This window comes from Podarcis pityusensis (assembly GCF_964106645.2).
Source record: "Podarcis pityusensis genome assembly, chromosome: 5".
Taxonomy (NCBI): Eukaryota; Metazoa; Chordata; class Lepidosauria; order Squamata; family Lacertidae; genus Podarcis; species Podarcis pityusensis.
The window spans coordinates 1,620,096-1,691,630 of NC_138032.1; the positions used below are offsets into that span (position 1 = coordinate 1,620,096).

Consider the following 71,535-nt stretch of genomic DNA (forward strand, 5'->3'; position numbering starts at 1 on the left):
AATTGTGTTTTAGTCTGTTTAATCCATCTTGGGGCATGTGATGAATGGTGGGTACCAAATAATCATCCCCAAACAAGCAAATAAATGCAATCTATCTTGGGAGCTGAATTTCTGCTTTCCACTCATGACATCATTCGGAATACCCTGGTCCTTGTTTTGAATATTGTAGGTTTATCCTCACCACCTTGAGCATTTTTAAAAACAGGATATAAGTTAAAAATAGAGAAGTTAAAGCAGCATCTTCAATGTATCTTCAACTGATTATGAATAAAATTTTGGGGTGAAGAATGAGTAATAAATTGTAATCATCATAATCATCACCATAATTAAAAAATCAATAGAATACAGTGGTATCTTGGTTCTCAAACACCTTGGTACTCAAACAACTTGGAACCCAAACAGCGCAAACCCGGAAGTAAGTGTTCTGGTTTGCGAACTTTTTTCGGAAGCTGAACGTGCTCTGTTTTGAGTGTTATACTTCCAGTTTGAGTGTTACGCTGAGGTCTGTCTGTTTTTGCTATTTATTTTGTGTTTATGTTTTTGTGGCTCTTTTTGTTTTGTTTTTGCGACTTTGTGGAACCCAGTTCAGCTGCTGATTGATTGATTGTGTGACTGCAGTACATTCTATATTGCTTTCATTTTATGGATCAATGGTCTCGTTAGATAGTAAAACTCATGTTAAATTGCTGTTTTAGGGGTTGTTTTTAAAAGCCTGGAACGGATTAATCCATTTTGCATTACTTTCTGTGGGAAAACGTGCCTTGGTTTCAGAACACTTTGGTTTTGGAATGGACTGAGAACCAAGGTACCACTGTACCATCCAGTTTGGGGGTATTGTTGGTGCTGATTGAGGACCACACAATTCTCCTCCAAATTTATGCAGCCTCCAGAATCTTTGCCTGAATCTGACATCTCCCAGGCATAAAATCTGCTGAGAAGTCACTGGGAAAAATAAAAACTACAAACAGCAGGCAAATTTCATCTTCCTCACTAGTCTGGGAGATGGTCAGGCCTTCAGTGTGCCATCATCCAAAAGACAGGGCCAGATACTCATGGAAAAGCCGCCCACATGAATCCAGCAAGATAAATAGAGTCACGCATGTCTGTCCTTTGAGCGACTGACAGTTCACACTTGTGGTCCTTGCTATTATGCTCTGGAGCGAGTTTTCGGCAATAATTTCCTGGCACATTCCTGACTGCATTTAGAGGAGGGGGGTTTCTTTATCCCCTTCCCTGCTGTTCCCTGATCTGCCCCTGGGTTAGCAGCAGCCCCACCAGACTGCCTGGTTCCTGCTGCCTGCTGCTAAGGGGAAGATTAGCTTCCCTGGCCGCCATCTGGGCCACCGGCTCAGGCAAATTCCTCTCCCTTTGGAAGGAGCAGGAAGAAGCAAAGGGGAGAGTTTGCCGGCCCAAATAATGAGACCCCAAACTTGGTAGAGCCCAGCCTGCACCATAATCATCTGCACCAAGTGCAATTTGCTCCAAACAGCTGCCCGGGGGTTGAAAAGCAGCCAAGCCCTCGTCTTCTGCAGCACACGGTTTATTCGTTGCTAAAATTTACCTTGGCTAACAGTAGCAACACCTTGAACTTGACATGGGCAGCCAGTGCAGGTCTCTGAACACAAGCATTCAATGCTACAAGGCCTCACTCCTGTCAGCAATCGTGCTAGTGGTATAGCGTCAGGGGCACGGGGCGGTTGCCCTGGGTGCAAAATTGTTAGGGGTGCAAAATTTCAACACTTGGTGCTGCCTCAGTATAGCTGCCTGCTTCTGTCGCTGGGCTCTGTTGAAAAAGTTTTCTCATGCAAACCAAGAGGAGACCTCTCCAGGCAATGGAACGACTCTTTTTTTCTTACCATCATCAACCTTTATTATGGTCCAGAGACCCAACAAATTGTTACAAAGCAATACACAATTCATACAGCCTACCTCCAGGTTAAACAAGCATTTCGTTCAGAATATAGGGACCATTGGTTCTTGCAACCACTGACAAAAACTTGGCCACTGCTAATGTTCTAGCATTTGTCCGGTCTTCCAATAGGAACCTGACATAGTGAGCCTCTGATTTTCCCAGGAAAGGTACCAGCAAGGGTAATATCAGTTCAGCCCTGGATTGCTCATATTTTGCACAGTGCAACAAAATACATTTTATGGAATCTATGTCTTGAGCACACGAGCAAAGTCTGTCCTGGTAGGGAACTCCTCTCAACCTGCCATCCAACACTGCAGAAGGAAAGACCTTTAGTCTGGCTTTGGTAAAAAGCCTTCGATAATTTGGTACTGTCAGGTTTTTAATGTAAGATGTTAACTTAAAGACATGCCCATATTGTACTCCTACTGCCAGCGGACTACAGACTGTGTGTGATCGAGATCGCAAGTCACTGTGTGCATTATCCCATAATCTTTGCTTTAACGTCTTTAGGGCACCTTCATAACCCAGGTAATACAGTTGGGGGGGTGACAGACCAATAGAGGTGGCTTTTTTAGCCATGGTTTTCTGCCATTTGCTGACAAATTCCTCATTGGTCATTCCTCATTTTTCTTATTTCTATGGCTGCAATCTCCTGGGTGACGTGGATGCCTGAGGCAGTTGAATGAGCATGCGTAGTTCATCCGTTTCCCTCCCTCTGCAAGGCTCCGGGCGCAGGCAACCCATGCTACACCACTGAATCGAGATGCAGCCTTCTGCACCAACTGCAGCTTCCAGATGAAGCAAAAGAGAAGCCCCACTGATACATACATTCCCTTTACCCTGGTAGAGGCATCGTTGTACACATTGCTTGGCTGCAGAACTGCATTGCAAAAATCTGAAGAAGATTTCAAAGGATAGTTCTGGGTGTACACTTGGTGTCTTGTTTGGGAAAGTGTGAATTAAGTGCGTTCGCCACCCCATCACCCCATGTAGATATATGCTTGCCAATGTGTGCACATTGCTCTAGTCTTACAGCTGTGCTTACTGTTCCTTGTGGACCAGGCAGGATAAAACCACACGCACACATTCTGCTAGGCGGCAGTGGCAGCCCCCAGCCCCACACAGAAGAACATCTTGACGTCCGCCTAATCCACCTCCAGCTTGATTCCTCAGCCCAGAAAGCCAACTAATGAAGTTTTCCCAGCAGGCCGGTGGCCTCGCCTCTTGGCCTTGTGCTCGAGGAACAAGGATGGAGACTCCTGCATCAGCAAATACCTTGCAAAAGGGGGACGCAGGGTTTGTGGGGCAGAGCAAGACTGCCGCGAGAGCAACAGGAAACTTTGCTCTTAATGAAGCCCTTTGACAGGAAGGTCTGGACGACGCAGCCTGGCCAGCGAGGGCTCACCTCCACTGCAGATGCCACCCCAGGGAGGTCCTGTCGCTGGCCTAATCCTCTTAGGCGATCCTCTTAATCCTTAGGGGACCATTCCCATGACTCTGTCTTCTTGCTGCCAACTCTGCTTGCTCCCTTGTTTGGGGAACTTGCTTCATTCTTCAAGTTCATTTCGCCCTCTGTCCTGACTCTTCCAACTTTCAGCTTCTTTAGATGTCCACGAGTTCTCATGTTGTGAGAGTAAAAGCTAAAGGACCCCTGGACGGTTAAATCCAGCAGGAGCTGCCTGTGGTCTAAACCACTGAGCCTCTTGGGCTTGCCAATCAGAAGGTTGGCAGTTTGAATCCCCACAAAGGAGTGAGCTCCTGTTGCTCTGTCCCAGCTCCTGCCAACCTAGTAGTTGGGCGCCAGGGCGAGTAGATAAATAGGTACCGCTGTGGTGGGAAGATAAACGGCATTTCCGTGCACTCTGGTTTCCATCACGGTGTTCGGTTGCAGAAGAAGTGGTTTAGCCTGCTGGCCACATGACCCAGAAAGCTGTCTGTTAACAAACGCCGGCTCCCTCGGCCTGAAAGCGAGATGGGCAGCGCAACCACATATTCGCCTTTGACTGGACTTAACCATCTAGGGGTCCTTTATCTTTCTACTTTACCATGTTGTGAGAGAAGGAGAAAAATGTTTATCAATGCTGTGAATAATTTTATAAACTTCTATTGTGTTGCCTCATACTTCCCTTTTCTCCAAACCACCGTTGATCCAGTGGTACCTCGGGTTACAGACGCTTCAGGTTACAGACTCCGCTAACCTGAAAAAGTAGTTTGGGTTAAGAATTTTGCTTCAGGATGAGAACAGAAATTGTGTGGCTGCCCTATTGCAGCAGGAGGCCCCATTAGCTGAAGTGGTACCTCAGGTTAAGAACAGTTTCAGGTTAAGAACAGACCTCCAGAATGAATTAAGTTTTTAACACGAGGTTTGTTGTTGTTTGTTGTTTAGTCGTTTAGTCGTGTCCGACTCTTCGTGACCCCATGGACCAGAGCACGCCAGGCACTCCTGTCTTCCACTGCCTCCCGCAGTTTGGTCAGACTCATGTTTGTAGCTTCGAGAACACTGTCTAACCATCTCATCCTCTGTCGTCCCCTTCTTCTTGTGCCCTCAATCTTTCCCAACATCAGGGTCTTTTCCAGGGAGTCTTCTCTTCTCATGAGGTGGCCAAAGTATTGGAGCCTCAGCTTCACGATCTGTCCTTCCAGTGAGCACTCAGGGCTGATTTCCTTCAGAATAGAGAGGTTGGATCTTCTTGCTGTCCATGGGACTCTCAAGAGTCTCCTCCAGCACCATAATTCAAAAGCATCAATTCTTCGGCGATCAGCCTTCTTCATGGTCTTCATCGATCACTACCTTGCCGTGGCGAAGGGGCTTGAATAACTCAGAGAAGCTATGAGCTATGCCGTGCAGGGCCACCCAAGATGGACAGGTCATAGTGGAGAGTTTTGACCAAACGTGATCCACCTGGAGCGGGAACCGGCAAGCCACTCCAGTATACCTGCCAAGAAAACTCCATGGACAAAGACAACAGGCATAACACGAGGTACCACTGTACTAATAAATACCAGAAGATAATGAAAATGGGGTTTGTGCTTGGGGTGGCAATGGATAATTAATTGTTGGCACTCAGTGCTTCCTGAGGTGGACAGGTATGTTTCTGAAATGCTTCTGATGAAAGTCTTCCTCTTTCTAGAATCTACCCTTTGTGGGTCCTGGTAAAATGCCCCTTGCGAGACAGTGAGATTTGTTCTTTCTTCAAAAACATTCACTCTTCAGTTGCACTGATAAATCTCAACATTCCCCCCACTCGCTGGTTTCCGAAACTCTTAAGGAGAGGAAATGCTTTTCCCTGCAGTTCTCATCCCTGGGCTTGCAACACACCCTCCATCCCCTAGAGGGCATGCGCAGGCTGGAAGGCGCATTGTGACCAGTGTGGCAATGAGTCTCCTGGGACATTAGTACTCTTCCCTTAACAGGAGAAGGCAAAATGATTTACCGTATTTTTCGCTCTATAACACGCTCCCAACCATAACACGCACATAGTTTTGAGAGGAGGAAAACAAGAAAAAAAAATTTCTAAACGAAACAGTGGATGTATGATTTTTGTGGTTCATGCTGTGGCCACAGACATGTGATCTGACAGTGAGTTTGGAGTAGCCCAATGCAAAAATCCTGAGGATCCATGTGGATCCGTGCTTTGTACCCACGTTTTTGCACCACTGCGGCCCCAGACAACAGTGGGTGCGTGATTTTTTTGGTGCAAGCTGTAGCCATGGACATGCTATATGATCTGATGGTGAATTTGGGGTGACCCAGTGCAAAAATCCTGAGGCTCCATGTGGATCCGTGCTTTGTAACCACGTGAATGAAGGAACTGTCAGTAATGTATGGTATCTCCAATACAGTGATGAAGGAAGAGGCCTCATAAGGACTGCTGCGCTCTGCTGCCCAGGAGGACTCTCCTGTGTGGGTGTCTGAGGGCCCTGCTCCTTCCTGCCACTCACCATCTGGCCCAGGGCGGGGCCTGAAGGACTCACAGGGACGGTTGCTGTCACTGCTGCTGCGGCCCAGGGGGATCCGGAGGGGCGCAGAGTTCTTTTTAAAATGTTTTAAAATGTTCGTTTTCCTTTTCTTTTTCTTTTTTGTATATGCGGGGACGGGGATGGGGGTGGGATGGATGTTTAGTTGGGAATTTGTTTGATTTTAATGGATTTGTAATTTTTATAGTTTTTCATTTGTATTGTTTTTTGTTTTCTGGGGTTTTTTATTGTTTTAAGGTCTTATTTTGTTCTTAAGGGGAAGGGTCAGGGCTGCCGGGGAGTGGGTCCCAGCCAACAAAATGGCTGGGGTATGTTCCACAGAGGGGGATGTGCTGGGACAACCGATCTCAGTGATCACGGGTAGGAGGAGGAGTTACGCTAAGACCAGACCATGTCATTACAGAGGAGGCAGGTTTAGTCGTTGTCTGAGGACTATCCCTGCCTCCGGGTCTGGTCCTGTCCGGACGGATACTAGAATCAGCAAGGGATACCCACATAGCCTAAAGGTGCTGCTGTGCAATGCCAGGTCAATGATTCATAAGACCACTGCCATCCATGACTTGATCATGGATGGAGGATTTGACCTGGCTTGTGTAACAGAGACTTGGTTGGGTGAAGCAGATGGGCCTGTTCTTGCCTCTGCTTGTCCACCAGGTTTCTCTCACGCACAGCAACCCAGGCCTTGTGGGCGGGGAGGGGGGGTTGCAGTGATTTTTAGGAAGTCATTAGTTTGCACCAGGCGTCCTATTGGGAAGACCCAGTTCTCTGAGTGCATGTTCTGGAAGTTGGGCAATAGGGGCAGTACAGGATTCCTTTTGGTGTACCGACCTCCCCGCTGCACCAAGGATTCCCTGCCCGAGCTGCTTCAGGTCGTGGCGGATGTTCTCCTGGAGACACCTAGTTTGGTTGTCCTAGGGGATTTTAATATCCATGCCGACACGACCTTACAAGGGGCCGCTCGGGACTTCGTGGAAAGCATGGCCTCCATGGGGCTGTCCCTGAATAAGTTTGGCCCAACCCATAGCCGCGGACATGCCTTGGACCTGGTGTTTACCTCCATGGATGTTGGTGTTCTGACACTAAGTAAAAGCGAAACAAAAGAAGTGCCATGGTCAGACCACTTCCTGGTGCAACTTGACTTCTCCGCGACCCTTCCCCTCTGCAGGGAGGTGGGACCGATTCGGATGGTCCGCCCCCGCCACTTAATGGATCCAAATGGTTTCCAGAGAGTGGTAGGGGATGCTTTATCCCATGTTGATGGCCTTTCAGCTGATTCCCTGGTGGCCCGCTGGAATGCGGAGTTAACCAGGGCTATTGACTGTTTGGCTCCGAAGCGCCCTCTCCGATTGCATGGAGCCCGGACAGCCCCGTGGTTTTCCACGGATCTGAGGGCAATGAAACAATCGTTGAGACGGCTAGAGCGCCGGTGGCGGATGACCCATTCTGAAGCTGACCGGACACAGGTTAGAGCTCAGTGTCGAGCCTACCAAGTGGCGGTAGCGACGGCGAAGAAGGCTTTCTTCGCCGCCTCTATTGCATCTGCAGAAAACAGCAGCAGGAGACTTTTTCAGGTGGTCCGCAATTTAGCGGAACCACCTGCTACATCGGGGCCCAGTACGGGCCACATGATCTCCTGCAATGATTTTGCAAAGTTTTTTGCAGATAAAGTCGCTCAGATTCGGGAAGAGGTAGACGCCACCGTGGGAGCAGGGCCGGGGCGGGAGAGTGCTAGAGTCCTGTCTAGTCAAATTGCGTGGGATCAATTCCAATCTGTTACCTCCGAGGATGTGGACAGGCTGCTTGGACGAGTGAAACCAACCACCTGTCTCCTTGATCCTTGCCCATCCTGGCTTATAAAAGCTAGCCGGGAAGGGCTGGGCGATGGGCTTCGTGGGGTGGTGAATGCTTCCCTCCGTGAGGGAGCCTTCCCAGACCCGCTGAAAGAGGCGGTTATTAAACCGCTTCTTAAAAAACCATCTTTAGATGCGGCCACGATGGCCAACTATCGCCCAGTCTCAAATCTTCCATTCTTGGGCAAGGTGATTGAGCGAGTGGTTGCTGAACAACTCCAGGCACGCCTGGAAGAAGCGGACCATTTGGATCCCTTCCAATCGGGATTCAGGCCTCATCACGGGACTGAAACTGCCTTGGTCGCGCTGGTTGATGATCTCCGGCGGGCTAGGGACAAAGGTGAGAGCTGTTTCCTAGTTCTGCTGGATCTCTCAGCGGCGTTTGATACCATCGACCATAACATCCTTCTGGACTGTCTTGAGGGGCTGGGAGCTGGGGGCACTGTCATACAGTGGTTCCGCTCCTTCCTCCTGGGCCGTGTTCAGAAAGTGGTGGTGGGGGATGAGTGTTCAGACCCCTGGGCTCTCACTTGTGGGGTGCCTCAGGGTTCTGTCCTCTCCCCCATGCTTTTCAACATCTACATGCAGCCGCTGGGAGAGATCATCAGGGGGTTTGGGCTGGGTGTTCATCAGTATGCGGATGATACCCAGCTCTACCTCTCTTTCAAATCAGAACCAGTGAAGGCGGTGACGGTCCTGTGTGAGTGTCTGGAGGCGGTTGGAGGATGGATGGCGGCAAACAGATTGAGATTGAATCCTGACAAGACAGAAGTACTGTTTCTGGGGGACAGGAGGCGGGCAGGTGTGGGGGATTCCCTGGTCCTGAATGGGGTAACCGTGCCCCTGAAGGACCAGGTGCGCAGCCTGGGAGTCATTTTGGACTCACAGCTGTCCATGGAGGCACAGGTTAAATCCGTGTCCAGGGCAGCTGTGTACCAGCTCCATCTGGTACGTAGGCTGAGACCCTATCTGCCTGCGGACTGCCTCGCAAGAATGGTGCATGCTCTGGTTATCTCCCGCTTGGACTACTGCAATGCGCTCTACGTGGGGCTACCTTTGAAGGTGACCCGGAAACTACAACTAATCCAGAATGCAGCAGCCAGACTGGTGACTGGGAACGGCCGCCGAGACCATATAACACCGGTCTTGAAAGACCTACATTGGCTCCCAGTACGTTTCCGAGCACAATTCAAAGTGTTGGTGCTGACCTTTAAAGCCCTAAACGGCCTCGGTCCAGTATACCTGAAGGAGCGTCTCCACCTCCATCGTTCTACCTGGACACTGAGGTCCAGCGCCGAGGGCCTTCTGGCGGTTCCCTCACTACGAGAAGCCAAGTTACAGGGAACCAGGCAGAGGGCCTTCTCGGTAGTGGCGCCCTCCCTGTGGAACGCCCTCCCACCAGATGTCAAAGAGAACAACAACTACCAGACTTTTAGAAGACATCTGAAGGCAGCCCTGTTTAGGGAAGCTTTTAATGTTTGATGTATCATTGTATTTTAATATTATTTTGGAAGCCGCCCAGAGTGGCTGGGGAAACCCAGCCAGATGGGCGGGGTATAAATAATAAATTATTATTATTATTAGTGATGAAGGAAGAGGAGGGGGGGAGCTCACACTTGTCCTAGGCAAAGCAGCCAACTCCTATAGGCCTAGGTGCCTTCACCCCCCCCATTAAATATTTGAGGGAGTCATCCTCCCCCCATGCTGATGGGCATTGTCGTTCATATAAGGTACCAGTGTGCATGCACTTTGTCTTGAGATCATTGCAGTCTGTGAGATGGGGCTTACCTGTACCTGCCCCCCCCCAATATTTTATTGAAGTTGGAAGAGGGAGGGAGGGAGGGAGGGAGGGAAGAGAGAGGGGCAAGTCACATTTGTGCAGCTGCCTTGCCTCGAACCGGAGCAAAAAGAGGAGGAGGAGACTCAGGGACACGAGCCTTGTAAGCCGCTTTGTTTGAATTTACCGGTGAGGTGCTGGGGGAGGGACGGAAGGGGATGCCCTCTTTGTCCTTCCTTCCGGCTCATTGTAAAGAAAGCAGAGTAAGAGCCGCTTACATTTGTGTAAGGGAGAGCCATAGAGCAGGCAGACACTGAGAAAGAGAGGCTGTCTCCCGACACTCAGCTGTTGCTCAGCTGTTGGGGCTTCTCAGCTAGCCAAGCGGAGGAAGAGAGGCTGCCGAACAGCCAGCAAGAGCAGCTCCTCCTGCCTGCATTCGCTCCATAACACGCACACACATTTCCCTTTACCTTTCAGGGGGGGAAAACTGAGTGTTATGGTGCGAAAAGTACGGTAAAGACTTTTTGGTTTAGGAAAAAAGGTGACCTGGGGAGCAATCCCATGTGCTAGAATATGGCACGAAGTAAGCAGGGACACGGGTGGCACTGTGGGTTAAACCACAGAGCCTAGGACTTAGAATCATAGAATCATAGAGTTGGAAGAGACCACAAGGGCCATCGAGTCCAACCCCCTGCCAAGCAGGAAACACCATCAGAGCACTCCGGACATATGGTTGTCAAGCCTCTGCTTAAAGACCTCCAAAGAAGGAGACTCCACCACACTCCTTGGCAGCAAATTCCACTGTCGAACAGCTCTTACTGTCAGGAAGTTCTTCCTAATGTTTAGGTGGAATCTTCTTTCTTGTAGTTTGGATCCATTGCTCCGTGTCCGCTTCTCTGGAGCAGCAGAAAACAACCTTTCTCCCTCCTCTAGGTGACATCCTTTTATATATTTGAACATGGCTATCATATCACCCCTTAACCTCCTCTTCTCCAGGCTAAACATGCCCAGCTCCCTTAGCCGTTCCTCATAAGGCATCGTTTCCAGGCCTTTGACCATTTTGGTTGCCCTCCTCTGGACACGTTCCAGTTTGTCAGTGTCCTTCTTGAACTGTGGTGCCCAGAACTGGACACAGTACTCCAGGTGAGGTCTGACCAGAGCAGAATACAGTGGCACTATTACTTCCCTTGATCTAGATGCTATACTCCTATTGATGCAGCCCAGAATTGCATTGGCTTTTTTAGCTGCCGCGTCACACTGTTGGCTCATGTCAAGTTTGTGGTCAACCAAGACTCCTAGATCCTTTTCCCATGTACTGCTCTCAAGCCAGGTGTCCCCCATCTTGTATTTGTGCCTCTCATTTTTTTTGCCCAAGTGCAATACTTTACATTTCTCCCTGTTAAAATTCATCTTGTTTGTTTTGGCCCAGTTCTCTAATCTGTCAAGGTCGTTTTGAAGTGTGATCCTGTCCTCTGGGGTGTTAGCCACCCCTCCCAGTTTGGTGTCATCTGCAAATTTGATCAGGATGCCCTTGAGTCTGATCGGAAGGTCGGTGGTTCAAATCCCCACAACGGGGTGAGCTCCCGTTGCTCTGTCCCAGCTCCTGCCAACCTAGCAGTTCGAAAGCACATCAAAGTGCAAGTAGATAAATAGGTACCGCTCCAGTGGGAAGGTAAACGGCGTTTCCGTGCGCTGCTCTGGTTCGGCAGAAGCGGCTTAGTCATGCTGGCCACATGACCCGGAAGCTGTACGCCAGCTCCCTCAGCCAATAAAGCGAGATGAGCACCGCAACCCCAGAGTCGGCCACGACTGGACCTAATGGTCAGGGGTCCTTTTACCTTTAAGCTGGCATCAATTCAGCTGGCAAAAAGTTACACCAGTTCCAAACCCCATTAAGGAGCAAGGCATCTGTGACATCACCATACCCCATATGTGCCCACTCAGCCGGTTTGACTGGCAGAACTGGCACTGTTACAGGCACCTCATAATACCCACACCCACATTTGCAAGTACTTGGTTGTTTCCTGTGGCACTTGGGAACTCCCTGCGCATTGACATCAGCCATGGGTCTTCACTGTAGTCTTCTCAGTGCCTGCTAAAAATATTCTTGTTCAGGCATGCCTACCGAGATGTTTAGAAAGTGGATGTGAGTTTTAATCTGAGCATATATATGTGCGGAACTGGTGCTGGAGCACATACATAATGGAGCTAGCCACAGGTGGCAAAGACAAAATCAAGGGCATGTCATGCTCTGAGCATTGGACCCATGACCATCTGAGACAGTTCCATGGTTGGCATCTTTTTTCTCTTAAGTATTTTACTGCTTTTCCACTTATAATAAAACATTATTTGAAATACTATGAACAACAAGAAGAGCAGCTAGTCTGTCATTTTTCAGGGGGAAAGCAGAGAAGCAGCTTAATGTCAGAACCACTACTAAGAAGAATCCATATTAAAGACTCTTATCCAATAGGTCTCGCCGATGTTTCTGTGAGTCTGAGGATGTTCATAGAATTAGTGAATCATAGAATTGGAATGGGACCCCAGGGATCATCTAGTCCAACCCCCTGGCCACCCAACCTCTGCTTAAAAACTTCCAAGGAAGGAGAGTCCATCACCTCTTGAGGTGGCCCATTCCACTGTCAAACAGCTTTTACTGTCAAAAAGCTCTTCCTGGTTTTTAGTCAGAATAGGCTATCTCAACTGATCATGAAATCATGGAACTTCTGAGTTGGAAGAGACCCAAAGTGTCATCTAGTCCAATCCCCTACAAGGCAGTCCAACCCCCTACCCTCAACTAAATCCTCCACTGAGCATCTAGGTGGCCAGCCAACCTCTGCTTAAAAACCTCCAGTGAAGAGGTCCACAACCTCTCGATGGAGACCATTCCCATGTCAAACAACTTCAACCATGAGAAAGTTCTTTCTGAGGTTTAGTCAGAATCTCAGTTCTTGTAACTTTAATTCCTTGGTTCAGGACCTGCTCTCCAGAGGAGGAGAAAGAAAGCTAGATGCATCTTCTATGTGATGACCTTTCAAATATTTGAAGATGGCTCTCATACGGAAGATTCTGTCTCTGGCCACCCTAACCTGACAGGTCAATTTCTCGGCCAGAACAACGGACCACATCTGAGCATCCCTTGAGTCTATGGACAGGGCTGTTGTCCAGATTTAGTAATTTCAAAATGAGCCTCTGCCAGCAAAAATGTCAGTATATCCTGGTGAGATAAACACTGATTTGATTAATCTATTATTCCTAGCAAGGCTAACAAAGGAATTGGGCTTATAATTTGTATTACGAATTGATCCCATCTTTGAGATGCTGAGAGCCAATGGTGGGTCCTTGAAGTCCTCCCTCTCCTCAGTGGCATAGCAAGGTCAGCTGGTACCCGGCACAGAAAATTTTCCGTCACCCTGCCACACACATTGAAATTATTAAAAGAGGGAAAAATAAGAGACTGTAGCGGGATGTAATGGTTGCTGATCATATGTGCCAGCCCTGCGTTTAGCCTGAACTTGACATTTCAGCTGGGTGATCTTGGGAAGGGAGGCTCCGAAAGTATGGGCACTGATTTATACCTTCATTGTCTATGCTGGGCACAATTTTGGAACAAGAACCTTGCAAGGAAGAGGAGTTTGAATCAGATATGTAGTGAGGAATGTTAAAGTAATTGACCCAACGACCCTTCCATCTATATCTGACATGCTTTTAAAAGCGCATTGTTTTACGCTCACATACAGATGAGGAAAAAACTGACGTTTGCATTCAGAAAGTCCTGAATTCAATCTCTGGCTTTTCTGAGTAGGGCTGCGAGACACTCCCTGCCTGAAACCCTGGGGATTTGCTGCTGTATTGAGCTAGGTGAGCTTAGTATAGAGCAGATGAGTCTGACTTGGTCCAGAGCAGGTTCCTATGCTCAGCTTCCTTTGAACCAAGAGTGGCGCATGCCTTGGTAGCTCAATTGGTAGAGCACGAGACTCTTAGCCTTGGGGTTGTGGGTTCTGGTCCCATGTTGGGCAAAAGTTGCAGGGGTTGGACTAGAGGACTTTTGTGGTCCCTTCCAACTCTATGATTCTATTATGTTGTAATTTCTGGACTCCAGCAAAATTTTACCAGAAGGAAATAACAAATGCAGACAACTGCTGGAGATGTGGGAGTAAAAATGCGAACTTAGTACATATGATGATTAACTGCCCAATGATAAGATCATTTTGGTGCGAGGTGAGGATATATATAGCAAGAGAAATAGGGACTTCCGGGGTGGTGCCATCGGCAATGGCGGACTCCCTCTGATCTGGAGGGACTACCTCCACGCGAAACAGGTCTTTTCCACTACGGCAAAGCGGGGACCCTTTCAAAAATCACAGGCGGATGAAGCCTGTGACCATGGGACTCGGCGGGCACCCTTAGCGCCCCCCCAACCCGCAAAGGAACCCACTAACGGGCTCCGAAGCGAAGAGGGGGAAGTGGCGCGGTGCTGAGAGTCAACTGCTTCTTCCGTGGAGCGAAGCCGCATAGCCGTTGTCGGAGAGCGCTGCCTTTTTCCTGGGACAATTTGGCTTCTAAAATAATCACCCGTGAGTACTTAAATTTCGGACAATTGGATTTTAAATAAGGACTTGCGAGCAGAAAGGAATTGGACTGAAAAATTTACTTCAATTTGGCACTGAAACGGGAAGGTCTAAACAGGAAGTCAGCCTTCCTTTTCTTTGTAGACAGATTAAAGGTAAACTAGAGCTCAGAAAATCGCTTCCAAAAGATTAACTTTCATCATTTAAAATTGTTGAACCCCCTTCGGAAGCAGGAGAAGAAGGGGGATCTTTTTTGGACTGTTTAAACCTGCAGAAGTGAGTTTAAAGTAAAGTAACTTTCCACCGTCTTGATCCTGGAGCGGGGTGTCAGGACTGACGTCTTTTTGAAGCTCATTGACCAGAGACAAACGTTTTTGACAGTTAGCTAAAAGAAGAGAAACATAGTGATTCCACTGTTCCCCTTCGCATTTTAAAGGAACAAATATTGACAAGATATCTGAAAAAGGAAACTTTGTTGCTAGATTTGTCCTTAAAAGAAAGAACTAATAGAAGTTTTTCCCCTAGAGGGAGACTGTGAAACTGTAACCAATTCCAGGGAGCTTGCAGCTGTTACAGATTACAATCGTGGGAATAGACTTTTGACCTTGAAGGACTATGTATTCAGAAGCTCTGTTGTGTGCTCTCTGTAAAACAAATGCCCTACTGGAACAATTAAATGAGAAGACGGATTTGATGACTGATGCGATCAGAATTTTTGAACAGGCAGTGGGAAACTATATGGAGCCCACCCAGGAATTAAACCAGGAGTGTGCCCTGACAGAACAGATGAGAGAAGAGGATGTTGCTGAACCTTGGGCGCCAGAGATGGAGGGAGCTGTGGCCCTGCAGGAACATGAGCTTTTGGATTTGACAAATGAACTTGGAAAAAGCCAGATTTGGAAAGATAAAGTTTGGTTTGGTTTGGAAATGGGGGGTTGGATAGACCCCCCTATGCAGGGATGTTTGGACTTTTCAAGTCTGGCAATGGGCCGTGAGGTGTTTGGGGCTGTGGGGGCTCTTAATTTTGGAGGGATTCTGAAACATGTTTTTAAATACCACATGGAGTTTAGTCTGGACTATGGAAAAGGGGCTGATTTGTTGAAAAGGGTCAAAAACATTGCCAAGCTGGAGTTCCCACGAGTGAAAGGAGAATACGAAGAAGAGCTGTGGAAGGGACATGGAAGGGACTTAAGGGCCTCGGATATAAGGTTACCAGGTTAATGCGCTAGATCAATGGGATAAAAAGGACTGATAAAACCCATGACCAGGAGGAAGGGACGCTGGATGAAGATTGGATTGTTTTTATTTCTTTTTTTTTATTACTAGGATTGTTTTATAAAATTGATGAATGTTAGAAAAATGTTGGAACGAAATTACTTGGCTTTAGCAAAAATGTTTAAAGAATTAGGTAACAATATTATGATTATGAGAAGTTGGTAAAAATAAGATTTAAGTTTTAAGCTTTAAGGTTCTCTATAAGATAAGATTAAAATAGATTAAGGTAATGTAATGACAGAATATTATGAAATATGGAAAGGATTTGCTGCGACAATTAACAACTAGGATACAAAAAAAGGGGGGAGGAGGAGGTCAAAGAAAGAAGGTAATGAAAGTTGAGGATTCGAGAATGATGGTTTTGTTTTTGTGTGTTTGCTGTGTATTTTTGTTTTTTGAATATGTATTGTTTGATGTGGTTTGTTTTTTCTTTGTTTTTTTTCTTCTTTTTCTTTTTCTGCTTTGTTCTTTTTTGTAATTCTAAATTTTTTTCAATAAATATCATTTAAAATATATATATATATAGCAAGAGAAATAAAAAAATATTGTTATTTGGGGGAATTGAATTTAATTCTAAATTATATACCAGAAACATGGGAGATTACAAGGGGTAAAAAAAAAAATGGATGTACCGTGCCATATTAGAAGCAAAAAAACCCTTGTTTTGATGAACTGGAAGAGCCGCAAAGATTCCATTGAGCACATGGATTGACAATATGGACAGTCTAGCTGCATTAGAACGAATTGCATGTCGACACAAATTAAGAATGGATAAATATGAAGAAATCTGGAAGGAATATTTAAGCGATAAGGCGGACAGTGGTGGGAAGTAGGGGGAGGAGAGATGGGGAAATATTGTTAAAAAGGTGTAGTTATAGGTATATCAATACTCAAATCTGAATTGTTAAATTGTGTTATTAGTGTTATTGTGATTTTTGTTGTATGTGCTTTTTGTGGTTGTTGTTTGTATTGAAAAAATGATTAATTTTTTTTAAAAAAAATCTGGGGTTTTTTATACTCTGCCCCCCCCTCAATCTGCTCGCCACCCCCCACTTCTCCAAATCAACCCCCTAAAATTTCCCCTTTGAATCCCATGAAACGGCCAAGACTTCTTTCCCCCTTCCTAACCCTGTTTCTGAAGCCGCTTCTCTTTTCTGTTCTGCAGCCGCACTTTGCACCCCTTTGGGTTCCCTTCCAACTGTACTGTTCTATGATTCCATGGCCTCAGATGGGGCAGAATCTCCTTCCCTGAAGATCTTTAGACAGAAGGTTGGCTGACCATCCCATCAAGGGTGCTTTAGCTGTTATGCCTGCATTGCAAGGGGGTTGGACTAGATGACTCTCGGAGTTCCTATGGTTTTATGATATTTTAGTAGCTTTTGCCTGTTGTCTTTGTCCATGAAGTTTTCTTGGCAGGGATACTGGAGTGGCTTGCTGGTTCCTGCTCCAGGTGGATCACATTTGGTCAAAACTCTCCACTATGACCTGTCCATCTTGGGTGGCCCTGCACAGCATAGTTCATAGCTTCTCTGAGTTATTCAAGCCCCTTCGCCACGGCAAGGCAGTGATCCATGAAGGGGCACTGATGTATGGAAGTGAGAGCTGGACCATAAATAAGGCTGATCGCCGAAGAATTGATACTTTTGAATTATGGTGCTGGAGGAGACTCTTGAGAGTCCCATGGACTGCAAGAAGATCAAACCTCTCCATTCATAAGGAAATCAGCCCTGAGTGCTCACTGGAAGGACAGATCGTGAAGCTGAGGCTCCAAGACTTTGGCCACCTCAGGAGAAGAGAAGACTCCCTGGAAAAGACCCTGATGTTGGGAAAGATGGAGGGCACAAGGAGAAGGGGATGACAGAGGACGAGATGGTGGGACAGTGTTCTCGAAGCTACCAGCATGAGTTTGACCAAACTGCGGGAGGCAGTGGAAGACAGGAGTGCCTGGCGTGCTCTGGTCCAGGGGGTCACGAAGAGGCGGACACGACTAAACGACTAAACAACAACAGTAGCTGTTGCCATGTTTTTGTCAATTGGTGAGGCACTCTTGCACTACAATGGAACAAAAAAGAGAGATGTCATGGATGTCGTGGGGTGAACCCAAAACATTTCTGGTGTGAAAATTTAGTAGATTTCACTAGGAAGCTGGTGTGTGTGTGTGTGGTGCATTCTGGGCACAAAGGCAGCTATACAGTGGTACCTCAGGTTACAGACTCTTCAGGTTACAGATGCTTCAGGTTACAGACTCCGCTAACCCAGAAATATTACCTCGGGTTAAGAACTTTGCTTCGGGATGAGAACAGAAATCTTGCTCCGGTGGTGCGGCGACAGTGGGAGGCCCCATTAGCTAAAGTGGTACCTCAGGTTAAGAACATTTTCAGGTTAAGAACGGACCTCCAGAATGAATTAAGTTCTTAACCCGAGGTACCACTGTATATCCAGTCCACCCTGAAACTTTTGCAGGTGTAGAATATTGCAAGAAGGATTGGTTAGGACCACCCTGATACCCCCAGACCACAAATTGCCATGTGCAGTATCAAACATTTTCATTACACTCGAGTTCATAGTGTAATATGATTCCCTCTCATATTCAAAAACTGATGTCCTGTGAACTGAAAGAGAGAACAAGACATCTACGTTATATGGTGCTATTTGAAGAAAAAGCTAACTATTATGCATTTTGGTGGGTAATTTAAGGATTGAGCATGAAATAACGATGCAAGATGCCAGTAGATGGATCTTCCTGTAGGAAGTCGAGCAAACTGACTATTCTGCAAAGGTTTGAAGAAGGGAGATGCACTTAATTCGGTTGCTGAATCCGTATTGCAGTGCAGAGGGGTCGTGAAGTCCTTTCCTTTTAAACGAGAGTTATCCTCGAATCTCTGAAGGGCTGCCACATGGAAGAAGGAGCACACTTGCTTTCTGTTGCTTCAGAGGGGAGGCCCCGAGTCAACGGATTCAAATGGCAAGAAAGGAGATTCTGACCAAACCTTAGAAGAAACTTCATGATGGTTAAGAGCTGTGGAGCGGACTCACTCAGAAGGTGGTGGGCTCTTCTCCTTCCTCGGAAGTCTTTAAACAGAGCTTGGGTGGCCAGTGATTCTTTAGCTGTGATTCTCGCCTTGTGGGATGCTGGACTTGATGACCTTTGGGGGCCCCTCCCAACACTACGATTCTGATTCTATGAAACGCAAGGGCTCTTCTTGCATTCCTGAGGACCAGATGGGTGAAAAGGGGAGACCCACGTTTTGTGAGCGAATAAAGAAATCTTACGTTGCTTCTCAAGTTCGCCAGTATCTGTGGTTTGATTACAAAAATCTGAGCTGTACATTCAGTTTAGAAATTCACCCCCCCTTTTTTACCCTCCATTCAAACCTAGATGCCACCTTGCAAGGATAGCATCACCCAGAACCAAGCCTGGACTTAGAAAAAGGGGGACCTGACAGAACAGCAGCGCACCTTGATGTCGTTCACCTCCACCTTGCACTGAAACCCTTCAGGGTGAAAAAGGTGCCCCCCCCCACCGGAAAAGAAGTGGGAAGCTGCTGACTTCTTGCTGGCCCAGTGGAGAAAAAGAAATGGTTGGATTTGACATCCTTTGGTTCCAACAAGGGACCGCAGCTTCTTAGCCTTCCCCATCTCTCGCTTGGAGTTCCTTCTGTCCAGTTTCGGAATCTAGCCCAGGAAATTTAGGATCAAAGATGCTCCGTTGCCTCCGTGGTTTGCCTAAAGTTAACCGCCAGGTAGCCCAGCGCTGCTTCCCAACAAACTGGCCCCAGCGCTCCCGACTCTTATCTGGCAGGAGCGAAGCTTTTGCAGATTGCAAGGCGCAACTCTGCCCCCTCCCTCCCTCCCTCTCTCCTCCCTCCCTCTCTCCCTCCTTCTCTCTTTCTCCTTCCATTCCCCCCTTCCTTGTGAGGAGGACCTGGGCCAGGGCTCCCTCTCGCTCGCGCTCTCTCGTCACCACTTTGACAGCTTCGCACCAAATCGGACGGCAGGGCGCAGGAGGCGTCGCGCGGGGGCCACTCTCCGCTGGATTAGAACTCGCCTCCTGCTCCTCGACCGTCCCGTCCCGTCGCGGGGCTGCCGGCTGGAGAAGGCTCCCCGGAGTTGGAAGGGGAGGGCGGGGGGACGACCGGATCCCGACCCCAACCTGCCAGATGGTAAGCCGGGAAGGGGTCCTTTTGGGCAGGGTCTCTCTCTTGGTGTGGGTGGGTGTTTTCTGCGTGCCAACTCCCGGGATGTGTTGGCTGGCGTGTGTGTCACTGTCCGGGGAGTTTGGACGGGCTCGGATTCCAGAAGCCCAAGGGAGAAGCAACTCGGCAGCTCCCCCCCGCCCCCCGCGCCACTCGACGTGGGCGCCTTCGGCAGGACGCCCGATGAGAAAGGCGCTAGTAAGGGACCGAGAGGGTCATTCGTGGGAGCGCTTCCTGCGGGTGGTGGTGGGGAATGCTTTGGCAGAGTCCGTCCCGTCTAAGCCCGCCCGCTGCCCGCCCATCACCTCTAGGTAGGCGCGGTAGTAGGGGGCTGTGTGTGTTACTTGCAGTTGCAAAGAGGGCCCGTAGGGGAGGCAAGGGGTGCCCCCCCAATTTCCCAGTCCAAGGGCGCCCCTTGCCTACCATCGTGAGGGGCACCAGGTGGAAGACGTGTTGTTTGGAGGGGTGAAGCTGGAGGGTGGGTGTGTGCCTGAGGGTTTCAGACCCTCGTTCCGGATCCCGTCGAAGGGTCCTGGGCGCGCAGCCCGACAGAGGAGCCCCCGCCCCGCCGTCGAGGGGGTTTTTTCCGCTCCTCCCTCTCACCCCACCCCTCTTCCTCCCTCCCTCCCGGCAGAGCAGCGCCGCGCCCTGCCCAGAGCTGCCGCCGGCCTTCGCGGGGGGCCCCGTCTGCGCCCGCCCCTGGGCCCACTCGGCGTCAGCGGCGGCAAAGGTTGCCCCGGAGACGTGGCTCGACGCCGTCTGGACCGCGGCGGGACTCCTGGACGACGACGAGGCACCGGGCAGCAGCAGCAGCAGCACCGCCGCCGGTAAGGAAGAGCCGTCCGACGGCCGGACAGGCGCGGCGCGGGCGCGCAGGCGAGAGGAGGCGGAGGAGCGCTTGGTCCGCCTCGCCTGCGCGCCTCGGCCCGCCCCCTCCAGCCTCCTCCTCCTCCGGCCGCTGCGCTCGCAGCTTCGCACTCTCCATCGGGGAGCGCGCCAGGTAGGAAGGCGCTAGGGCTTCCCTGGCTCCCTGCGGCGGCGCTTGCATGCAGCGGGGACCTGTCTGCGGTTCCCAAATCAGTTAGTTGGAAGGGACCCACTTGGGCGTGGAGAAAGCGGAGGAGTAAAGCATCTCTCTCTCTCGCGTAACACAAAAACCCATGAAGCGGAGCGTGGGAAGATCCAGGGCAGATGAAAGAACGTCCTTCCTCTTGCAGTGCATAGGTAACCTGTGGAACTCCTTGCCACAGGAGGCAGGGATGGCCACCCACTTTGATGACTTTAAAAGGGGATAAGGCAAATTCATGGAGGAGGAGAGGGTTATAGATGGCTACTAGCCAAACTGGAGGGACACGGGTGGCGCTGTGGGTTAAACCACAGCGCCTAGGACTTGCCGATCAGAAGGTCGGTGGTTCGGATCCCCGCGACGGGGTGAGCTCCCGTTGCTCGGTCCTTGCTCCTGCCAACCTAACAGTTCGAAAGCACGTCAAGTGCAAGTAGATAAATAGGTACCGCTGCGGCGGGAAGGTAAACGGCATTTCCATGCGCTGCTCTGGTTCGCCAGAAGCGGCTTAGTCATGCTGGCCACATGACCCGGAAGCTGTATGCTGGCTCCCTCGGCCAATAAAGCGAGATGAGGGCCACAACCCCAGAGTCGGTCACGACTGGACTTAAGGGTCAGGGGTCCCTTTACCTTTACCTCTAGCCAAACTGGCTATGCTCCGCCTTTATATCTTTCCAGAAACGCCCCCTGAACTGGTACCAGCTAGAATCTTCTTTCTTGGTCTCCTCTTCCCTTTAGAAAACCCACATGGAATTTCACTTCGAGCATCAAAAAACTAGCGATTCCTTCACAGCATCAATGCTGTGTGTCTTCAGTCTGACAGAGGAGCATAAGAAGAGACTGCTGGACCAGCCCAAAGGCCCATCTAGTCCTGCGTCCTGTACTCGCAGTGGCTGAACGAGGCCCTTTATGGGAAACCCACAAGCAGGATTCGAACACAAGAGCAACTCTCCCCTCCTGGGGTTTCCAGCCACTGGCATTCAGGAACATAGCTGCCTCTGACTGTGGCGGCAGAGTAGAGCCATCCTGGCTAGGAGCCAGCCATCTGTGAATTTCTCTAATTCTCTTTTCAAGCAATCCAAGTTTGTTGCCAACACTGCTTCCTGTGGCAGGGAGTTCCATAAGTTAATTATGCATTTTTAAACATTTATTTTGTTTTATCCTAGTAAATGATTACACACACACACACACAAGCAAAACCTCAAAGCAGTTCCAGAACCATTCACTGTCTGGAAGTCCAAATCAGAAAAGCACTTCTGCAATGCAGAGGCTCAAGGCTTGACTAGAACCAGAGGGCGCTTGCCTCCCTTTCACCCACCGCCAGCAAAGTTGGGACAAGGACTGCAAAAATTGTGGTCTCTGTGCGAAGCCGAGCAGAGGCTGATCCATCAGGTCAGATGGGGTGTTGCCCCACCAGCCCCAGCTGGTCCCCACATCCTTGCTTCCATTCTTACAACCAGAGGATGGCTCTGGCGCCACCTACTGCTGGCCTCCGTGTCTTCTGACCTATCTGTCTCTCTCTCTCCCATCTGGAGGTGCCTGTCTGGGTCTGGACTGTTTTCACACACGAATTCCCCATCCTGTAGAATTTCATCCTTATATTTTATCTGCACAATCAGAACAAATTTCAGGAACCAAAACGTTGCATTGAAAAAATCCGATTTTCAAGCTGCCTGGCCCCAAAATGGCAACTAGGCATTCCATTTTGGTGACTGTAACCCTGGTTTAAGGAGCCATTTAGGGCCTAGCTTACATATCTGAGTTTCTGAATTCCTGACCTAGCAGGAATTATTTAGCTGTGATTCCTGCATTGCCCAGGGTTGGACTAGATGACCCCTGGTGTCCCTTCCAGCTGTACAATTCTACAATGGTTCTTCTTATGTTCTTTGATCACCCTCCTCTGCCTTTTCTCTCTACACTGATTTCCTCCCTGGTATGTCTGGTCACTCCCTGGTAAGTCTGAGGCTGGCAACACTATCATGTCCCTATTTTATTTTATTTTACCGTATTTTTCGCTCTATAAGACGCACTGGACCACAAGACGCACCTGGTTTTTGGAGGAGGAAAACAAGAAAAAAAATATTCTGAATCTCAGAAACCAGAACAGCAAGAGGGATCACTGTGCAGTGAAAGCAGCAATCCCTCTTGCTGTTCTGGCTTCTGGGATAGCTACGCAGCCTGCATTCGCTCCATAAGACGCACACACATTTCCCCTTACTTTTTAGGAGGGAAAAAGTGAGTCTTATAGAGCAAAAAATACGGTATTTTATTTTATTCTATACTATACTATACTATACTATACTATACTATACTATACTATACTATACTATACTGTGGTTACTTCCTGTCAGCAAAGCATCACCAGTGATGACTTTCCACACCTGGTTCTCATGCACAGACCAGTTTTCTTGCAAGACAGCACCATCTCCAAGCCCCTCTTTCATCCTGGGCCCCTCTCCTTTTGCAAATTAAGCCCTGGAGAGGACTCCTTGGACTCTAAACACTCCGCAAGACCCACTTGCATCTCTCCCCACACGCTTGCCTCCCAGGCCAATTAACCCTTCTGCTCCTGGGAACAAATGTCATGGCGGCAGGAGTCCCGAGGTTTCTGAGCGGGGGCGAAGGGCTTGTGGGAACCAGCCCCTCAAGGGGCGCAAGAGAGGGGCTGCGTTGCCTTTGTGGTCTGAGTGGGCCTTGAAAGGTACTCCAGGCCTCTCCAGCTCCTCTTGGTCCTGGGATGCCAAGAACAGCTCAGAATGGGGATGTTTGGCAAACTGCAGCAGAGAGCTTGGTGATCAAGTATTATTTAGGGGACAGAATTCATTTTTAATGGGGAAAGAGGGAGGGGCGGCCTTTCTCTTGGGATGGACTGTGCAGCAACCACACCGGACTGTAGCTCAGAAGACGCCGTTGACACATGCGGCACCCCTGTTAAAGCATCTTCGCTGGTTGCCCACTTACAGAATCAAGGTACTTCTATTAATTGACAAAGCCCTGAGCAACTTTGGCCCAGGATGCCTGAACCCTGATCTCCCAGCTCCATCACTGAGATCACCTGGAGGAGCATCACTGGAGGCAGCGATGCTTCTGAGTGTCAGCTTCTGGACAGCACAGGACGGGAGAGTTGTTCTTGCGCTTGAATCCTGCTTGCTGGTTTTCCACAGTCACCTGGTCAGCCACTGTGAGAACAGGATGCTGGACTTAATGGGATCCATTGCCCTGATCCAGGAGGATCTTCTCAGGTTCTTAGGAGTGCCATTGGTCATTCCGCAAGTTGGCGAGACTCGTTTGACAACAGCGAGAAACCAAGTGTCTAGTGCAGTTATGGCCAAACTTGGCCCTCCAGCCGCTTTGGGACTACATCATACCTAGCTAACAGGACTAGTGGTCAGGGGATGATGGGAATTGTAGTCCCAAAACAGCTGGGGGGCCAAGTTTGGCCGCCGCTGGTCTAGTGTCATCGGCCCAGCCCTGTGGAACTCCCCGCCACTGGAAATTCAGCAGGCACCTTGTGTGCCAACTTTTAAATGCCTACTGAAAACTTTTCTGTTCCACCAGGCCTATGCAGGGGTACGCCCTTCCACAATGGTAAATTGATGTCTTTTTAAAAAATTGAGACTTTTGTCTTGATCCATTAAGATCCAGTCAAGCATCTGCAGATATAGAATAATAGAATTGGAAGGCACGCCAGGGGTCATCTAGTCCAACCCCCTGCAAGGCAGGAATCTCAGCTAAAGCCTCCACTTCTTCAGATGATACAAAGGAAAAATAAGTGAATGGGTGTGGGTTCCCCGCCCCCTTTGAGGGAAACTGAACATGCATGAAGGTTTCATTCATCCTCACATTCTTGTAACCCTCAATTCCAGCTCTCTGATTTCTTTGATCTCTCTCTGTTGCTGCAGATCATTTCTGCAATTTGGGCATCTCCCTCCAAGATGATGCAGGGTCTGGAGACCAGCTCTCCACGCAGCTCTACAGGAACAAACAGGTAACAATTGTGAATCTACACCAGTCTGAAATTAGGCTGGGATTTTGATGCCGAAAATCGGGGTTTATTTATTGCAGCTGAATTCGGAGGATGCGTGAGAATATCAGTTTAAGCATTGCTGGCCAGTGTTACGGCGCAGATCTTACATGCTCCCCTGCCCCAAGATATAAAATGCAGCTGGAATGACTTTTGAAGGGGACCCTTTTATTTCTCTTGCCTTGTTGAAATCCCCTCTGAAAATGGAGAAGGAGATGAACTGGTAACCCCACATTGTGATGGAGCTAATCCTGTGTGTTTAATCCCTGCGCATTGTTCGCTGTTGACTTTCCCCTCCCTCCTGCACACATTTTTGTGCCTTTGTGGTTACGTTTTTCAAAGGAATCTCCTCAAATACACAGCGAGAGAATAGAAAAAGTCAGAAGTGAGTCTGGGACAGTCGTACTCCTGATCTCCTTGGCTCCCTCGGGTTCCCTGCTGGGTGTCGGGTTCCAAAGGCACCCGTGCAAAGTTAGCAGTTTGGGTTACAGGGCCGCGGAGCTTTCTGTCCTCACCCTTCTCTGTGTTTCGCAGCTTCAAGACACCCTCTTGCAGAAGGAGGAAGAGCTGGCCAGGCTGCAGGAGGAGAACAACCACCTCAGGCAGTTCCTGAACTCTGCTCTGGTCAAGCAGTTAGAGGAGAAAACCAAGGTAACCAGGGCAGGGAGAAACAGAGAGAGGGGAGAGAGAGAGAGAGAGATCACAGCCTTCGCGACATAGCCACGTGACCCATTCAGAACATAAGAATGTTCTTTGCTCTACAGTGGTATCTTGGTTCTCGAATGGCTTGACTCCCGAATAAATTGGCTTTTGAACACTGCAAACCGGGAAGTGAGTGTTCCGGTTTGCAAATGTTTTTCAGAAGCTGAACGTCCGATGCAGCTTCCACAGCTTCCAATTACGTGCAGGAAACTCCTGCAGCAAATCGGAATCAGCGCCTTGGTTTTCGAACCCTTTTGGGAGTCGAATGGACTCCCGGAACGGATTGAATTCGAGAACTAAGGTACCACTGTATTTATGTACTCCAGGCATAATTTTATAAACTTCTGTCCTGCCCCTCTTAGTTGCCTTGTCTCTAAACTAAAACGTCCCAAATGCTGATCTTTCCTCACTTCATCCCCTTGATCATTTTGGAGGTGAGGGGAGCAGAAATGGGGTCGCGCCATAGATTTGCATAATGGCATGATTATATCGGCAGTTTTATTTCCAGTTCCTTTCCAAATTCACATGGAGACCCTCCAGACTTCCTTTTCATTGCACATCCATGATGATTTGTGCTCAGGATGCTTTTGGGGCGGTTACATACAATCCCACTTTCAGAACTGTTTGCGCCTGCAGAAGTTCTGGGATGTCCATACTGCTTCATTTCCAGTTGATGGTTGCCCTGTAACATCCTGCTGAAATCCTGTAAATGTTGCTGTTGGGATCTGTCTGTCTTTTGCTGTGCTATAGCGCTTCCAGACAGCAGGAATCTCGTAGCATTGGAGTAGCATCACAGAGCACTCAGTAAAGCAGGATAAATTCACCCCAATGCACTATTTCCTGCATCAAGAACATGTTGCAGAAGACACGCACCAGGAATCACCAGGACCTTAAAATTTGATGAATCCTGTGCATCTTCTACTCCGCAGCTAGTGTTGTGATTCGTCCCACCCCTGTGACAACTCCTCATAGCTAACAGGGGCAGGAGTGGAGTCACAGGGCTTAGGTAAACCTGGTGTATTTGAAACAATAAAATAAAAATTCCTTCCAGTAGCACCTTAGAGACCAGCTAAGTTTGTTATTGGTATGAGTTTTCGTGTGCATGCACACTTCTTCAAGATACATGAACACGAAAGCTCATACCAATAACAAACTTAGTTGGTCTCCAAGGTGCTACTGGTGACGTGGGTGGTGCTGTGGGTTAAACCACAGAGCCCAGGACTTGCCAATCAGAAGGTTGGCGGTTCGAATCCCCACGACGGGGTGAGCTCCCGTTGCTCGGTCCCTGCTCCTGCCAACCTAGCAGTTCGAAAGCACGTCAAAGTGCAAATAGATAAATAGGCACCGCTCCGGCAGGAAGGTAAACGGCGTTTCCGTGCGCTGCTCTGGTTCACCAGAAGCAGCTTAGTCATGCTGGCCACATGACCCGGAAGCTGTACGCCGGCTCCCTCGGCCAGTAAAGCGAGATGAGCGCCGCAACCCCAGAGTCATCCATGACTGGACCTAATGGTCAGGGGTCCCTTTACCTTTACCTTTAAGGTGCTACTGGAAGGAATTTTATTTTTATTTTATTTTTTGTTTTGACTACGGCAGACCAAATACCTGTAACTGGTGTATTTGGTTAGGCAGACTCCCCCTTCCAGCCTCTTACGCTTATAAACTGCAGAATATTCTCAGACTTGCTCATCAGATGTTCTCTGCCCCCCTCTCTCTCCGCTGCCCTCTCAAACAGAAGCTGCTGCAGCAGAGTGGCCAGAAATCTCACAGCCCTCTCCAGAGTGGCAAGCGGAGGCTGAGAGCAGAAGGCCTTCCCCTTCCTCGCGAGGCGTCCCACCCACAGAAGGCCAGGCGGAACCTGCTGGGCTCTTTCTCCGCCTGCGAAGAGCCACACGACCCCCACGTGGACAGCTGGGTCCTCCGGACGCTGGGCCTCAAAGACCTCGACACGATTGACGAGTCGCCTGCTTCAGCTAACTACAGTGCCTTGACCCCGGAGCTTCCTCTGGGCTCTTTCACTGGGGAACCACCTGAGGCAACAAACTTTGGGTGCAATGACAGCCAGACAGCTATTTACAGGTGTGCTGCTTTGCTGTCCGCAGACAGGACGAGCGGCATGAGAGAAGAGCCTTTGGGTCATGCACCCGACCCACCTTGCCATTTCTTACTGCCTGAGAATAACTACCCTCCGCTGCCTTGTGGGCTGCCCTGCTGCTCGGACGCCTCTCCCACCCCAACGGAGGTGGCTTTCACCACCTCCTTGAGTCCCCACTGCAACGTCAAAACGCACACCTTCCGCCAGGGACAGGCTTTCGTGCGCCGGGATGAGGATGGAGGGTGGAAGCTGACTTGGGTACCCAAGCAGCCTGAGTGAAGGAGCTCTTCCCTGTCCATCCCCCAAACCCCAAACCCACCTCAGCACTGCCAGGAAAACAATGTGTTTACAGATTAAGAGTGATAAAAATATTAAAGGCCCTATTGCATTTCTGTTGAGAATGGGAGGGCCTGGGATTATCGTTGCTACTGCTAGTCTGATATGCAGCTGTGGAGGTCTAGCTCACTGCCCAGATGCAAATTGCAGCCACCCATCTATGGATCAAGGCTGATCGATGTGGACAGTCAAACCATGAGCAGTGAGCAGGTGGATGGCAGGCAGGTGATGCTCTGTGCAAGTTTGCAAAGCTACATGGCTTCTGCCGGAAACCTTTTCATCTTCCCTCCAACACCCTCCCATGCACCCCCCCCCCAAGGAGTTTGAGAGCTCCTTTTGTTCCGGGGCGGGGGTACGACTTTGTGATTTCTATCCAAGAAGGAGGCCTCCTCTTCAGACCCAGAAACCTTGCCATGTCCTATAGCTTGCCCGGCGGGTAACAATGGCAATCCATTTTGCACATGCTCAGAGACGCTCTGTACCTGCTGCTGGGCCCTAGACTCAGCCCTGGAGATCCATAGGTGAGATGAGCTTTGGCAGCGGCAGGCAATGAAGTCCCCAAAGTGCTGCCCACATGGGTGCCTGTCTGCCTCGTGCTCATTCTGGAGCAGGGAGAGGCAGGATACGTCCCCTCAGCTGCACTTTCCCCCGCTGCTGCCTGAAGAAGAGCCCTGAAGTCTTGCCAGAAAACTCTGACAAAAATGAGCTGCTCCAGTTGAAGGACAACTTGGCTCCTCCAGCTTTGAAGGCCTTGACTTTTCCTTTTCATGTCACCTACTTCCCCCTCTACCGGTGCTGCCCTGGCCCTTTACTGCTTTGCCACAAATAGATTGCTTTCCTTCCACCCAGAGCCGTGTGCTGTTGGGGGTGTCATGTTTAACAGCCCCTGGAGAAGTTAGTGGAGGCCTGGCTGTCAGTGCAGGAAGATGAAAAACAAGCACTGAAACCAAAGCATGGAGTACATCAGAAGCTACTGGATCAGGCCAGAGGGAGCCCACCTAGTCCAGCACCCTGTTCTCACAGTGGCCAAGCAGATGCCCCAATGGAAAGGATGCCCCAAGCAGGATTTGAACACAAGAGCAACTCTCCCCTCCTACGGTTTCCAGTAACCAGGATGGAGACTCATCGCTGCCTCCAACTGTGGAGGCAAGGAGATTCCACCCTGCAAAGAACTGAGAGCGCAGTAGTCAGTTTCCTGTGGAGAGACACTGCCAGGTCAGTTGTCGTTGGGTCGCTGAAATGCAGTTTCTTCTTTTCTGCTGCTAATTGTACAGTTTCCAGAATTCATTGCAGCTGCGTCTTTGTGACCAGAGCACATTGCTCCCCCAGCCAGAAATGCCCTACTGTAGCAAAGGGTGGTTTAGCTGGAAGGGATCTGGGTCTACTATGAGCCGGTCCAAATGTGTAATCCAGTCCTGACCACTCACATCACCTCCGGCTGAAGACACTGCCAGGGCCACAGACATCAGTGCCACGGCTGCATGAGAATAATGGCAGAGGAGCTGACTCCCCACCAAAGCTGAAACAGAATTTGGCACAGCTGCTTCTCTCTTCTGGCCCCAGTTCAAATCAAGAATTTTGAGTTTTTCCAAATTTTGAGTGTGAAATGCAATTTTATTTCTTTGCTTCTCTTTTTGTTTTTTAGCCACACTATTGACACATCTTAAGACAATTATGTTAAACGTTAACTTTCCAGATTCACCATTAACTTTGCTTTGTTTCTAACGTCACTAAATCCAAAAGTATCAATCAGTGAGAATACTTGGGGGGGGGGGGAGGTCTTAAATTAGGATAACAGAAACTCATCTTTCCCTTCTTCAGAGAAATTCCAGAATTCTTCCAGATAAGTTCCAGTTCTGCTTCACATTGCTATTAACAACACAAACAGGTTGTAGAGAGATTGGTGTGTCCGGAACATCTTCATTCACCTCAGTCATCATGCCAGGCTTGAAAGGGCTCCACACCCCTCGTTCTCCTAAATTTGTTCTGAAGTGGAACCTAATTCTCTGTAAGCTGATCGACCTGTATTTGGGCTGCACATTGCAGAATGTGGATGGCAAGCTTCGTAACTGAACGCTTCCCTGTATGCAAGTGTTCCTGGCACTTAGACAATTAGAGCTGTTCTCCTTAACATGTGTAGGGATTAGATTCAGGTAGGTAGCCGTGTTGGTCTGACGCAGTCAAAATATATATAAAAATGGAAAATTGTCCAGTAGCACCTTAAAGGTAAAGGTAAAGGACCCCTGACAGTTCAGTCCAGTCACGAACGACTCTGGGGTTGCGGCGCTCATCTCGCTTTCCTGGCTGAGGGATCTGGTGTTTGTCCACAGACAGTTTTTCTGGGTCATGTGGCCAGCATGACTGAACTGCTTCTGGTGAAATCAGAGCAGCGCATGGAAACCCACCAGAGTGGTACATATTTATCTACTTGCACTTTGACGTGCTTTTGAATTGCTAGGCTGGCAGGAACTGGGACCAAGCAACAGGAGCTCACCCCATTGTGGGGATTTGAACAGCTGACCCTCAAACTGCTGACCTTCCGATCGGCAAGCCCTAGGCTCAGTGGTTTAGACCACAGCGCAGATGATTAGCATATTCCTGTCTCATTATATATGCTAATCATCTGCATACTATCCCTTGCTTTCTCCTGTAGGACTAATTGCAGTCGTTAACAGTCTTCATGAGTCAATCACCCAACTCCTAAAACCCCACCCCACCCTCCCACTATATATAAGGGTCTGGTGACTTATGTTTCAGTGTATCTGAAGAAGTGTGCATGCACACGAAAGCTTAGACCCAGAACAAACTTAGCTGGTCTCCATGGTGCTACTGGACATTTTTTTAAATTTATTTTTTTATATGTGTAGGGATTGTGTGTGTGTGTGTGTGTGTGTGTGTGTAGAGGAATAAGGATCAAGTGAGCCCCCCCCTGCAGTCAAAAGCAATGTAGCCCAGAAGCAGGTTGACCTCCCCAGTGAGAACTAAGCCTAAATTCCATGTTCATTGTTCTCACAGTGGCCAAGCAGATGCCCCAATGGAAAGGATGCCCCAAGCAGGATTCGAACACAAGAGCAGCTCTCCCCTCCTACGGTTTCCAGTAACCAGGTTTGAGAATCATTGCTGCCTCCTTTCAACTGCCCACCACCCTTGTCTTGAGAAACCCATAGACACCCCATGAACGTACCCATGAAGCAGCGTTACACTAAGTCAGATCCCTGATGCTTATAGCACAGTATTGTGGGAGCTCCCCACGGGAAGGTCTTTCCCGATCCTGCTATGTAAGAACAGAAGAAGCAGCTGCTGGATCAGGCCAGTGGTCCATCCATTCCAGCATCCTGCTCTCACAGTGGCCAAACAGGTACCTCAATGGGAAGCCCACAAGGAAGACCCAAGCCCAAGAGCAACTTTCCCCTCCTGCTCTTTCCCATAACTAGCATTCAGGAGCGTTGCTTCCTCCATCCATGGAGGGCATAGTAGAACCATCCTGGCCAGGAGCGATCAAAAGTCCGCTGCTCATCCAAGAATTTGCCTAATCCTCTTTTAAAGCCTTCTAGGTTGGTGGCCATCACTGCCTCCTGTGTTTAGCAATTTAGCTTTGTAAAGAAGGACTTTCTCTATGTGAATAGTCATTATTAGAAAGAGATTCAGTTGTACCTTGGTTTTCGAACGGCTTAGTTCTCGAGTGTTTTGGCTACCGAATTCTACAAACCTGGAAGTGACTGCTCCGGTTTGCGAACTATTTTTGGAAGCCGGACATCCGACGGGGCTTCTGGGGCTTCCGATTGGCTGCGGGAGCTTCCTGCAGCCAATCAGAAGCCGTGCTTTGATTCACGAACATTTTGGAAGTCGAACGGACTTCTGGAACGGATTCCGTTCGACTTCCAAGGTACGACTGTAGTGGGGGCTGATCCTGGGAACTTCTGCATGCAGACCAAATGTTTCCACAGCCTATGATCCTGCACCTCCACTTGCTAGCCGGAAGATGCACTCTGTTAATCATGATGGTAATGACCCACATTCTTGGAATGCTGCAATGCCAGCAGCAATAAATTTAATTTAATGGATAATCCTGATTAATTTAACTTGATGCATAATATGTGGTTTGTTTATCATTTTTGTTTAATGTTTGTGTGTGAGAGTGATTTTTTTTTCTTGTGAAAAGAAAAGCCTCTATTACTTATCGCTCCATTCAGAAAGCATGTTGCTCTTCTACGGACACATCCTATTGGAATGAATGGGCTCAGCAAGGTGCCCATTCATTTGGGGGGGGGGGGGAGAAATTCATGGTGGAATGTACCTGTAGTGATGTCTAATAAAAGTAACACATTGCTTGCCTTGGCCTGAATTTCCCTTTTCATTTTGATGCCAATTGATTTTGTGGTTCTCTACGTCCTAAAAAAATGCCAAGTGGATCGTCACAGACTTTTAAAATTTAGCATAGCGCACAAAAATGCCAGCGAGCTAAAATAGGAACCGGGGAGACATTTGATTCAGCTCACACAGAAAGGCAAACTGAGCTAATTCACCCCCCCCCCCGAAACAATGTGCAACTGAAACGCAGCCAGCTTTCAAAATCCACATTTCTCTGCATTTTGCAGTGCCAAGCAATGGCCACAAAAGTGTAGATTCTAGGGTAAAGCGTGCATCGTTATGCGTATCTCAGTGACTGAAAAAAATGAGAAATGAAAATGAACTGACCATGTCACAGATTCACCCATCCCTAAGTTAAAACCAGTGTTCTCCTTGCTTTATTCCCAGCCCATAAAGGCAACCCAAGAATTTAAATACAGCAAAATGTCTGGAAACCAATCCTGATGAAGTCACCCAGGAGAGAATGCAGCCTTCAATTGGGATGGGCAAATAGGTCAATTTGGTTTCTCACCATTTCCCACTTTTGCAAACTTGAGTTCTACATCAGTTTGTAATTTATTTTTAAAGTCTGTCTGAAAAATTAATCAGCATTTTAATATGAATGCTTCTTAATACAAACATTTCTGTATGAACTTTTCCCCAATATACACATTTTTCCTAATATTTATCTTTTTGGTGAATGCAATGCATTTTTGCAGGTTCTTTTCCTGCATTACTTGGCTGGAGAACTTCTTCTCGTAGAGGTGGGAATTTTGAGTGACGGCTGTCGTTTCAGTTCATGCAATGTTTCAGATGTTCTCCTGCATTTGCAATGATGTCCTCCGATGGGCCGTTCTGGACTCTGCGGAAGGGTGGCTTGCCTGACAGGCGTCATTCCAAAGAGAATGATCTCTTCCCAGGATGACTGCTGCTTCTCAGGACAAGAGGACAGAGGCGAGAGATTGAAGCAGGAGTGGAAGAAGCCAATTCTGGGACAAATCACTTGTGCTTGACATCTGAAAAACAGCCACGTTACTCATTAACTCCTCCTTCTGGACAGGTTGTTGAGTAATTGTGGGGCAGGTGGGATCACAGGGAGATGTTCCTTCCACTGGAATGCAAATGGATTTAATTGCCCATCAAGAAGACACAAGCTGCGCTTCAAACTTTGAATCCGTTTGCATGTGACATTTGATGTCCAGCCCATGATTCTCCTTGATGATTTGATATTATTTTAACCCTTAACAGACGTCCATTGATTTATGAATCATTGACAGAATGAAGGCAAAAGGCCACGGACAATTGCACCAGGTGTTGCAGGGTGGAGCTCCGTGAGGATGGAGACAGAGGTGGCAGAGAGTGAGGATGTCTCCCGGACAGCCTGTTCTTTTGGGATGCCTTCAGCTTTTGCCCAGCACACACCACCCAGCCTCAAGAAGGGGAGATCCAAAGTGTTTAATGGGGATGAGAATATCGGGCACCGGGGGTCTTTCAAACCAGGAGGAGGCTCTTATGCTATACTCCTGTGCCGCTGAAGTTTTTGCCTCAAGTAGCATCATTTGGTGGTATAATGAATGGATGCTGACCCCATGTATTCCTGGAATTGGGGGTTCATCTTGGCAAGGATGCAAAATATTTGCTACTATGAATTGTAGAGTTGGAAGGGACCTAGAGCGTCGTGTAGTTCAACCCCTTGCAATGCAGGAATCGCAGCTGATCCCAAAATTCAAAACAGTTTCCTTGTGGAATTCAGGGCTGCTGAACATGGTGATAATGTCTGCCTTAGATGCTTGCAAATTCCTGAAAGAGGTTTGTTTTCATGTATCCTTTTACTTGCATATTACCAAAAAGTCAATATCGGTAATGATAACTGTATAGCTAGAAGGTGTGCAGAGGAGGGTGACCAGGCTGAAGAAGGGTCTGGAAACCAAACCTTAAGAGGAATGGTTGATGGAATTGGGTATGTTTAGTCTGGATAAGAGAAGACTAAGAGGTTATATGGTTGTTGTTGTTTAGTCGTTTAGTCGTGTCCGACTCTCTGTGACCCCCTGGACCACAGCACGCCAGGCACTCCTGTCTTCCACTGCCTCCCGCAGTTTGGTCAAACTCATGCTGGTAGCTTCAAGAACACTGTCCCACCATCTCGTCCTCTGTTGTCCCCTTCTCCTTGTGCCCTCCATCTTTCCCAACATCAGGGTCTTTTCCAGGGAGTCTTCTCTTCTCCTGAGGTGGCCAAAGTCTTGGAGCCTCAGCTTCAGGATCTGTCCTTCCAGTGAGCACCCAGAGCTGATTTCCTTCAGAATGGATCGGTTTGATCTTTATGCAGTCCATGGGACTCTCAAGAGTCTCCTCCAGCACCAGAATTCAAAAGCATCAATTCTTCGATGATCAGCCTTCTTTATGGTCCAGCTCTCACTTCTTGTGAGAGCCATCTTCAAATATCTGAAGGATATGGAAGATGAAGTGAGCTTTTTTTCTGCTGCACCACAGCGTTGGACACAAACCAATGGATTCAAATGGCAAGAAAGGAGATTCAGAGTAATATTTATTATTATTTTATTTAGAGCATTTGGCTTTTACGTAATCATTGAAAACAAGACAGTCCCTGCCTGCAGTAGCAGAACGATGAGCCCTGAGAACTCAGCCCTAACTATTGACAGTCGTCCTTAGAAATACAAATTGGCCCCCACTCTTGGCTCAGTTAGACCTTCTATTGAGTTTTGGAGGAGAAAGTTGCAAGACTTTTGTGGGGTGGGGAGCAAAATTTAGGATCTGATGTCATAGTGTGCTCAGAGAGCAGTTCAATGCCTCAAAGCTTTGCTCACTAGAATAATCAGAGCTCCCCTTGATACTTTAATACCCCCACCTCATTTAAAAAACAAGCTTCTTTGAAGAAATCTTGCCTCTGACCAAGGTGCTGAAAGCAGGAACTCTCCAGTACTGCAGCTATAACTGAATCTTTCCCTTCCAAATGAGGCAACGGAGTAGGAATTTCAGTGGTCTTCACCAAAAAGAGCCTTTGGCCAGACCTTCCTGGGTGTTAAAATCAGCAGCAGAGAGGGGGGGGGCTCTTTGGTGGTTCCACCATCCCTAAAACCTTGGGAGGGGGTCCAGGAGAGAGTCTTCTCTGTGGCAGCCCCTAAGCTGTGGAATTTCCGCTCCATGGAGAAGCAACTGGCACCTTCATTTTGCAATCTCTGTTATATGCTGAAGAGGTACACCTTCATCCTGGACTACTCTACGTGTGTATTTACATTGCTGAGTGGCACACAGGCTATTTTATAAGAGAATCACAGAATTGTAGGGTTTAAAGCATAGGGTGTGAAACACAGAGAAGTCAAATACAACATTCCTAGAGTGGAGATGAAGAGGGATGTTTGTCCAGCCAGAGAAAAACTTCCTGTTTCCTCCTGTGCTGGGACAAACTTCCTCTACATGTGACCAGAGGTGGGCACGACCTTACCTGTGCAGGTAACAAAAGCACAGGACTGGCCACCACATCTCTCTCTTCTCCATTTTGCTTTTGTTGAAGAAGCATCAGCTTCCAGCCAATAGAGGACACAGGAACTATCTGCTTATGGGATAGATTCCAGGTGTATATATTTTGTAATTTAAGTCTGCCTTCTGAGATCCATCTGTGAACAGAATGTGTGAGTAAACTATTTTATACTTTTATACAAGACTGTATTGTGTCTATTTCTTTTTAGAAGGGAATAAATGGGGAATTACCAGGTTACTTATTTTAGAGGCTTAAACAAGGCTGGCAAACCTATCAGCTGTGTAAGTTTAAAAGGGGAATGTTACTCTGCTAAATTATAGAACTTGCTAACGCAAGTTGGAAAGAATATAATTAAACAAAATATCCTCTCCTGCCTCCGTGAACATTCCCACACAAAGGGACCCCAAGGATCATCTAGTCCAGCCCCCTGCAATGTGGGAAGCACAGCTAAAGAATCCCTGACAGGTGGCCACCCAAACTCTGATTTAAAACCTCCAGTGGAGGAGAACCCACCACCTTCCAAGGTGGTCCATTCCACCACTGAACAGATCTTGCCACCAGAAAGTTCTTCCTGGCGTTTAGTCGGAATCTCCTTTCTCGTCATCCGAATCCATTGGAGAAGCTGAAAATAGCAAAATGTTAGAGACTTCCCCTTTGTTTGTTTTTTAAATCTTAAAGGTGACATCGTCTGAGAGAAGGAAGGAGCAAGCATGGTTGCCTTGGTCTTCTCCAGACTACTTAGACTAGAGAGAAACTTTTTCTACCCAAGTTAGGAATTTCCTACAGCCAAGCTTCTCTCTGCACTATTGCAACTGGTATAGTTTCTAACCAAGATTCGGCAGCTAAACACAGCTTACTCTGCACGCAAAGGGGTTTCAATTGGTATTTGCACCTGGTATCCCAGTACTCGTAAAACTGGGCCACAACACTGAACACTTGGCTTCTGGTGGATATAAACATCTGAGCCACAGGGGAACTCTATCTTTTTTCTTTTTTTAACAAGCAATTTATTGGTTTTATAATAAAAAAAAGAAAAAGGGAGAAAAAACTCTAAAAAGAAATCATAAACACATTTTTAAACCATAACATTTTGCTTGACTTCACTCCCCTTCTTGGTTTGATTACTTTATACTTCTTCATGCATGTCTATAACACCTTATATTCTTAACAATCCATTTTTAAAACCTTCTTCATCTTATTACAAGTGACTTTAAAAAGTTACCGTATTTTTTGCTCTATAAGACTCACTTTTTCCCTCCTAAAAAGTAAGGGGAAATGTGTGTGCGTCTTATGGAGCGAATGCAGGCTGCGCAGCTATCCCAAAAGCCAGAACAGCAAGAGGGATTGCTGCTTTCACTGCGCAGCGATCCCTCTTGCTGTTCTGGCTTCTGAGATTCAGAATATTTTTTTTCTTGTTTTCCTCCTCCAAAAACTAGGTGCGTCTTATGGTCTGGTGCGTCTTATAGAGCGAAAAATACGGTATACTAATGTAAAGATCTATACACAAAGCTTAAAAAATACGCATTAAACATTTGCCTTTTTTTATAAACTCAAAGTCTCTTTCCTTCTTGAGCTTCAAAATGTCTAATTTATCCTGCATAGTTGAATAGTTAGTTTTGCCAATCTTCTTTATTTTGTTTGGCGGATGCTTCTATCTTCTGTAGGGGCTGTCTGGTCTTGGCCTGGCCTCCACTCTCAGATACATGGACAAAATCTTTCACTCTATAAATCCTTTACCTCTCAATATCCTAACTTCAGATTTTTAATAACAATCATTTTCCACATTCTCTTCACATATATGAACACAGGGGAATTCTAAGAGTGTCTCCATCGAAGACTGCCATGATCAGGGGGAAAGGGATTAGGCAGTCCTGGGGTGTGCTAGGCCCAAGTTCTTAAGGGCCTTGCAAATGATTACAAGACCCTTGAACCTGGCCCAGTTCAACCAGTGCATGCTTTAAAGCCCTATACGGCCCAGGACCCTTGTACCTACGGGATCGCCTCTCCTAGTATGCCCGTGGAGGACCTTAAGGTCCACAAATGACAACGTTCTGGGGGTCCCAAGGCACAAGGTGGTTAGATTGGTCTCAACTAGGGCCAGGGCCTTTTCAGCACTGGTCCCAATCTGGTGGAACGCTCTGTCACAAGAGACTAGGGCCTTGCAGGACTTGACATCTTTCCGCAGGGCCTGCAAGATGGAGCTGTTCCACCAGGCCTTTGGCCAAGGCACAGTCTGACCCCCTCTCTCCTTCGGTAATCCTCATAGAACTCTAGCCCAATGGTTGCCATTAATTTGATTCTGAACTGATTTTAGAATGAATTGATTTTAGAATGTATTTCAATTAAGTGATTTTGTTTTCATGTAAACTGTGTTACTTTTATTGTTAGCCGTTCTGAGCCCGGCTTCGGCTGGGGAAGGCAGGATATAAATAAAATTTTATTTATTATTATTATTTTGAGTACCAGGGTGCTTGCTCTGCACACTCAAGGGGTTCAACAGGTAACTGACCCAGTCAATCCCAATCCCAATCTATCTGTGGCCTTCACTGCAATTTCCACGTGTCACAATTAAATCTGAAACCCTCTGCCCCTATGTTTGTGCATGCAACCATCAATCCTTGCATTGTCTGTTAGGCATTCAGTGACCAAGAGCTTGGCTGCCACTAGGTAAAAAATTAACTCCAACAGATAACAAATCAGCATGAAACGGGTCAGGTTTCGTTACACTGAGAGCCATAAATCACCCAGTGTCCAGGTGGCTGCACTGTGGCAATGGGATGATTTGCGAGGGCTGGTATTCAGCGTCAGAATCTAAAAGCAACAGATATTTCAGAATACCAGGTGCCAGGGAAGAACAATGCAAATATGAAAGCAGGGAGAAGTCTCTTGCACCCCGCGAGGTAGGAAAATAGGAAGCTGCCTGAGTCAGACCATTGCTCCATCTACCTCAGTATTGTCTACACTGACTGGCAGCACTCCAGAGTTTATTTATTCATGACATTTATATCTCACCTTTTCTATAAGGAGCTCAAGGTGTCATACAGAGTTTCCCCCCTTCAAGAGCCAGAGATGAGTCCTGCAGGTGAAGAGCCACTGAGATCTCCCCCTCCTGCTGCAACAAGCTCCCCTCCCTGCTGGTCTCCCAGAACCAGGAGAGGCATGAAGAGGGTGGAGGGGAAGTTAGCTTCAGGCAGGCGCAGTCTCAGATTGCTTGGGAGGAGGGGAACTAGGAAGCTGTGGGGAGGCGGAAACTGTAGTCTCAGCCACTGCTTCATGCAGATCCTGTTTTTGCTAATAAAGAACTACCGTATTTTTCGCTCCATAAGACGCACCTGACCATAAGACGCACCTAGTTTTTAGGGGAGGAAAACAAGAAAAAAAATATTCCGAATGAAACAGTGGATGTATGATTTTTATGGTTCATGCTGTGGCCACAGACATGTGATTTGACGGTGAGTTTGGGGTAGCCCAAGGCAAAAATGCTGAGGATCCATGTGGATCCATGCTTTGTAACCACATTTTTGCACCATTGCAGCCCCAGGAAACAGTGGGGTTTTTTTGGTGCAGGCTGTAGCCATGGACATGCTATGTGATCTGATGGTGAATTTGGGGTGACCCAATGTAAGAATCCTGAGGATCCATGGGCTTTTACCTCCCCCCTCCCAGGCAGCCTCCTTTATCCCTAGTGTCCCTTATCTCTCTCCCGATCCCACCGATCAGCTGCTTCCTTTCAACACCCCCTTCCCTCTTGTTTGCCTTAGTGTTTTTTCCTTAGCTGGAGCAGTTTTTTCTCTCCTCCTTTTCTTCTAATTTCTCTCCTCATTGATTTAGTCTTCCTGTTTCCTCTCCTTGCAAGTTTGCTGTCTTTACCTCCCCCCTCCCAGGCAGCCTCCTTTATCTCTAGCATCCCTTATCTTGCTTCCGATCGCTTGTGATCAGCGGCTTTGTTTCAACACCACTCTTTCAAAATAAATAAATAAATAAATAAATCATGATCTGCTTTTTGCCCCTGGGCAATTTGGCTCCAGGGACCACACATTCACTCCATAAGACGCACAGACATTTCCCCTTACTTTTTAGGAAGAAAAAACTGCATCTTATGGAGCGAAAAATACAGTAATGCCAACTTGCTTGGTGTAATTTACTGCCGGCTTGCTCCTGTCGGCTTGAGGGCAACCTTCTCTATGCCCTGGGCTTATGCATGGGTATGAACTGAACAAAAAATTGACTGTGAAGCCTTATGGCTACAGACCAGCCGAGAGAGTATTTGGTCACTTCAAGCTTCTGTCGACTTAGGAAGGTGACTCAACCTTCCTTTCAATCTCCGGCAACCTCCACCTTCCTAAATCAACAACAGGCTGACGGAACCAAATGGGTGAAGCCCTCAAGGTTGCCTCTGAGCCTCCAAATGCCCCAGTCAGTGCCAAGAACTTGACAGGCCCTTGAAAAATGGCCCCGGGAGCTGGCTTCCCTGAATGCCCTTTTCTCCATTTGGCCTCCTCTTATGGCTGCTTCTCAGCAGGGAACCATCACAAAAACAGAAAGTGAGAGAGCTTGAAGGGGGCTCCTTTAGAAATGAGGTGGAAATTGAGGAGGAAAGGAAGTCCCAGATATGTGCGTAATTTTATTTTGCCTCTAGAGTGAGATGGAAATTCTGCAAAGCCCATTCTCAGTGAGGCCAGGGTCACCAGGCAAGAGTGCGGCCTCACCACCAAACGGGAAACAACCAATTTAGGAGGAACCTGACAGCTAGAGTAAAAACCAGATAAGGTGCAAGGAGGACTCTGCATGTACAGCAAAAACAAAAACACCTTGGGTTGAGTAAGTGACTTCAAGGATGAAGAGATGATGAGGTGCTGTGGTGGCAGAAATTGTGTGATGGCCTGGGATTCGGACTCAGAGGCTGAACCTGAGGAATCCCGGCCTGCACAGGAGTCTGCACCTCCAGAACCAGCTGAGCCGGGGCTGAGGCTTGAGCCTGAAGGGTCCTCACCTGTGCTGGATCCTCAGGTGCAGGCACCAGCTGAGTCTGCTCTGGCTCCTGAGGTGATGGAGGACCCATTGCCTGCAGGTGCTCTACTCTCAGCCCCATCAGAGGAAGCTGAGGTTGCCTCTGGGTCCGGTAACCGTCCAGCCTCTCCTGAGCTGCAGAGGCTCAGGGCAGAGAGGCGGAGGGAACTAAGTTCCTGCAGGAGGAGGGCTCGCCTCCAAGCCAGGAGAGGCGAGTTACCTGTGGACCGGGGCTGCCCTATGCCTCGGAGCAGATAAAAGCCAGCCCGCCCAGTCCCAGGTTGCGGGAGCAACATTGTTGGTAGCCAGTTCCTGCCTGCACCCTGTCCTGCCGGATCTCCTGACCTCACCTGCCTTGGACCCAGCTTCAGCTTTGACGGACGGCTTCAATACTGCACCCTCAAACTTGGACTGGACTCGGACCTCGCCTCACGGAAACCCATGGGACCAGCACAAATTGCTTGGCTAGAAACTAAAAAGCCCAAGTGATGTATATTTCCTACACAGGTGTGTGTCCTAAACTCTTTTGGACTCTAATGCTTTACTGAACAAAAGTCCGACTAATTTGGAATCTGGCTTGAGCCTCCGGACTGAACCCCCAAAGGAAATTTTCTCTCACCAGAGCCCAGGCTCTTACTTTGCACCCCCAGTCCTCTGCACACTCTCCTCTAAGTTGCATCATTCTCCGGGATGCCATCTGGGTACCAAGTGTGTGTGTGTGGGGGGGCGCCAACCTGAATAAAATATTGGGGGGTCCCAGGTAAGCCGCATCCTGAATAATCAACCGCAAAACATAGTGCACACACACCATTTGAATGGCAATGCCCATAAACTTTGGGGGCGACCCCCTCAAGTATTTTAATTGGGGGTCCGAAGGGACCTTGGTCTCTGGGAATTGGCTCCTGTGGTATCAAGGACCTGATCTGCTTGGAAATGCTGCTGAACAAGGCTCAGTAAAATGAATGGGGGCTGCCCTTGAAGGAGACCCTTTGAAGCTCAAGCAAATCACCATCTCCTTCAGTAAGTTGTATCAGCCAGAGCAGGCACAGAGTTACTGGGGGCCCTGCAGTTGTTGCTGAATGACACGTCTCACCATTATTATCATTAAAGGTAAAGGTAAAGGACCCCTGACAGTTAAGTCCAGTCGCGAACAACTCTGGGGTTGCAGCGCTCATCTTGCTTTACTGGCTGAGGGAGCTGATGTTTTTCTGGGTCATGTGGCCAGCATGACTAAGCCACTTCTGGCAAACTAGAGCTGCGCATGGAAACGCTGTTTACCTTCCCACCGGAGCAGTACCTATTTATCTACTTGCACTCTGATGTCCTTTCAAACTGCTAGGTGGGCAGGAGCAGGGACAGAGCAACGGGAGCTCACCCCGTCATTGTGGGGATTCGAACCACTGACCTTCCAATCAGCAAGCCCAAGGCTCAGTGGTTTAGACCACAGTGCCACCCGCATCCCAATTATTATCATTATTATTTATTAAATGTCTACACCGTTCTTCATCCCAGGATCACAGGAAGGTTTACAATATAAAAGCACAAAAATACCTAACATAGACTCATCCCTGTCCTTCGGACATGCCGTCTGCAGTTTTTGAGTGTTGGGACTGGAGTCTACTAACATCTGAAGGGCCACAATTCCCTAGTCCTGAGCTGGAATATAAAACCTTTCCATATATACTTATTTAAATAAATAGAATACACACCTGGAGCGATTACGTCCCTATGTGCCAATTCCCTTTGTCTATGTTCTAGACAGGTCACTATTTAACATGCTAAATGCCTGACGTGACACTTGGTGCTTAGAGCGTGGCTGGGGAGGAAGCAGAGTGGAGCAGGATGGTTTTCCATGGAGCGGCACTTATTGATTTATTTGAAGGTTGAGCAGCCTGCTGTTGGTTCCAGCTTGGCCTGCCACTCAGCCGCCTGTGACCCACTGGGCTGTTTTGCTCCACTGGCCGTGGTCTGCTGCTTGCCAGCTTTTGTCGAGAAGTAACGGGAGGTGGTCCGTGGTGCAGGAAACATGCCTCTCCCTGGCATCGCAGACAGAAAAAGGCATTGTGCTGGTGGCAGCGGATTCAGACCAACCGCGGGTGGGATTAATGAAATCTCCGCCTGGCACTGTGCATCTCCAGGACCGGCCACAATGGGCAAAGCCAGGAGCCTGGACGCCAGCCGGCCGGATCGGCAACCCTTGTTTGTCTAAGGCAGTGGGACGTCCCTGGTTTGGCTGCGTTGCCAACTCTGCACAGAAGTGGCTTGTGGGCAGCCTTCCCGACGCGGCTCTGGAGGCAAATCTGCAAGCCATCTCTGGGCTAGCATTCCGATCCCAACCCGTGGAGTTGCGGGCTGTTCAGTTATTGAATTACGAGAGCTAAAAGGTGGAATGAATTGTTATTGCTATGAACAGTAGTAGCAGCGCCATGGTTCTGTCTGAATGTGCAGGATTGGACAAATGCACAGAGGAGAGGGCTGTCAGTGGCCGCTGGATCAGGTTTTAAGCAGAGTTTAGATGGCCACCTGTCATGCATGATCTAGTTGAGATTCCTGCATTGGAGGGGCTGGACTAGATCACCCACTTGATCCCTTCCAACTCTACTAATCTATGATTTGGCCCTAATCTATGATTTGGCCCTGTCCTTGCCGGTCCTGGAAGGAGCCTTTAAAAAAGTCCCATATGCTCAGAGACTTTGCGCCTGTTCATTGGGGGAGATAGGAAGCCCAGAGCACTTGTTCTTTAGATGTCCCTTTTATGAAGAAGCACATAGTGAGACCATTGATCCCCTGCTGGTGAGGCTCGCTGACCTCCTGGGAAAGCAAAAATTTGACCTTTTCCTGTTAGGCAAAGATCAGAGGACGACTCGGATGGTTGCCAGATTCTGTGTACAGATCTGTAGACACAGACCATCTCCCAACTTAAACTAGTTTGTTAAGAAAATCCCCAAACTCGGTTCTTTGGGTGACACTGGGTGAGCTTCCTGCGGTAGTTTATTGTTGTACTTTGTTTTTAAATTTATTGTTGTACATTGTTTCAATTGTTTGTTTTCCTTCTGTGACTTTACCCCCAAGTGTGTTTTATAAGCTGGTCTCCGACCATAATAAATCATCTATCTAATCTCTGATTCAAATATTATTAGCTCGTCCTTTCTGGCGAATTAGTTTAACTAAACCTTTTTAGCTCAAATCAATGTGCAATGTACTGTTTTGACTTCTATCTTTCCTAAGTGGGATGCTCAGCAAACCGCTAATCTGGAATCTGCTTCTTGTGGGGTAGAGTTGGGGGCACTGGGGTGAATACATGGAACCAGGGGGGAGGGGTGGCCTGAAAAGGTTTGGCAACCACTGATATGGAAGCATTGCAGCCCTGATTGAGGTTGTTGTTATTTAGTCGTTTAGTCCTGTCCGCCTCTTCATGACCCCCTGGACCAGAGCACGCCAGGCACTCCTGTCTTCCACTGTCTCCCGCAGTTTGGTCAGACTCATGTTTGTAGCTTCGAGAACACTATCCAACCATCTCGTCCTCTGTCGTCCCCTTCTCCTTGTGCCCTCCATCTTTCCCAACATCAGGGTCTTTTCCAGGGAGTCTTCTCTTCTCATGAGCTGGCCAAAGCCTTGGAGCCTCCGCTTCAGGATCTGTCCTTCCAGTGAGCACTCAGGGCTGATTTCCTTCAGAATGGAGAGGTTGGATCTTCTTGCAGTCCATGGGACTCTCAAGAGTCTCCTCCAGCACCAGAATTCAAAAGCATCCATTCTTCAGCGATCAGCCTTCTTTATGGTCCAGCTCTCACTTCCATACTTCACTACTGGGAAAACCATACCTTTAACTATACGGACCTTTGTTGGCAAGGTGATGTCTCTGCTTTTTAAGATGCTGTCTAGGTTTGTCATTGCTTTTCTCCCAAGAATCAGGCGTCTTTTAATTTCGTGACTGCTGTCACCATCTGCAGTGATCATGGAGCCCAAGAAAGTAAAATCTCTCACTGCTTCTCAATGTCCTCCTGATAGAGGACATGTGGCAAATTCTAAGCCTGCCCTCGGGAGCTCAGTTCCTCCCCAGTCTGTAGTACCAAAGGCCTTGCTCTGTCAAGCAACAATCCTTGCCAGGGACGTAACCCATGAACGAACGCTTTGTCAATTCAAAGGCAGCGGAGCCCTCAGGGAGCTTCTCCTCTGCTCATCGTCTATGGAAAGAGGTAACCAATTATGGTCACTTGCATTAAACATTAAACCCACAAGAATCTCCAATTAAAACTTCTTAGGAGGGAGGAATGAATCCTTTTTGATCTGCCTGTTCCAGCCAGGGACCTGACCTCCCCAGCCTTGCGCCTGCCTTGGGGTGCCGAGTTATTTTTTAAACAAGCTCACGTGGAAGGAAAATAATGAGAAGGAAAGAACAGGGGAAGACACAGTTCTCGAGAGGGAGTCACACTGGCCTGGCACAGCTAAAACAGCCTGGAATCTTGTGGCATTTTAAAGACCACCAAATTTATGGCAGCACGAGCTTTCATTGGACTGAAATCCCCTTCATGCCCTATCCATAGATTTTCTCAATTGCATTGCTGTATGTGATTTTTATTTCTAATATCTTTTGAAGAGTATTTTGTTTTTTTCTGTTGATTGTGCTGCCTTACTGTATTCAATGTTCATTTGCAATGTTTCACTCTGGCAGCTTGCAATGCCCTATCCAGTGTTTGAACATAGATTTTTAACTGCTTGGGGTGCAAGCCAAAGGCTAGATACACCAGGATGAGCAGTGCTCCTTTGGTGATGGGGAGTGGCTTGCTCAATGCCTGGGGGTGGGGGGCAAGGAAGGACACCAAGGGAGCCCCCTGTTGCTTTTGCTCTGATCCTGCCCTGAAAGCTCCCAGTGCAGAATGCCAGACACACGTCAAACTGGCGCAGGGCCAGCCCGCAAGCATCTCGCTGAAGGCAGAGGAGGGAACCAGCCCTAATCAGGTTATCGTAGCCTTTCCAGCAAGAGCTAAAAGAACCATTTATCACCATTTACACTAATGCCCCCATTCTTCTTTGCTCTGAGCTCCTGGGGGGGGGGAGAGAGGAGGGGGAAGAAATTAACGAGGAGCAGCCAGGAGGTGCCAGGACTAGATGGGCACATGGTGGCAGATCTACAATCGACTGGGAGGGTGATGTTTCTCCTCCAGCCCCTTCGACACCCCAAACTCAGTGGCACAGCAACTGCTTTGAGTGCAGAAGGCCCTTGGCACCTGCAGCAGTTTCAGAAAGATCAGCTTCCAGATAAAGACCCTTCTCTGCCCAAGGCAACCCTTGCAAATTGCTGGTGGTCAGAGGTGACAGCACCGGGTTTCTGGGACAAAAAGCCTGGCCCTGGTGCGAGGCAGGTCCCTGTGTTTGTAATAATAATAATAATAATAATAACAACAACAACAACAACAATAATAATAATAATAATAATATATTATTTATACCCCGCCCATCTGGCTGAGTTTCCCCAGCCACTCTGGGCGGCTTCCAATCGAGTGTTAAAAGCAATACAGCATTAAATATTAAAAACTTCCCTAAACAGGGCTGCCTTCAGATGTCTTTTAAAGAGAAGATAGCTGTTTATTTCCTTCACATCTGAAGGGAGGGCGTTCCACAGGGCGGGCGCCACTACCAAGAAGGCCCTCTGTCTGGTTCCCTGTAACCTCACTTCTCACAGTGAGGGAACCTCCAGAAGGCCCTCGGCGCTGGACCTCAGCGTCCGGGCAGAACAATGGGGGTGGAGACGCTCCTTCAGGTATACTGGACCGAGGCTGTTTAGGGCTTTCAAGGTCAGCACCAACACTTTGAATTGTGCTCAGAAACATCCTGGGAGCCAGTCTAGGTCTTTCAAGACCAGTGTTATGTGGTCTCGATGGGCGCTCCCAGTCACCAGTCTAGCTGCCACATTCTGGATTAGTTGTAGTTTCCGGGTCACCTTCAAAGGGAGCCCCACGTAGAGCGCATTGCAGTAGTCCAAGCGGGAGATAATTAGAGCATGCACCCAGTGGCGTAGCGTGGTGGGTGCAGGGGGGGGCTGGCCGCACCGGGCGCATCATCTGGGGGTTAGGGTTAGGGGGCGCAAATCCACAGGTTAGGGGGCGCAAATCCACTGGTTAGGGGGCGCAAATTACTTGCCTTGCCCCGGGTGCTGACAACCCACGCTACGCCACTGCATGCACCACTCTGGTGAGACAGTCCGCAAAATTTCGCATTTTCATTATCAAAAGGTGAAAGGGCAGCACCTGGGACGCAGATTTTAGAATTCAATTAATAAGTTCCCAGCTCTCGCAGCAGCCCAGCGATAACAAAGGCTCCTTCGCCCGACTGGACGCTGCTGGCAGAGATGTGGGACATGAGAGTTAATGTGCAACGGGGACATGCCAAGCAGGGAGAGGGCAAGAGGGGCGCCCGTGGCACTGCACCTTAATTGAGCCATCTCCAATTTGATCATTGACAGTAACAGGCTTTGATGAGCTGCTTCTGTGTTGACATTAGCACCGCCTGGCTGCTCACAGTGCCCACCTGAGGCCTCCGCACAGCAGCTGCCTCCATCCTGGCTGGCACAGAGGCATCTCTCTGTCCGTTCCCCTTCATGGCATGTGACCCGTCCCACGCCTCATGTAGACATAAAGGTTTTCGTTTCTTTAAAGGTGACACGGGCGGGCGTAATCTGCACTGCCATGAATTTCAGTGCTAATGAAGCACAAAAAAAGAATTATGCAAACAGAGGAAGTCTCCTTCATTGGAGGTTTTTAACAAGGTTGCAAAACCATGCGCCAGGGATTCTTTAACTGGGATTCCTGAATTTCAGGGGGTAGGTGACGCTTGGGGGTCCCTTCCAGAGGTGGAGCTAGCTGCTCTGGCACCTGGAGAGGCACATATGCTGTGCACCTGAGGTGGGGCTAGCTGCCTGTGGGAGCGGGGTGAGCATCCGGGGGGTGCAGTGATGTCAACCCCCCAAGGGATGACACTCGGGGAGCATGGCACCCACCGCACCCCCTTCCTCCACCATTGGTCCCTTCCAGCTCTTCCATCTGGTACGCAGGATGAGACCCTCCCTGCCCATAGACTGTCTCGCCAGAGTGCTGCATGCTCCGGCTATCTCCCTCTTGGACTACTGCAATGCGCTCTGTGTGGGGCTACCTTTGAAGGTGACCCGGAAACTACAACTAATCCAGAGTGGGGCAGCCAGACTGGTGACTGGAACCGGCCGCCGAGACCACATAACACCAGTCTTGAAAGACCTACATTGGCTCCCAGTACATTTCTGAGCACAATTCAAAGTGTTGGTGCTGACCTTGAAAGCCCTAAATGGCCTCAGCCCAGTATACCTGAAGGAGCGTCTTCACCCCCATCTTTCTGCCCGGACACTGAGGTCCAGCGCCGAGGGCCTTCTGGTGGTTCCTTCACTTCAAGAAGCAAAGCTACAGGGAACCAGGCAGAGGGCCTTCTTGGTGGTGGCACCCACCCTGTGGAACACCCTCCGATCAGATGTCAAGGAAATAAAAAACTATCTGAAATTTAGAAGACATCTGAAGGCAGCCCTGTTTAGGGAAGTTTTTAATGTGTGACATTTGAATGTGTTTTTAAACTTTGTTGGAAGCCGCCCAGAGTGGCTGGGGAAACCCAGCCAGATGGTCAGGGTACAAATAAATTATTGTTATTATTATTATTATTATTATTATTATTATTATTATTATTGTCAGGGGTTCAGGAGCAGAGGCACAGGAAAGGGAGGAAATAGAGAGCGAGGGGGAGGAGTCCGAAGGTAATGTTAGCGATGACAGCAGTCCGAGGTCTCTGAGTCTTTCCAGCGAATCGGAAGATTCACAGAAAGGGGCTCCCATGGTCAGAGCAAGGGGGGTGCCGAGGGGGACACCCCAGGAAGAAGGGGCCAGAGGGGACTCAGAGAGCAGCAGTTGGAAATCAGGACCAGCGTCCACACCAGAGTGCAGTAGGGGGGAGGAGTCCCAGGCATCGGGATCAGGCGGCGCACTGCCAGTGGGAGGACATGAGTCAGGATTGGCCACGCCTCCATCGGGGAGCGAGGAAACGGTCGAGAGGAAGGTTGAAGGCTGGGCGCGCGCGCCAAGTTCAAATGTACAGGAGGGCGGCGCAGTTGGCAGCCCGGATAGGGAGCCAGGTCCCAAAGCCCGCCGAAAAGAGGGGGAGGAGTCAGGGGGGTCAACGTCAGCGTCAGAAGAATCCAGGAAGGAAGGGACCCCGGGGGGTAGCAGGACCCAGAGGAGAAAGGAGAGACGGAAGAGGTGGAGTAAGGCTAGAATCTTAAACTGGTGTACAGGGGGCGGAGACTCAGATGGAGCTTCGCCGATCTAACCATGAGACGTAGAGTTGCACGCAGCAGCTTGAGAATGGAAACTGTAACTCAATAAAGACTTTTGTTTAATGATCGCTGGCTAGCGTGATCCTCTGTGAGCTAGGATCTGGAAGCAGCTCTGACAATTATTATTATTATTATTCCACTCTGCGATTCTGTTAGCACTGCTTCTTGAGATGGAACCTGGAATGTCCTGCAAGCAAAGGACATGTTGAGGTTTCTCCCTGAGAAGCACATGATGTTGGCTTCCGTAGAATGAGACCGCTGGGACCTGCTCTCAGGTCCCTGGAAGATCCCTTTCTTTCTCCAGGTACTGGAAATCTTTTTACCTTGCGAGCCCACGGGTGGAACCTGGAGCCTTCTGCATGCACAACATGCGCTCTGCCACTCCAGCATGACCAAGCACATCCCTGGTGTCAGAGAGGCAAGCTTCCCACCTGCTCGTCTCCCTAAAAAAAAAAAAGAGGTATGTAAGAGCCTCAGAGATGGTGACAGCAGCCACGAAATTAAAAGACGCCTGCTTCTTGGGAGAAAAGCAATGACAAACCTAGACAGCATCTTAAAAAGCAGAGATATCACCTTGCCAACAAAGATCTGTATAGTTAAAGCTATGGTTTTCCCTGTAGTGATGTATGGAAGTGAGAGCTGGACCATAAAGAAGGCTGATCGCCGAAGAATGGATGCTTTTGAATTATGGTGCTGGAGGAGACTCTTGAGAGTCTCATGGACTGCAAGAAGATCAAACGTATCCATTCTGAAGGAAATCAGCCCTGAGTGCTCACTGGAAGGACAGATCCTGAAGCTGAGGCTCCAAGACTTTGGCCACCTCATGAGAAGAGAAGACTCCCTGGAAAAGACCCTGATGTTGGGAAAGATGGAGGGCACAAGGAGAAGGGGACGACAGAGGACGAGATGGTGGGACAGTGTTCTCGAAGCGACCAGCATGAGTTTGACCAAACTGTGGGAGGCAGTGGAAGACAGGAGCGCCTGGCGTGCTCTGGTCCAGGGGGTTACGAAGAGGCAGACACGACTAAACGACTAAACAACAACAACAAGATCCTCAGAAGAACACAGACTTAAATCAGCCATAAAAAAAATCTCACCCTGCAAACAGTGAGATTCCATGGAATACAGACCTAAGAAAACAAGCTTTCTCTTCTTCCAATTTCCTTGGCTTGGGAGTCAGCTTCTGGTCGCATTCCAGGCCTGGTGTGGAAGTTGGAAAAAAGAGACAGACTGCAAAAAGGCCAGAACTGGGAGAGAGGTATTTATGTAGGCCATCAGAGCATGCTAAACTTGGCTGTATATTTAGAGTTATTTTGGGTGATCCAGGTGCCCCCCCCCCAAGCCATGACCTGCACTTCTGGCTTACTCTTGTACAACAGGTTGTGTCACTCACAGCTTGCTTGCCTTGAAAATGTTCACCTGTAGAGCCCGGCAGCATTCAACCTCTGCCAGATTTTCCTTTGCAAAGCTCCTCCTCATTGCCATCTGCTGGGCGAATGCGGAACAGTAAGTCACCCCTTCCGCCAACTGCCTTTTGACGCTCACTCCCCTGACCGCTGTTCATTGTCTTGGTGGGAAGAAGGAAATATGGGAGGGTGGGGTGGGAGGGGACAGAAAGGGAGACTATGAGCTGATTTTTAAATTTTGTATTGTGGATTTGCTTCTTCTCATATTAAAATGAAACAAAACAAAAAAAAATATTGAAGGAACTTTTCACAATCGCAGTCCATGCTCAAATTTGTTCCCCTGCAAGAGATGGAGATGGAGATGGTCTTCATTGGTGGTTGCCATCACCCAAATTGTTCTGGGAAGCTAATGAGAAGTCTGTGTATATGGTGGAGTCCAGAAATTGACTCACAGAACAATAAAGCTCCGAGGGAATAAAGGGTAGCTTATAGATTCACAGAATTGTAGAGTTGGAAGGGACTTTGAGGGATCAACCCCTTGCGGGTGGCGCTGTGGTCTAAACCACTTAGCCTCTTGGGCTTGCTGATCAGAAGGCTGGCGGTTCGAATCCCCGTGACGGGGTGAGCTCCCGTTGCTCGGTCCCTGCTCCTGCCAACCTAGCAGTTCAAAAGCACGTCAAAGTGCAAGTAGATAAATAAGTACCGCTCCGGCGGGAAGGTAAACGGCATTTCCGTGCGCTCTGCTCTCCGTCATGGTGTCCCATTGTGCCAGAAGCAGTTTAGTCATGTTTACGACATGACCCGGAAAGCTGTCTGCAGACAAACACCAGCTTCCTTGGCCTGAAAGCGAGATGAGCGCCACAACCCCATAGTCGCCTTTGACGGGACTTAACTGCCCAGGGGTCCTTTCCTTTTCTTCACCTTTTACATCACTCCATTATGCAAAGTAAGAGGGCTTTGGGGCTGTTCACATGTTACACTGAACACATGTAATCGGCCTCTACCTGTGCACTTCCTCTGATGGTGGAGGCAGAGCAGAGCCATCACGGCTGTTGTTGTTTAGTCGTGTCCGCCTCTTCGTGACCCCCTGGACCAGAGCACGCCAGGCACTCCTGTCTTCCACTGCCTCCCGCAGTTTGGTCAAACTCATGCAGGTAGCTTCGAGATCACTGTCCCACCATCTCGTCCTCCGTCGTCCCCTTCTCCTTGTGCCCTCCATCTTTCCCAATATCAGGGCCTTTTCCAGGGAGCCTTCTCTTCTCATGAGATGGCCAAAGTCTTGGAGCCTCAGCTTCAGCATCTGTCCTTCCAGTGAGCACTCAGGGCTGATGTCCTTCAGAATGGAGAGGTTTGATCTTCTTGCAGTCCATGGGACTCTCAAGAGTCTCCTCCAGCACCAGAATTCAAAAGCATCCATTCTTCGGCGATCAGCCTTCTTTATGGTCTAGCCATCATGGCTAATAGCCCTCTCCCTCCATGAATTTGTCTAATCTTCTTTTTTAAAGCCAACCAGATTAGTGGCCACCACTGCATCCTGTGGCAGTGAGTTCCATAGTTTATCTATGCACTTCATGAATATGCCCTTCCTTCGATCTGTCCTGAATCTTCCAGTGTTCAACTTCATGGGATGCCCGTGAGCTCTGGTGTTAGGAAAGGGGGGGGGCTTTCCTTTGCCTACTTCCTCTCTGCTATGTAGAATTGTATAAACTTCAGTCATGTCACCTCTGACTCACCTTTTCTTCTTAAACTAAGAAGTCCCAAATGCCATGACTTTTCTTCTTGGGGGAGTCGCTCCAGCCCCTCAATCATTTTGCTTGCCCTTTTCTGAACCTTTACCAGCTCTGCAAAATCCTTCTTGAGGTGAGGCGACCAGAATTGACACTGACTTCCCTCTCTCCCCCCCCCCCCAGCTCCTAACAATCAAGAAAAAGAGGGTTAAAATAATAATAATAGACACTAAGCTCCAGCTTGTTTAACTAAAAGATAAGGGAACTGGGAATTGGCCAAACTTTGTCCAGAGCTGGAAGAAAAAGTGGAGGCAGCAATGTGTGCAAACACCAAAGGAGTTCCCCTTCCACATTCCGAGAATGAGGAGGTAGCTATGCTTCTGAATACTATTTGCTAGAAACTGCAGGTTGGGAGAGTTGCTCTTGTGCTTGAATCCTGCTTCTCTGTGGGAAATCTGCAAGCAGGATTCTTGCACAACAGCCCTTTTGCCTCCTGCATTTCCAAGCAGCTGGTATTCAGAAGCATCGCTGCCTCCGATCACGGAGCCATCCTGGCCATCTAAGTTGGTGGCCAACACAGTGGCAGTGAGTTCCACGGTCTAACTATGGACACTTATCTTCTTATGGCCTTGACTGCTGTGAGACCCTAGGGGTCATTGCACCTGCTGCCTCTAAGCTCATTGGTGGTTCTGTTCAGGAGTCGTGACTAATAATCCTTCGCCTCCACCCACCTTCCCTGGACTTGCACATGACATAGTTGGCAGGGACTCTCGTGATTCTTGTCCCGCGCTCACCTCCCCCAAGCAAATCTCCTTCGCGGTCAGGTTGGCCCTGAGCAGGAGAGCGATTGTTCTTCTGTGCCAGCCTTGCATCCATCGCTCACTTGCTCTCCCGGAGCCCAGAGGCGAAAGCAGAGGACTCCAAGCAACTGTCAAACTGCGTGAGCCACAAAGACCATTATTCACCCCTGACAACCCAGGTTACAAAAGAACCAGGAAAAAAAGCCCCATCATTATGAATGGCGTGGGGTGGAACCCGATGAATGGATTTGGGTTTCGTAAATGAGAAGGCTCTGTACCTGCAGTGGGTTAAGTAATAGCAAGGGCATCCAGGAAAGAGACCAAAGGGAGAGGCTCCCTCGGCCAACTTGCACTGAGCTACCAATGCATTGTAGATCTCTTTCCCTTGACCTGCTCTAGTCTACTGGCACGTGAACAGAGGAGAGCAACCAAGATGTTAAAGGGTAAACTCTCCAGTGAAGGAGAGTCCTCCACCTTCTGAGGTTGTCTGTTCCACTATTGAGCAGCTTTCACCATCAGAACGTTCCTCCCAATGTTTAGCCAGAATCTCCTGCCTTGTCATTTGAATCCATTGGTGCAGCAGGAGAAAAAGCTTGCTCCATCTTTCATGGGACAGCCTTCCAGATATCTGAAGATGGCTGCCAGGTCACCTCTCTGTCTTCTCCAGGCTAAACAGACCCAGATCCTTCGACCGTTCCTCATCAGGCTTGGTTTCCAGACCCTTGACCATCTCGATGGCCCTCCTCTGATTACCTTCCAGCTTCTCAACATCCTTCTTAAATTGTGGCACCCAGAACTGGAGAGAGGACGCCAGCCGTGGTCTGGCTAAGGTAGAAGGGAGCGGTACTATTACTTCCTTTGATCTGGACACTCTACACCTGCAGCCTAGAATAGCGTTAGCTTTTTTTTTTCCTGCTGTGGAGACTTCCTGCCTGGAATCCAGCAGGGCCAGTCAGCAAAGACAACACTAAACTAGATGGACCAATGGTCTTATTTATGGCTTATCCACCCTTCTGCTTGTTCTGTGCTTCGAATGCATGGGTCTGAGTGGTTTCCCACTTGACCTACACTTCCTAGGCAGTTCCAAGCAGTTTCCCCCTTGCCCTGATCTTTTCCAAGGGTAAACCCACCCTTTAGAGGTAAAGGGTAAAGGGACCCCTGACCATTAGGTCCAGTCGTGACCGACTCTGGGGTTGTAGTGCTCACTTTACTGGCCGAGGGAGCCGATGTACAGGTTCCAGGTCATGTGGCCGGCATGACTAAGCCACTTCTGGCGAACCAGAGCAGTGCACGGAAACGCCATTTACCTTCCCGCTGGAGCGGTACCTATTTATCTACTTGCACTTTGACATGCTTTTGAACTGCTAGGTTGGCAGGAGCAGGGACCGAGCAACGGGAGCTCACCCCGTCGAGGGGATGCGAACCGCCAACCTTCTGATCGGCAAGCCCTAGGCTCTGTGGTTTAGACCACAGCGCCACCCGCATCCCCTTTTAGAGGTAGATCAGGACACATGACAATCTAAGAGTGGCCTTCCCATGTTTCTAAATGGGCAACAGCTCTTGACTAACGCTTTATCCAGTTTTGATCTCCCCTTCCACTGCTGAATCAGCCCCTGGGGTTGGGGCAACCTAGCTGGCAAGGTCTCATCAAATTCATTAAAAAAAATAAATCATGAAAACACTTATACCATCGGACCGAAACACAAACAGGAGTGGGCCCATCGTCTGTTTACATTCGGCTTAATTCTCCCTTTTAGACGCAGCCCTGCAACTAGCTCATCTTACAGAAACAACCACCGGCTGTTAATTTACCAATCTGTGGCATATTCAACGGGTTGTGATGATGGGCTGGGCAGGTCCCTGGGAGTTTGGACGGAACAAAGGGAGAAGGAGAAAAGAAACGATCATCGGGAGACAGAGTGCCCTTCCCTGCCCGTTTATTTGAGCTAATCAATCACGGCGCAAGGCACTTCCTCAACAAACAGGAGGCACAACTCTCTCGGAGAGCTGGGCATTTGCCCCGCAGATCCCTGGAAAGGGGGTGGGGAGATGGTGGGTGACTTACTTGGCAGGTCTCGCAGGCTGCATTTGATGCTTCGGGGCTCATCTGGGGAAGGGAGAAGGGGGAACTGGTGCTGTTTTGCTATTTCTGCAGGTTTTGAACAAAGTCACAGTATCTAGCGAGGCAGAAACGTAGCAATGGAAGATCCCGCTTCCAGATCAGATAAAAGGAAGTCCTTATTCATGCCATGCAGAGTTAAACTATGGAACTCACTGCCACAAGAGGCAGCAATGGCCACCACCCCAGTTGGCTTTAAAATTCAAGGAGGAGAGGGGCTACTGATGATGGCTAGCCACAGTGGCTCTGCCCTGCCTATGTTGTTGGAGGCAGTGATGCTTCTGAACACCAGTTGCTGGAAACCACAGGAGAGAAGAAGGTTCTTGTGCTTGGGTCCTCTTTGTGGGTGTGATGGCCTGGGACTCGGGCTCAGAACCAGAGGAGACTCAGTCTGCACCGGATCCTTTGCCTCAGGCATCATCTGAACCAAGTCTGGGGCCTGATCCTGAAGAGCCCCAGTCTGCACAGGTTCCCCTGCAACAAGCACCAGCTGGGCCGAGTCAGGGGCCTATGCCTGCCCTGGCTCCAGATGCGGGGATGACCTCGTTGCCTCCAGCTGGGCCATCACTTACAGCTGCTCCACTACCGGTTGGGTCAGGGGAGGCTGAGGCGGCCCCTGGGTCTAGTCACCCACCGACGTCTCCCAGGCTGCAGAGACTCAGGTCTGAGAGAAGGAGAGACCTGAGTACTCGCAGGAGGAGTGCTCACCTTCAGGCGAGACAGGGAGGTGAGTCGCCGGAGGATCATAGAATCATAGAATCATAGAGTTGGAAGAGACCACAAGGGCCATCGAGTCCAACCCCCTGCCAAGCAGGAAACACCATCAGAGCACTCCTGACATATGGTTGTCAAGCCTCTGCTTAAAGACCTCCAAAGAAGGAGACTCCACCACACTCCTTGGCAGCAAATTCCACTGTCGAACAGCTCTTACTGTCAGGAAGTTCTTCCTAATGTTTAGGTGGAATCTTCTTTCTTGTAGTTTGGATCCATTGCTCCGTGTCCGCTTCTCTGGAGCAGCAGAAAACAACCTTTCTCCCTCCTCTAGGTGACATCCTTTTATATATTTGAACATGGCTATCATATCACCCCTTAACTTCCTCTTCTCCAGGCTAAACATGCCCAGCTCCCTTAGCCGTTCCTCATAAGGCATCGTTTCCAGGCCTTTGACCATTTTGGTTGCCCTCCTCTGGACACGTTCCAGTTTGTCAGTGTCCTTCTTGAACTGTGGTGCCCAGAACTGGACACAGATCATGACCAACCGTTACCCCGACAAAGATAAAAGGCTGTTGGACCCCGCCCCAGGTTGAGGGAGCAACATTGCTGTATGCCAGACCCTGCCTGAGACCCTGTGCCTGACCTTGCCTGGTTTCCTGCCTTGGCCCTGTCGGACTGACTCCTCACGAAACCCTTGGATTCAGGACCAGACCTGGACCGCGTTACTCGGGTTACCCCCAGGCCCAGCACAGTGGGCTTCCCATTGGCTTGGCCATAGTGAGGACCAAATGCTGGACTAGATGCTCCTGGTCCAGCATCCAGGATCTCCTGATGTCCTCCTGCACATCCCATGGAACAGCTACATGAAAATGGTGCCATAGAAAGTATAATAATAATAATAATAATAATAATAATAATAATAATAATAATTTATTATTTATACCCCGCCCATCTGGCTGGGCTTCCCCAGCCACTCTGGGCGGCTTCCAAGAAATATCAAATACTGTAATAACCTCAAACATTAAAAGCCTCCCTAAATAGGGCTGCCTTCAGATGTCTTCTAAAAGTCTGGTAGTTGTTGTTCTCTTAGACATCTGGTGGGAGGGTGTTCCACAGGGAGGGCGCCACTACCAAGAAGGCCCTCTGCCTGGTTCCCTGTAACCTCACTTCTTGCAGGGAGGGAACCGCCAGAAGGCCCTCGGTGCTGGACCTCAGTGTCCGGGTAGAACGATGGGGGTGGAGACGCTCCTTCAGATATACTGGACCGAGGCCGTTTAGGGCTTTAAAGGCCAGCACCAACACTTTGAATTGTGCTCGGAAATGTACTGGGAGCCAATGTAGGTCTTTCAAGACCGGTGTTATATGGTCTCGGCAGCCGCTCCCAGTCACCAGTCTGGCTGCTGCATTCTGGATTAGTTGTAGTTTCCGGGTCACCTTCAAAGGTAGCCCCACGTAGAGCGCATTGCAGTAGTCCAAGCGGGAGATAACCAGAGCATGCACCATTCTTGCGAGGCAGTCCGCAGGCAGATAGGGTCTCAGCCTATGTACCAGGTGGAGCTGGTAAACAGCTGCCCTTGACACAGATTTGACCTGTGCCTCCATGGACAGCTGTGAGTCCAAAATGACTCCCAGGCTGCGCACCTGGTCCTTCAAAGGCACAGTTACCCCATTCAGGACCAGGGAATCCTCCACACCTGCCCGCCTCCTGTCCCCCCAAAACAGTACTTCTGTCTTGTCAGGATTCAACCTCAATCTGTTAGCCACCATCCATCCTCCAACCGCCTCCAGACACTCACACAGGACCTTCACCTCCTTCACTGGTTCTGATTTAAAAGAGAGGTAGAGCTGGGTATCATCCGCATACTGATGAACACCCAGCCCAAACCCCCTGATGATCTCTCCCAGCGGCTGCATGTAGATGTTAAAAAGCATGGGGGAGAGGACAGAACCCTGAGGCACCCCACAAGTGAGAGCCCAGGGGTCTGAGCACTCATCCTCCACCACCACTTTCTGAACACGGCCCAAGAGGAAGGAGCGGAACCACTGTATGACAGTGCCCCCAGCTCCCAGCCCCTCAAGACGGTCCAGAAGGATGTTATGGTCGATGGTATCAAACGCCGCTGAGAGATCCAGCAGAAACAGCTCTCACCTTTGTCCCTAGCCCGCCGGAGATCATCAACCAGTGCGACCAAGGCAGTTTCAGTCCCATGATGAGGCCTGAATCCCGACGGGAAGGGATCCAAATGGTCCGCTTCTTCCAGGCGTGCCTGGAGTTGTTCAGCAACCACTCGCTCAATCATCTTGCCCAAGAATGGAAGATTTGAGACTGGGCGATAGTTGGCCATACTGGCCGGGTCTAAAGATGGTTTTTTAAGAAGCGGTTTAATAACCGCCTCTTTCAGCGGGTCTGGGAAGGCTCCCTCACAGAGGGAAGCATTCACCACCCCATGAAGCCCATCACTCAGCCCTTCCCAGCTAGCTTTTATAAGCCAGGATGGGCAAGGATCCAGGAGACAGGTGGTTGGTTTCACTCGTCCAAGCAGCCTGTCCACATCCTCGGGGGTAACGGATTGAAATTGATTCCATGCAACTTGACTAGACAGGTCTCTAGCACTCTCCCACCCTGGCCCTGCTCCCACGGTGGAGTCTACCTCTTTCCGAATCTGAGTGACTTTATCTGCAAAAAACTTTGCAAAATCATTTTATTCAACTTCATCTCTCCATATCTGTGGCATTCATTTCTACATTGGCTTGGCCAGGGCCGGTCACACCTCACCAGGAGTGTGCCTACTTCTATGTCAATAAAGGAGATTGGATTGGCGTGTGTCTGCTGCAGACCATCTTGACATATGAAGCTGCCGTCTTGCAAGACAGGGTGGGGAAGCTTTGGCCTGCCAGGCATTGCTGAATTATAACTTCCATCCAACCCAGGCTATTGACCATGTTTTCTGGGGCTGATAGGAGTTCTAGTTCATCAACACCTGGAGGGCCAACCACATCTGTCCCAAAGCGTCGTTCCATCTAGCCCTCCACTGTAGGAGGCAGTATGCTGAGAATCACAAGATGGGAGAGTTGCTGTCGCACTCAGCCAGGCTTCCCATAGACATCTGACTGGCCATTGGGCAAAGAGGAGGCAGAACCAGGTGGGCCTCTCAACTCATCCAGCAGCCAGGATCTTCTTAGTTTCTTAGGACAGGCAGCAACTCCAGAGAATTCCAGGCAGACCAAGTCCTTCTCTCTCTCTCTCTCTCTCTCTCTCTCTCTCTCTCTCTCTCTCTCTCAAATTTTTACTAAATTTTCTGTTTTACAATTTAAAATACTCACTCTGCATCCTTAAGATATCCATGACTTCCCTTCTTCTCTTTCCACGATTCATTTTACATATCATAAATCCCTGCATATTTCACAAAAACTATACCATTCAGTATTCCATCATTACATCCATCAAGACTTATTTACACTGTTGAATCTATCTTAATGCTGCCAGCGATTTCAGCTGTACACAATTATTTCCCATATATTCAATCAACGTTTTCCAATCTCTAAATGTATGTTCTTCTTGTTCTTTTATTCTATATGTTAAACCGCAAGCCGAGCATATTCTGTCAATTTAAGTTGACATTCTTCTTTGGTTGGGACATGGCTCATTTTCCATTTTGGGGCTAACAAAACACGGGCCGCAATAGTAGCATACATAAATAACCTTTTTTGACACCTGGGAATTTCAGTCTATAAATTATCCCTAACAGAAAGGACTCTGGGGTGTGTTTTTTTGGGGGGGGGAGTACTTTTAAACACTCTTTTCAATTCATTATGGATCATTTCTCAATACTATTTTACCCTTTGCAAGGCCACCACATATGAAGGAACATTCCCTCCACCTGTTTGCATCTCCAGTCCTTTCCCATCACCTGCTGTACCCGAGATCTTTAAAACTGGAGCTTCAAGGGGCTGAAGTTGGGACCTTCTCCCTGCAGAGCCCTGAGCTGTGAGTCCCTGTGCAATGGTAAAGTTTGAGTTTCATTCATCTGCTTGATAATTTTCTCATGGATAATCTCTTTGCTGCCTCCTCACCCCCCAACCCCCTCCCACTGTAATTATGGAAAGGGTGGTGTTTGGAAGCAGTCACTTTAAGAAAAGAGTCTGCTGGATGAGGCCAATGGCCTGTCCAGTCCAGCATCCTGTTCTCACAGGGGCCGACCAGATGCCTGGGGAAAACCCACAAGCAGAATCCAGGCACAAGAGCAGGGGTCCCCAAACTAAGGTCCATAGGCCGGATAAGGCCCAAGGGACTTGTTTATCCTGCCCATGGTGACCCCTGCTGCCTGCTGCCACCGCTCGCTCTTACCAGTGCTGCGGTGCGCAGCTTCCCACTTCCAGGTCGGAGGACCACCGGAAGTCGCTTGTGAGCATGCACAACATTTGCGCATGTGCAAGTGTTATTTCCAGTGCACATCCAGGTCAGAGGAGGCCCATGCACAAGCTACTTCCGGTGCTCCTCCGACCCGGAGGTGCACCAGAAAAAGCGTGTGCGCACGCGTATGGGCATGCGCTCCCCTGCCCTCCAGCCCACCGCGCGATCGGTGCTGGAGACACCGGCCCGAGGTGCGGTACGTTTGCTGACCCCTGCACAAGAGCAACTCTCCCCCCTCTGAACAACCTGTTGGGCGTCTCTGCCATATTCAGATCTGCTTCAAGAGCGTCACTCACGCCCCGCCGCGTTCAGGCTGCTTCCACGGAGATAGAGTTACCTTTTCCAGTTCCCATGAGGGAAGATGCACCGGGGGCTGGCTGCGTCACCAGGCTGCGTGGAGAAATAAGGCTGCTTTTTTCCTTTTGCCTAGTCCAAGGAATGCATTTGTCTCTCCACGGGGATCATTGAGGTCCTTTACAGGGCCTTTGAAAAGTACACAGAGAAGTGATGGGCGATTTAATTATAAAGTCGCTCAAGAAAGAACCCATTAAGGAGGGTGTTTAAGTGCCTTTGTCTGGCTGATCCCAGCTGTCACCAGAACACGATGGTTATCTGCTCTCTCTCCAGGCATCTGCGCTGCGAGGGAGAGCAAAAGTCCTCTGCGCTTGCCAAGTTCCTAGCCCACATGACAGCGGAAAAGGTTTCCTCTGCATATGCTTGCCAGACAGATCACGCTTGCCAGACATTCACGGCAGAATGCAGGGTCCCACAAGGGCACGTGCAGCAGGTTAGGAGCGGGCGGAAATATCTATATGGATGAAGGGGCATCGTATAAAACCAGCAATGTATCTACCAATTCACTAGTTTACACTAGGGATGGTTGGCTATCACTCTCTCACACTTTCTTATTTGCTTTGCATCATTTTGCATTTTTTAAAAATAAAACAGCCTGCTTAAAATTTAATTGGTACTTTGCAGTGCAATTCTTTCAATCTACCCATCTTTGTATGAAATACACACATTTCTACAAGCAACGTTCCCTGATACGATGCATATTTCCATGTTATTCTCAGTCATATATGTATTTTTAAAAGTGTGCACTTTCCCCTAATATATGCATTTTCAAACACACTATTGGGTTGGAGAATTGCACCGCAAAATTCAGAGAAGTGTGAATTTTGAAGGGTAGCCTGCCTATGGGTTTCTGGCGTGTAAATTGCTGGACCAAATTTCTCACCCATATGGTATGCATGGGAGACATTGCTCTGTGCAAATGCAGAGCCCGTTTTCATAAGTGATGCTTCATCTGCATAGAAATAACTCTAAGGGGGTAGTTCAGTCTTGGTATACAGCATGGGTCAGCAAACTAAGGGCTGCAGGCCGGATCAGGCCCAATTGCCTTCTAGATCCGGCCCGCGGATGGTCTGGGAATCCAGGCAGCCGCCATAGCGCGTGTGCACGATGGTCTTTGCGACTCAGCCAGGCTTGGGGGTCAAAAGTGAGGTGGGTGGCTGTTCGAGACAAGCCCCTTCTCTGTCCATCACGCGTGCAGCAATCTTTTATTCTGGGGTGGGGAAGAGGGAAAAGGAGCCACAGTTTGAATTTCCACCATGGAGCTGCCGGCAACTGACCTCAGGAAGGGCAGTTGTGGCGGTAGGGGCTCGAAGGCGCCTCGGGAGCAACGCCTGCCGGTGTCTGTGGCGGCAGTGCTCCCTGCCAGAGGAAGTGGGGAGCGCGTGGGCAGCTGCACCCCGAAGCAGTTCTGTGCTTTGCTGGCCTCTTGTTCGCTACACGGTGCGAGCCATGGAAAGGTGAAGGAATGATCGCCGGGTGTGGAGCATGCTCCCACCCACAGACAAAGCCACAGCTGTCTGATCATCATGCCCTCTATCTAACCTTTGCTCTCTTAGGGATCTGCCGTACCCTGTCTGTGACCTTTGTCTCCTTCGTCATACATTGTGCAAGGGGAAAATGACGCGGTGGAAACAGGTGCCAAAATAACTTTGTACCACCCCATGATCTCGGGACTGGAAGATGTGTAAAAGTCACAGCCCAAAATGTATCTGACTGGTTTTGCATATTGTGCTAATAAAAGGAGCCTCCACAGAGTTAGCCGGCAGCTTGTCTTGGAGCATTCTTGCCAGCGCACTTCTGCACAGCTCATCCAACCTCCTGTTGTCCTCCACTATTCCTACAGAAAGGTAAATAGCCTCCACCGCTCGTCTTCCCTAACACGGGGAAAAGAACTTTTTTGCTTGAGTGGCACCAGCCTGACTTAGCTTAGCCAATGGCTTTCCCCTTCACCCACGCATGCGCACACACTCTCCCGGGCTGACAGGAATGGCGCGCTTACCTCAGCCCCCCACCCTGCCTTACGAGAGAAATAAGAACTGTCAATGCATAAAATGCAAAGGAAGCAGAGTGGGTATATGAGGGAAACCCCCCCCCCCTAAAAATCACATTTGGGCAACATTGGGGTTGGTCCCAATCAGAGTTTTTTTCCAAAAATGCAGGCCATAATCATGGCAACGTATAGTCTCCCCCCCCCCCGAGGGACAGGGGACTAGCCCCCTTCTGAAATTTTTGCTGACCGCTGGTATACAGCTAAAGCATCCCTGGCAGATGGCCACCCAACCTCTGCTTAAAGACCTCTGATGAAGGAGAGTCCACCACCTTCCAAGGGAGTCCGTTCCACGGCTGAACTTCCAAATGTTTAGCTGGAACCTCCTTCCTTGTCATCTGAGTCCCTTGCTTTGTGGTCTGTCCTCTGAAGCAGCAGGGGGAAAGCCACCTCCATCTCCCCTGGGACAGCCTTTCATATATTTCAGGATGACTCTCAAATCACCTCTCAGGGAATATCCCGGGGAAACTCTACCTTTAGCCCTGAATTGGAGCAAACAGCAATCCTTCCCCCCTGCAGACGGCCATTTGTTCCAATTTAGCACTAAAGAGCGGGTTTTCTGGGGGGAAGACAGCGCAGACCTTTACCTGGAAAGTACAGTGGTACCTCTGGTTGCTTCTGTGGGAATCCCTGCCCCAGTGAAGGAAGCACTGCAGCCCATCATGGGGGCTGACTCCATTGCTACCCAGGCATGTCCTGGCAGCCCCGTCACCAGCTCCCCATCCTTCTCTGCCTGTCCCTGGGCCCAGAGCCTGGTCTGGCCTCACCATTGTGTCCTGGGCAGAGGCTGGCGGCCATGGAGGCTCCATAGAGGCCAGCTGGGAGTGCCGTCCACCTTCCTTGTGCTCCCGAGAGCGCATTCCTGAGGCTGGTCCGCCCTTCAGTCTCCAGGCTGTGCCAGGCTGTGCCAAGGCTGGCCTGCTCACTAATGGGCCTCCTGGCCAGGGCTCACTTGCTCCTGTGCTCCCCAGATGGTGGGGGGAGCAGCCCAGGCCCAGGCTGAGTGGGGGCAGACAGGGGCAGGCTGGCAAGGGGCAACCCCAGTGCCGCCTGGCCCAGTGCTCCTCTCCGTGGGGGAGTCGCCCACCAAGGACCATGTCAGCCAGCTGGGCTTCCCCGTGCGCAGGCAGGCAACATGGCCCCACTTAGTGGAGTCGCTCCCGTGACTTGCTTTCCCCGGACGCTGGCAACCCATGCTACGTTGGGACTCTACGTAGGGCTAACTTTTAAGGTGACCTGGAAAGTACAACTAATCCAGAATGCGGCAGCCAGACTGGTGACTGGGAGCGGCCGCTAAGACCATATAACACGAGTCCTGAAAGATCTACATTGGCTCCCAGTACGTTTCCAAGCACAATTCAAAGTGTTGGTCCTGACCTTTAAAGCTCTAAATGGCCTCGGCTCAGTATACCTGAAGGAGCGTCTCCATCCCCATCGTTCTGCCCGGACACTGAGGTCCAGCTCCGAGGGCCTTCTGGTGATTCCCTCCCTGCAAGAAGGGAGGTTACAGGGAACCAGGCAGAGGGCCTTCTCGGTGGTGGCGCCTGCCCTGTGGAATACCCTCCCATCTGATGTCAAGGAAACAAACAACTGACTTTTAGAAGACATCTGAAGACAGCCCTGTTTAGGGAAGTTTTTAAGATTTGATGAATTATTGTATTTTAATATTTTGCTGGAAGCCGCCCAGAGTGGCTGGGGAAACCCAGCCAGATGGGCATGGTATAAATAATAACAAATTGTTGTTGTTGTTACTGTTATTGTTATACGTTGCTGCTCCGACCTGCGCTTTTTTGGCAAGTATGGATGAGCCCCGCATCTTCTCTCCTCCCGGCTAAACGTCCCCACTCCCTGGACCATTCCTCATACACCCCAGAAATTAAATGCATATAAAAACGAGGTGGATATTTTCCCCTTCCTCTTGCCTTTAGGGATTCCTCCCTGTGATTCATCCAGCGTGAGTCAGGGGATGGCGCAATCCCTCCATGTGTGAGAAATGAACTGGGGGGGGGTGTAAATAGCTCCCAGGCTGCCCCCCCATACTATACTATTTGGAGAGCCTGCTTCTTACAGATATGCTGTGTCATATTTTGCCTTTCCCACCACAGGAGAAGTTGCTTGCCGTGCCCTCTCCCTCCCTCCCTCCCTCCCCCTTGTTTGATTTGCCATCCTTTGTAAGGCAAATAATGTATGTTTCGGCTGAGCTTTGAGGTCACTGCGCTCAGAATTGGCCATGGCGGCCCTCCAGGTGTCAAGGCAGGGAACAGTTAATCCTCCTCTTGACTTTGGGTGGGACACCTCCTGCATCGCCCCAAACGCTGCTGCCTTTTCGTGCAGATCTGCAGCTGCAGGAGCAGTTTTAGTGACGGGGTGGGGGGGACAGGCCAGGCATGCAAACTGGGGAAGCATTTTTGAAATACACTCGGAGTCGAGGGTGGATTTCATGCTCTTTATTCAGCTCATAGTGGTGAGGAGGAATGGAGGTTCCCCCAGCATGTCTGCTTTATATACAGCGGTACCTTGGGTTAAGAACTTAATTCGTTCCAGAGGTCCGTTCTTAACCTGAAGTACCACTTTAGCTAATGGGGCCTCCTGCTGCCGCGCCGCCGGAGCACGATTTCTGTTCTTATCCTGAAGCAAAGTTCTTAACCTGAAGCACTATTTCTGGGTTAGCAGAGTCTGTAACCTGAAGTGTATATAACCCGAGGTGTCACTGTACATTATTTACACAATGGGCCCCACGTGATTGGCTAATTCCAGGATTCTCCTGTAGGCCAATCAGGTTGCAGATTCACTTCCACCTGGAGCTGGATTGGGTGGCTCCTGTGGACCAATCAGACTGCTGCATTCTGGATCCTATTCAACTCAGTACATAATGATTTTAAAAATTAAGAGAAATGGGGGGTGGATGAACCAGTCAACCTCCCTTTCTTTCCATTTCTCATTTGCCCAACGTTAATTTGCATTTCTCCACATTTCCATATCACTTTCAACTTTTCTTTTTTTTAAAAAAAAGTCCTCATGCGAGGATCATCAGAATCTTAGTGCACTTTTATCTTAATTATCCCAATTTTTGTACCCAGTGCTGCCTAATATACACACTTTCCCAAATGCAATGCATTTCAGCACGCAATTTTCATAAATATTATCATCTGCATTGGCATTCCACCGGCTTTGACCTCTCGACCTCTTTTCATTGCTGCACTGTTGGGTTTTTTCCGGAGCCTATTTTAACTGTGGATGTTTAATTTAGCACTTAGATGCACCGAGTGGCCTCCAAAGAAATAAATGCACAAATAAATATGATTATAAATGCATTCTTATGCACACTTTCTCTTCATATTATAATTTTGTACGCACTATTTGGTTGAAGAATTTATTGCTTTGCAAAATTCAGAGCGTTTTTATTTATTTCCAAAGATAGCAGCGCCTCAGTTCCATGTTCTTTTGGGAAGTGTGAACAGGTATTTTTGTATCAACCAGATGCCTCCCACCGCACCTAAGAATGGCTGCCTAAGGCTAGATCTGCCGGGATCAGTGGAATTCGGATCCAGCAGATCTCCAGGTGAAGCAGTAGGTTCTCAACTCACTGGTTTAACTCTCACCCTGGCTCCTCCATCCTGTCTGAAATTCTGGAGAGCTGTTGCCGGCCAGTGTAGACAATACTAGTCTAGACGCACCAATGTCATCTGTCCACAGGTTCCTTCTCTCCTGGGCTTGAGCCACAAAAACAAACCCTGCCATGAGACAGTAAAGCAGCTGGAGAAGGAGGAGGAAAGGGCATGGGGTGAAGAAAGAGCTGGGAGTGTTGGGGGACCCCTTCCTCATCCTCTGGAACACCTGTGGAAACTCAACAAACTTGCTGCCCCTGGAATTGGGTGTGGAGAATGTGGCTGAATGGGACACAGCTGTGGGCAGCCTGAGGAAGCAGCATCCACCTTGGGCAAGTCTAGGGCAAGATTAGGGTGTTGTCTGCTGCTTCCAGAAACTCATTCTGTTTTGAGACTTTTGTGGATGAGCTGAGAGTTCATTGGGTGATAACCGGGCAGCTGAGAGGGAGGGTGTGTCAGAAGGAAAAGGAATTGATATTGATTTATATAGAATCAAAGCGTCTTTGGGCTTGAAGGGACCCTGAGGTTCATCTAAACAGCATCGGCCCAGGATACCTGAAGGAGCGTCTCCACCCCCATCGTTCTGCCCAGACACTGAGGCCCAGCTCCGAGGGCCTTCTGCCAGTTCCCTACCTGCGAGATGTGAGGTTACCAGGAACCAGGCAGAGGGCCTTCTCGGTGGTGGCGCCTGCCCTGTGGACAGATGTCAAGGAAATAAACAACTATCTGACTTTTAGAAGACATCAGAAGGCAGCCCTGTTTAGGGAAGTTTTTAATGTTTGATGTTTCATTGTGTGTTTTTAATGTTCTGCTGGGAGCTGCCCAGAATAGCTGGGGAAACCCAACTGGATGGGCAGGGTAGAAATAAATAAATAATTTTTTTTTAAAAAAATTATTTATTAAGCCCAACTTTCTGCAATGCAGGGATTTCAAGGTGCAGCCCCCCCATCAAATTTGAAGCCATACCAGACCCTGCTTAGCATTGCAAATGTGCTAGCAGTTTTATTGCTGCACTTTCTATGTGAATGTAACGCTTTTATATGTAGCCGTGCATTTTTGTACTATTCTGCTTAAGCTACCTGTTGTCGCTTCCGTTTTCTGTATGCTGCTTGAATACATTTTTGAAATATTAAGCTGCATTGAAATTAAACATTCAAAATAATCAAGGTGCCTGCATCCCATTCTGGGGACTCCTATCTGACCCAGAGGCGCTGAGTTCCTCCTCCTCCTCCCTTCCTTCCTCCATCTGCCTGACATGTTTTATAGGCAGACTTGGGCAGGCGATAAGATCGGCGGCTCCAATTCACTCTGCCTAAGTATCCGTGCTGAAGCGCAGAATGGCGATCGCTATCGCCGCCCTCGCAAGGAGCCAAGGCACCCAGCAGAGGCAGTAGGAAAGACCCATTGCCACCGAGAACAAAATCCCGGGAGCGGCCGCGAGGTGATCAATCACGGGAGCTGGTTTCTCCACATTTCTGCCTTTTCATTCAACTGTCGGGGAGGGAAATCTCCCGCAGCGAGAGTTGCGCCATGCCGGGGATTTGGGAAAATGAGGGGCAATTCGGTCGAGTCAGCCACCGGCTCTGCCCTTTTGGAGGAAGTCCAGACTTGCGGCTCCAACACAGGCACAATGCCTTTTATTTTCTCTTACTCAGAACTCATAATTGCAGCTGTTTAAACATTTATCTTTTAGTGTATCTAAAGAAGAAGAAGGGGAGTGAGCTCCTTGTAGCACAAAGATGTTACATGAGACTCCAGATTAGCTGAATATTTGCCCCTTGCCTCAAAGAGAAGACGTAGGAGGCATGGCAGGACACCGAAGAGCTGGAAAAGGTGCAGGAAAGGACAAGCAAAATGATCAAGGGGCTGGGACAACTCCCATAAGGACCTCAGAAGTGCCTGCTGGATCAGGCCAGCAGCCCATTCTCAGTCCAGCATAATATATTATTAGTTTTAAAATACAAAATTATAAAACATACCACACAATTTATCACAGATACATTCTTATTGGACTTCCATCAGCACCTCTGATAATCCTCCATCTTATTCACTTCTTACGCATTTCCTAACTTAATATTGCCTTTACATTTTTAACATATCCCATCTCCTTTTTCATTTTTGCAATATTTCTAATATTATTCCTCACAAAGCTTCTTGCAATCCTACAAACGTCGTCTGATCATTGCAAATACTTTTCAAATAATCCGTAAATTTACTCCAGTCCTCGGTAAACTTCTGGTCCCGCCGGTTTCGGATCCTTCCCTTTAGTTTATCAAGTTCCGCATAGTCCATTAGTTTCATCCTCCATTCTTCCATCGTTGGTAATTCTTCTTGCTTCCATCTTTGGGCCAATAATATTCTTGCTGCTGTTACTGCATATAGAAAAAGCTTACATTCCTTTTTATTTATATCGTTTCCAACAATACCTAAGAGAAATGCTTCTGGTTTCTTTATAAATGTATATTTCAACATTTTTTTCGATTCATTATATATCATCTCCCAGAAGCATTTCATCTTTTTACACTCCCACCACATGTGATAAAATGTTCCCTCTTTTTCCTTACATTTCCAACATTTATTACTTACTTTATACATTTTTGCTAACTTTACTGGTGTAATGTACCATCTATACATCATTTTCATCACATTTTCTTTTAACGCATTACATGCAGTAAATTTTAAACCTTCAGTCCAGCATCCTGTTCTCAGAGTTGCAAACTAGATGCCTGGGGGAAACCAGCTGCAGGATTCAAACACAAGACCAACTCTCCTGTGATGGCCTTGGACTTGGGCTCAGACTTGGAACCAGAGGAGTTTCAGTCTGCACCAGATCCTTTGCCTCAGGCATGAAAGAAGTGGTCCTTGAGGTATTGCAGTCCTGAGCCATTTAGCACTTTATAGGTCAAAACCAGCACTTTGAATTGGGCCTGGAAACTAATTGGGAGCCAGTGCGGTCAGACCAGGATAGGTGCAATATGCTCAAACCGTGAGCAACCTGGCTGCCAAATTCTGCACCAGCTGAAGTTTCTGAACTGTCTTCAGAGGCAGCCCTACGTAGAACGCATTGCAGTAATCTAACCTTGAAGTTATCAGAGCATAGACAACAGGAGTTAGGCTCTCCCTGTCCAGATAGGGGTGTACCAAGTCTGGGGCCTGATCCTGAAGAGCCCCAGTCTGCACAGGTTCCCCTGCAACAAGCACCAGCTGGGCCGAGTCAGGGGCCTACACCTGCCCTGGCTCCAGATGTGGGGATGACCTCATTGCCTCCAGCTGGGCCATCACTTACAGCTGCTCCACTACCAGTTGGGTCAGGGGAGGCTGAGGCGGCCCCTGGGTCTAGTAACCCACTGACGTCTCCCGAGCTGCAGAGACTCAGGTCTGAGAGAAGGAAAGACCTGAGTATTCGCAGGAGAAGTGCTCGCCTTTGGGCGAGACAGGAAGGTGAGTCACCGGGGGATCAGGACCGGCCGTTACCCCGACAAAGATAAAAGGCTGTCGGACCCCGCCCCAGGTTTTGGGAGCACCATTGCTGTATGCCAGATCCTGCCTGAGATCCTGTACCTGTCCTTGCCTGGTTTCCTGCCTTGGCCCTGTTGGACTGACTCCTAGCAGAACCTTTGAATTCTGGACCGGACCTGGACCGCGTTTCAGGGGTTATCCCCAGGCCCAGCACATCTCCTGTCTCTCCAGCCACTGTGATTGAGAAGCACCGCTGCCTCCAAGCATGAAGACAAAGCCTTGCCCTTGGGGCGATTGGCCATCGATAGCCCTCTCCTCTTCCTCCATGAATTTGCCAAGGGTCAAAACGGCTCACAAAAATGTCTTTATTAGGAGAAAGTTGCCCCAGAATATCAAAGAATCTTCATGAGAAGTTTCGAAAAAGGAAATCTTGTGTCGAAGTGTTGAGAACCTACCATATTTTTTGCTCTATAAGACTCACTTTTTCCCTCCTAAAAAGTAAGGGGAAATGTGTGTGCGTCTTATGGAGCGAATGCAGGCTGCGCAGCTATCCCAGAAGCCAGAACAGCAAGAAGGATTGCTGCTTTCACTGCGCAGTGATCCCTCTTGCTGTTCTGGCTTCTGAGATTCAGAATATTTTTTTTCTTGTTTTCCTCCTCCAAAAACTAGGTGTGTCTTGTGGTCTGGTGCGTCTTATAGAGCGAAAAATACGGTAACTTAAGATTGGGGGGGAAAGAGAAATAGAGAGAGCCAAACTGGGCAGATTCTTACCCCTGCCCTAGAGCTGCTGAAGGCTAATGGGAGTTGTAGTCCAAACCCAAGTTGGGGGGGGGGGTAGAGAGAGACTGGTAATAGTTGTTCCTGGAAATTAGAGACAGAAGATATATTTGGCCTTGTTTGCATTTCAACACAAAGCTAAACAAATCCCCGAAACAATATGTGAAACGAAACACAGCAGTCCTTGAAAATTCACACTTCTCCAAATTTTAGGATGAAGTTGCTTCTGTGTGTGTGTAGAAAAATGCATCTATTAAAGGGAAGAGTGTGTTAACACATCATCAAGGGCATGAAAGTAACGTACAAAGTTTATTATATCGGGCACAATATCTTGCAAAAATTCACACATTAGGCAACGATACAGGCCAAAATGTGTGGTTTATTAGAAATCTGCACTGAAAGGATGAAAATTTCAATAATAATAATAATAATAATAATAATAATAATAATAATAATAATAATAATTTATTATTTATACCCCGCCCATCCGGCTGAGTTTCCCCAGCCACTCTGGGCGGCTCCCAATCAAATGTTAAAAACAGTACAGCATTAAATATTAAAAACTTCCCTGAACTGGGCTGCCTTAAGATGTCTTTTAAAATAGGATAGCTGCTTATTTCCTTCACATCTGGTGGGAGGGTGTTCCACAGGGCGGGAGCCAGCACCAAGAAGGCCCACTGCCTGGTTCCCCGTAACCTCACTTCTCGCAATGATGGAACCGCCAGAAGGCCCTCGGCGCTGGACCTCAGGGTCTGGGCAGAACGATGGGGGTGGAGACGCTCCTTCAGGTGTACTGGACAGAGGCTGTTTAGGGCTTTCAAGGTCAGTACCAACACTTTGAATTTTGCTCGGAAACGTACTGGGAGCCAATGTAGATCTTTCAGGACCGATGTTATGTGGACTTGGTGGCCGCCATCAGTCACCAGTCTAGCTGCTGCATTCTGGATTAGTTGTAGTTACCGGGTCACCTTCAAAGGTAGCCCCACGTAGAGCGCATTGCAGTAGTCCAAGCGGGAGATAACTAGAGCATGCATCACTCTGGTGAGACAGTCTGCGGGCAGGTAGGGTCTCATCCTGCGTACCAGATGAAGTTGGTAGACAGCTGCCCTGGACACAGAATTGACC

At 48.9% G+C, this 71,535-nt stretch overlaps 2 protein-coding genes across 2 annotated transcripts; both read left to right on the forward strand.

Moving 5' to 3' along the window:
- Window positions 1-6,582: 6,582 nt before the first annotated feature.
- LOC308477342 (uncharacterized protein) lies at window positions 6,583-33,810 on the forward strand (the record flags this gene model as incomplete). The annotated part of the gene is made up of 2 exons (XM_081005820.1): window positions 6,583-7,785; window positions 33,799-33,810. Exons 1-2 carry the CDS (start codon window positions 6,664-6,666, stop codon window positions 33,808-33,810), a joined length of 1,134 nt encoding a protein of 377 aa, XP_080861946.1. The 5' UTR covers window positions 6,583-6,663.
- Window positions 19,743-28,049, forward strand: GMNC (geminin coiled-coil domain containing; the record flags this gene model as incomplete). Its single annotated transcript, XM_081006336.1, has 5 exons — window positions 19,743-19,757; window positions 20,194-20,386; window positions 24,525-24,610; window positions 25,181-25,297; window positions 27,081-28,049. The coding sequence occupies 5 exons, from the start codon at window positions 19,743-19,745 to the stop codon at window positions 27,717-27,719; spliced, it is 1,050 nt and encodes a 349-aa protein (XP_080862462.1). The 3' UTR covers window positions 27,720-28,049.
- Window positions 33,811-71,535: the final 37,725 nt, after the last annotated feature.